Source organism: Diadema setosum, chromosome 3 (genome assembly GCF_964275005.1).
Source record: "Diadema setosum chromosome 3, eeDiaSeto1, whole genome shotgun sequence".
Lineage (NCBI taxonomy): Eukaryota > Metazoa > Echinodermata > Echinoidea > Diadematoida > Diadematidae > Diadema > Diadema setosum.
In genome coordinates, this window is record NC_092687.1 from 32,278,732 (window position 1) to 32,350,820 (window position 72,089).

Below are 72,089 nucleotides of genomic sequence, written 5' to 3' on the forward strand. Positions count from 1 at the left end.
ACATTCGACATTAATACTTTGTACTACAGAGAGAGAGAGAGAGGGGGTGGGGGTGGGGGAGGAAGGAGGCGAAGGAGAGGAAGATAGAGATAAATAGGTGTAATCTCATGATTGAGCTACATGTATAGCAGTGATGTCACTTATATTCAATCCTTTTTTGTAACACATTGCATTTTAAATACGCAGACTGAATTACTTAGTATAAATATATTATGGTATAGCAAAAACCATGGTTAGCTTTATACTTAAGCTTATCAATACTTCTTGCTCGTGTAAACAAAAATGTAGCATTATCGTTACTGTTTATGTGTGACTAATGTGTGTGTGTGTGTGTGTGTGCGCATGTGTATTTATATCACAATTTTAAGAGTTACCACTTCATCTCTAGATTGCATGAAATGAAGAGAGTAAACCAAACGAAAGGTTTGACGGAAGTTGCATCAAAGTCGGATATAAGATGAAGAATGATTGTGAAGTTACGTAAGTTTTGACGGAAGAGTGTTACATTGGTTGCAACCACCATGCAACTTAGATGGGGGTTATGACGTCTTCTTCTCACAAGTATGCCATCGATTTTGTTCACAAAGATCATGCATTTTGATGTTTTGGTAAAGATAAATTTAGCAATTTGCAATCCTTCATTCCAAACACTCACATTGCTCGACCTTCTCGGTGCACCGCAGTATTATTTAATTTTACGTGAGTTTTTTTATTTTTTCCTTTGGTGATGGTATAACGAGCAAACAAAACCAAAAACACACAACTTATTTTCGATAGACTTTTGTGCAGGTCGATGGGATACTTGTTAGAAGATGACGTCATTCTGTCATGTATTTTGCATGCGTAGTTGCAACCAATGTCATTGTTTCGGGAAAAAAAAAACGTGTGACAAAATTTTTGAAACATGTACTATATTCTGTTTTTCTGTCCAAAGCGAAAACCATCTGGATTTTGTTTGCTTTTTTTAATTTGTTTGTTTGCACGTGTTTGTTTGATTTTCGTTGTTGTATTCTCCACGGTTAAGTTGGACATGGGAGTCTGTGTTGTTATAAGACGTATTTCTTGTAGTTCTTTTACGTTAGAATCAGTGACACACAGCCTGCACATCCTTGCCTGCATCATTTAATTTGACGCTATAATAATTGACCTTGTAATCTCGCCGTATACATACATACGAAATAGCAAACTGTGCAATCTACGTTTTGTATGCACTTGCACGAAATTAAAGAGAATACGTGTATCTGTGTTTGCATACTGATACCCGACTCTGCCATCTGTTGTAAAATTAATACAGAATAAAATAAACCCTGCAATCTGTACATATTATTACGCTCGTGCGAAATCAAAGGGCACTTGATGTATGTGTTTGTACCAGTCTTTCTATTTATGGGGACAGTATGACGAATCAGAGTGAAATAAGAGAGAGAGAGAGAGAAAGAAACTGATCGATTTAAAAGAGAAAGGAGTGGAGAGAGATGGATCGATTAAAAGGAGAAAGAGAGAGAGAGAGAGAGAAAGATAATGGATATCGATAAAGACAGAGATGAGTGAATAAAAGTCATTGATTTTTAAGAGAGTGACAGACAGGCAGAAAACAGACAAACGGACAGAAGCACAGACAAGCAGACAGAATGCAGTCGTAATTATATGCTATTGGAAACATGTCTTCCCTTTCATGTTTATGATACAAGTACAAAGTACACTGTAATACAAACATGACAAAGAGGACGCTGTATAATGGATAATTGTGTATAGCTAAAGCAAGATAGATACATAAACATAGATGAATATTTGTGTATAAAATAAATATGCTGGCTGCATCCAGACAAATTCTTCTTCTTCTTTTTTTTTTCTGTAGTGTAATCAGAGATGTTTCGCCTTTGTTCAAAGAAGACATTCATCTTCCGTATGAGTGACCGCAATCAACTTGCTGATTATTCTGTCACTTTCGGGGAGGTCTAAGTTATGCAAGTCTTCAAAGAGTTCAAGTAGTTGTCGTAGTAATCATCATCCAAATGAATATATTTTTATGAATAAATAAATAACCAAAAAACTGACAAGTCAATCAATAATAGTAATAATAATCAATAATGATAAAAAAAAAGGTGCTCAGCAACTACTCCTGGGCCGAGGCTTGTGGCACAAATGTGTCAACGGTATTGGCCTCGACCACTTCCTGGGGTAATCTGTTCCAGTCTTTGATGGTTCTTGGTATTAAAGAATACTGAGTTCAATACAGTGATTTGCTGAATTTGACTTCAACTACTGCAGTAGTTTGCCTGATCCAGTGTAATTAATATATCGTGTCTGATTGCTCAACTGACATGGCAACAAGGAACGAGGAGATAGCTCTGCTTGGTAACCATAGAATTAAACTTAGTTATCGCTACGGAGATCGACATCGATATGGGAACTGCGGTAAAAACTAAGTTCTACAGTATTTGGAATCGAGTTTTCCAGTTTCTCGACACGTGCAACGATTATTGTTTTTAGTCACTGTTTTTAGACATTATACTGGTAATGATCGATTGATTGATTGATTGATTGAATGAGTGAACAAATGAACAAACGAATGAATGGAGAACAAAACTTGTACGGATATGTCTCACTGTTTGATTTGTATATGTGTATTACCCTTGGCTTCATTGTTATCTTCTCTATGAAAACGTGTTTTGTGTGTTTGTTCTCGGTTACACGTATATTATATACATGTACATTTATTATATTAGGCAACTTGCCTAAGAATTTATCACTGATGCCGTCACTATTTTCTATGTATAAACATTCTCCTCTCTCCTTCTCTCTCTCTCTCTCTTCCTCCTCTTTATTTGTTTCTTCTCCTTCACCACCACCACCACCACCACCACAATCATCATCTTTTTCAAGACGGTACAGCTGGTCAAAGAATTGTCGCGAAGATGGGTCGTTTTGAAACGATTTTATTCGTCCATCACGTTCTCAGCAATTTTATCATTGTATCATTTATAGACATGTGCAATCATGCACTTCAATCACAAAATAATGAAATAAATATTACGCTCTGGAAAAATTTTCCATTCCACTTTCCTTTCCCATTGGCAAACTGCTTCGACACATCGTTAACAACTTGGGCGGCTGCTACCATGGTAACTGGGAGGGTTAAAGGAGACCTTCGGATGATTTTCAGACTTTTAATGAACAACTATAAGTTGATTATACTGGGTACATACATGTAGTTTCGGAATTTATAGTGATTGGGATGAGGAACAAAAATGTTTTCAAATCTTTACAACAAATCACAATGAACAAGGATGATGACATGCATGGCTGCCTCACTATACGAATGCATGAGTAGGAGCTCAATGAAGCAGAACAAAAGAAAGCATGCATAAATTCTACACAGGTGCATGAGGTTGTTAAGTACGTGGTATTGTAATGGTATTACACTGTTACATTTCTGAAATATTATTATGTGAGGCTCTATGTCATCATCCCTGTTCAGTGTAATTTGTTCGGGTTTTTTTAGAGTATTGATTTCTTTGCTCAAGGATCACAATACATTTCACAAATCTATACATGAAGCTGTTGATTCATGTACTCCATGATGTGAAAACTATGAAAATCGTCTGGAATACCTCTTTAAGCCGATATCACATGGACCGTGGTGCATCAAACTCAGGATACTTCCCTATTACGCCATGCACGACACATAGTGTTGATGACCCTATAAAGACCTACTTGTGTTTACTTTTAGGTGGCACATACAATTAAATTTATACCACAAATCATTACAGTTATGGAGGAAAATCAGGAATGATACCAAATAAAATATTATGCAAAGTTCAAAATGATACATAGGCCTTAAAAAAAAAAAATGCGCAAACATGAACACATGCACATGAAGAAAACAACGTGGTTTACACTGTATAGACACAAGACCAACACTGCCGTATTCTAAAGTCATCGTCTTAAAGGAGACTCCAGATGATTTTCAGACTTTTACTATGAACAACTATAAATTGGTTATACCGGGTACAGAGTTTCAGAATTTATAGTGATTGGGATGAGGAAAAAGAATGTTTTCAAAATTTATAACAAATCACTATGAACAAGGATGAATGACAGCCTCACTAAAGGAATGCACAAGTTGGGGCTCAAGGAAGCAGAACAAAAGAAGAAGGCATGCATACATTATCCACAGGTGAACTTTCAATTTGGCAGTATTGTAATGGGAATTACACTGCTACATTTCTGAAATATGTGAGGCTCCTATGTCATCATCATTGTTCAGTGTAATTAGTTTTAAGTTTTTTCAAAGTATTTTTTCTCTGCTCAAGGACCACAATAGATTCCACAAATCTACACATGGAGCTGTTGATTTATGTATTATATCATGTGAAATTATGAAAATCGTCTGGAATGCCCCTTTAAAGTGAAGTCACGTTGGCTCTCGTTGTGATATTGATCTTTGGGGTTTCAAGACATAGGCCCTTTTCAGCTAGGAATCAAAACTACCCGCTCTGACACTCGCCAATCCGGGATACACTGGCAATAAACTTAAAACCAGGAAACAAAAAGTGATTTTCATCATTTCCCCCGACTCCATTACCAAAGGATTTTCGAAATACAGGAACAAAAAAAAAAAGGGTGATTGAAGATTTTTCTTTCTTTCTTCTTTTTGCCATGTATTGTTTGTGAGAAAAGAATATAAACTCACTGTCTAATGCTACATGTAACTGAAGAATCACATTTGACATTCTTGTAGACTGAAACGTAGACACAAATAATAAACGCAAACTGCAAATTGGGAAGGTTTCACAACAGACTTGATGATTTTTTTTCTCTCTCTCAATCTTTCTCTACTGAATCTGTTGGTAGGTTCGTGTTAAGATAGGGCACAAAACAAGCCTCATTACAAGATTTTTTTTTATTTCCTTTTTTTTTTTTTTTTTTTGGTGACGGAGATATATTATTGGAAAGGAGGGTAAAGAATGCACTAGTAACGCACAAACTGCTCCTTGACAGCCAGCGCCACTTTGCACAATGATAAGCTCAGTAGAATTTTTAATCACATTGTTTATTTAGCAACCAACCGATGAGATACATCAGAAACGCGATTGTCACCACGACGTTAGATTGCAACATTTTTTTCATAGTTGACAGTATGAAGCAAGCATTCTTAAATAAAACCAGGTACGGAGAGTTTCATCGCGAAAGGGGTTAAGTGTCGTTTTAAAACATTGTAAGGTAAGTCTGCCTTCAGGTATAGTAAAACAAAACCTCTCCAGACACGTGTAGCAAGAGAAGGAATATTCTTGAAGTTATGTCCAAAATAACCCGTATACACTTCCTCAAAATCTTAATTCCTTTTTCAACAGCTCTAACCGCAAAGAATTTTTATATCGACTGAAAAAAAAGGAATTAGCTCGTTTTGCGATGAAACTCTTCATATAAATTATAGCGTAAATTGTCTACAAAAAGATCTTGCAAGGAATGTAACAAAGAGTAATGGACGGACAAGCAAACAAACACAAACACAACTTGAAAAAAAAAAAATTACAGAATACATGGAAAATAGAATACACGCATAGTTACATACTGCACGCAAAACACACACATGTATACAGACCAAGGAATATTTTAGCAGCCAACGTCGGTTTTCAAGAATACGATTTAGCCCTAATGCACTATTCTTATACACAGAAACATAGAATGAAAATGATCCCGCTGCAGCAACATAAAAAGATTCTGACTCCTTTTACTTTGGTCTTCTTCTATTATCATTGTGCATTACATACAATGTACGGGCCTGCATATATCATCTTAAGTTTGACTCCCCTTCTATAAACATAAAAAGAAAGAGGGGGGGGGGGGCGTTATCACTCCCAGAAAACACAATCATTAACTTTCAATTTCAAAAACTAACATTTGTCCAATGAATTCTTTCCAATGCATTTCTTCAAATCATCAAGGTGACAAAATTCCCCGGGCTGGGTGCATAATACCGCATGATATGTCTTGCACATTAAAACTTAGTAAGCATGAACATACTTCATTTGGAGATGAACTAAAGAGGTTCACTTATGTGACAGATTTTGTTCAACCAACATCCTTCTGTTTCTAAGCCAAAAATATGAAAACTAATACATCATGTAATGATGATGATCATAATAATAATAATGATAATAACAACAATAATATAACCACTGAGGGACAACTGTTATTGTTTAACTGGGGGGGGGGGGGGGTCAAATTGCCCCCCTTGACATTTCGCGCCACGATTCCGCAACGCGCAAAGATTTTGCTGCGTCATTTCATGACTTTTTTCATTGAAGTCTCCTGCATATTTTGAGACCAAATTTGCGACATCCAGATCCACCGTTCTGAAGTTACATGTTTTGCATATGAATGTCAACTCACAAACAGCTTAAATTCATGACATCGTGTGCACATCCAATGCATTTTTTGTTTAAATTGATATAAATTAGATTATTTCAACATTTAATCATACAACTTGATCAATTCTAATGTAGATAAGCTTGAAAAAGTCCCTGCAACAAATTTTGGCAAAAAAAAAAGAAAGAAAGCAAAAGGTCGAAAAATCAATAAAATACACAAGATGTTCACAAAACAATAAAAAACCAAAAGAAATTGATTTTGATTGTGCTATTTTTTTTTTCAAGGAAATTGTTTGATATGTCTTGAGGAATTCTGACACAAAACTTTAGCAATCCTTCAGCCTTTTTAATACAGGTCAAACTATGATTTCATGCATAAATTTGCATAATTAATTTACTAAAAATAGAAAGTCAATATTTTTCTGTTCTATGACCATAAAATCTTGTAGATGACATCGGGTCTATCTTCAGGCAAAATTTTGCGGCGATCGCGCGATCGGCGGCCGAGATCTGAAGGGGGGGGGGGGCAAATTGACCCTCCCCCCAGTAAAAACTTGGTCTCAAATAGCCCAGTTAAAATAGGGTTAACCTTGTGGTTCCTGGATCAAATCCCCTTTTAGCTGCAGCTGTGTGCCATTGGTCAAGGCACTTTGTCCATCTGCCTAAAGTCCTTCAGAGGGAACTTAACACCATCATAACATTGCAACATGCTTATGTGTATTTGATCACTTCCTTACCTGATACACCAAGAAAATGAATGAATAAATAAAAAAGAAACATTAAAAGAATAAAGAAATATATCCAAAGACAAACTTCAGCAGAACAGGGTGAAGTTGAATAAATCTAAGTTGTCATTTAATTTTGGATGATTATATGATAAATTTGTAACAGAAATCAACCAAAACAGATGTTTTTTTCTCCCCCCCCCCCAGAAAAAAAAAAAAAAAAAATCTGCAGAGAAATTCAACCTGCCATTTCAACGGAATGCAATTATTAATCATTTGTTGCTAATACAACAGCAAAAATTATAATTCAATTTTGCTTCAATGGGATGGCATGCATTTGTCACGATGCCAACGAATTCACAGTCTTTTGAAATGTACAAACTGTGTGTTACTTTGTCTTCTCTAGGGGAAAAATGAAAAGAAAAGAAGAAAGGTATCTGTACATCCACAAATTCTGAATACATTTTCTATATTGACAGTGACAATGCATATTACACCTATCAAGGGTGAATGGGGACATAGGTCCATTAATTAATTTGCATAATACATGCACATGAAATTACTGTATTAACAAATTGACCTGGTCTAACACCTCTGAAGCTCCTTCAAACCTTGAATACACATGACATAGTTTATGACAATTTAAGAGTAAATGGGATTATCTGGCCAGTCAATGATGAGCCATGTAATGTTATGCACAACATATTGATATTGCCAATAATCTCTTCTGCCAAATGGGAATATGAATTTGAGATCTGTGGCACACCTACTGGTAAAGTCAATGATGGTTTTCCTGGTAACATGAAGCAATAATGCCTGCCTCAAGTGTCACTACTATCACAGGTATACATCAATAACAAAATGTGACCATGGAAAGCAAAACTTTTCATCGAGGCATTCATTTGAATCAAGGAATATAAGACAATCCTTTCAGACGCTGCATATTAACACATGTACAATAAATGGTGTTATCATTTAGTCTTCAAAAAGGGAGCTACCTCGGTATATTTTTACCAGAATTAAATCAATGAAAATACACAGCAGAGGTGGAGTACTTGTAGGCCCTTCTGGTTTCTTATCCAACACTTACATTCGTACCATCCCCACTGTCTCCCCTCCCCCCCCCCCCCCAACACACACACATACATACACAGACACTTCTGAGGTACACTGATGTAATGTGAGATGGGTGTAACTAGGTCCTGTGTTGTACACTGTACATATCACAGTGTAAACATGTGGAAAGCTGGAGTTGCAGTTAACCCATTCAAGACGGACTGATTTTGCTGCAGCACGCATTTCCCATAGACACTTGCCCAAATATACTCTGGACTCGTCCGCAACGGGGTACTAGTAATATCCCTACTGGACTGTCACACTTGAATCTGGAAAACTTTCAGTTGTTGTCTTTTGTCTGTCAGTTTGTTTTGGTTTGTTTTGGTTTGTTTGTTTGTTTGTTTTTTGTCCATAATATCAGCAGCCACCTGACGTAAGCCTGATACCTTCCTCAGGGCTGTAAAAATGCATCTAACATTAAAGATAACACAGAGTAGTAAACACAATATATCCGGATTCACTCTTTGAGACTCAGGTACATGTAGATTTCAAACATGTGTAACCCTCCCCCCCCCCCCCCCCCCCAAAAAAAAAAAAAAAAAAAAAAATGCAAGCTAGTAAACTCAGTCCATTATTCTCATGCCTTCGCTCATAACATATGGCCATATCATGTTCCACTGATTGGGCAACTGAAGAGAAGACATGAACTACATTCACTTTGGAGGAAAACTGAATACTAGAGCTGCTTCAAAACTGCTTCAAAAAATAATGCCCTGGCCTCCAACCTGTATTGACCCGAATTGGTAACAATGTATCCCATTCCTTTCAGGCTTCAGGGGATTAGCACATGGGAGGAGGTTACTACAGGTACTTAGAGAACCAGTCTCCAGCTCAGCAAAAACACAAACTAGCTTCAGTAAGAAATGCATGTAGCCCAACAAGTACATACAAGTGTCAAAGTGAACTTCACGCACATCTTGATCACAGGCAGCCCATCCCTCATAGAAAGGATTTTATGTTTCTTAGCCTTTGTTTTTTGGCAGATATTTGTGAAGTCATACAGCCACCTACACGTACACTGTATAAACAGGGTCTATTCTGTTCTTTGGGTAAGGATTTCGCAATCGTCCAAAACCAAAATAGTTTGAGCTGCAAGGCGATGTGGGCAAAGAGAGAGGGTGGGTTGATGGACATTTCAACCATAGAAATGACTCATATCAATGTCTGGCTGACTTTTCCTCTTCAAGTACCGCTTCCAAGTGGAACGGCGCAATGTTACATATTATGTATCATGGACAATAATAAATTACGCAGAAAGGAAAGACTCTTCATTGCAAGTATGTATAAATAGGCGATATCAACATTCATCACAAAAGAATGTTTCATCGCAGAAATTACAGGACGACAGCTTGGCTGCAGTATGTAAGCTCACGGGTGAAGTTTAGACCAACACGAGTAAAAGAAACGACCAATCAAAGTAAACAACTGTACCTCGTCACAAGTCTATTGGTGGATTTGTATGTAAAGATCAATGATGACATTAATACATGTATGCACACAGAACATCAAAAAGGAAATGAAAAAGGGAAAATTAAATAAGTTGGCCATCTTGCTACGGAATAATCCTTTTGTCTATCACACAACACTCATTATATACACAGCATAATTATTATCGTTCTTCCGTTATATACAATATGATCATGTCTTTGTACAAGGTTGAATATAAAAATGAACACTTACCTATTAAAGTAGTGTACACAGTACAGAATGGTATACATAACAATTTTACAGGTATATTCACTCGACAAAGTTATAAGACCACTGGTGACTTCTGTGAGGATTATTACATAAGGTTCTCTGGCATTTTCTCATCGGCATCAATAGAGGGAGGTATGCAGTCCAAAATGGCTATCCATACATCGAAACAAGAAAAAGAAATCTGCTACACTAGGTGTTATTTTGCAGCAGCCTTGCAAGTTCACCAAAAAATGGGAGACAATAAAAAAACGAGAAACAAAGAAAAGACAATCACCCTGACACACAGATTTCTCTTCCTCTGCCTTTATGAGTGTAAGAAGTATCGCTCAGTCCCACATACTCAGAACCACGTCAGTACATGAATGCGATTCACCATAATGACAGACTGGCTACAGACTTATCAGCAGAGTTACAGACTTACAGACTACAGAGTTGCCTACAGCGTGAAAAAGCGCAGAGCAGAGATGAAGAATACCGCCCTCACTGCTCTGAAGTGACAGGATGTCTTTTTAACTTTATTCCAAGAATAAAGTCATTCCTCGCCGACGTCACTATGATGATCACAAGAAAGCTTAACTCTTTATGTGCCACAGTGTATACCACCTGTGTCCCACATCCTTCTCAGACAGCAACACATGAGCACTTTGGGAAAATATTCTGTTTCGCAAAGCCATGCAACTTTATAGAAACTTATGCTAGAAATGCATTACAGCCAAGTTGTGGATAAAATTGCAAGCTTGGCTGCAATGTAAATTTTATCACAATCGGTGAATTCTACAGCTATGACACTTTCAACATACTGTAAGCATGTTGCAATTTATCAATCAGTTTGTGCGCAGTTGTGCGATTGAGAAAACTATGCAAAGTTGGCAAGTTGTTGACTGAGTCAGCTGTGCGAACCTGACACACACAGAATTTAACCTTGAATAGTAAGGACAACCAGCATTTGATGACATAGGGCCTAAATGGTATCCCGGGGTACCAAACAAAAATCAGCCATTTAGTTGAATTATTTATTTTTTAAAAAAGGTTGTACCATGGGTGCCAAAAAGAGGAAACTATTTTGGTGCTGGAGCTATCGCGCGCTAGCTACTGCACTGCACTGCACTAAAGCACACGCTAGTGGTATCACAGCGTGCCATGCATGCATAGTATAACATGCAGGGGCATGGTAATGACTATGTACACGCACACACAGTGCGTGCATTTTTCTCTGGCTGTCCTCAAGTGGACGTGAGGTGGCGCTACACAACGCGGTAACCCGAGGTACTACGGTATCCCGGGGTAACGTGTGATGCATCATTTGCTCAATGTCTGTACTTTTCCTTAAGAAAAAAAAAAAAAAAAAAAAAAAAAATCCTTTCCAGTTCCTTAGATAAAGTTTTGACATGCATGCAAGGAACCAAATCAAGCAGAAAAATAATTTAGCAAGAAGTCAACACCACTGTCTTGAGAGTAGATTAATTTGGGAAACATGAGAGCTACTGCGATGATCCAGTAAATATCATGCAATAACAAAACACAAAACAAAACTAAGAAAAGTCAATCAACTCATACATTCTGAATCTCAACACTGATGGAATAAGATATGCCAATATTGATATGATAGTAGACAACGCATGCTGTAAAGATAATGGTGTAACCACTGTCGCCACGCAAATCAGCGATGATGCCATAAAAAAAAGAGTATGTAATCATATTGGGAGGGCGCCATACAAGCATCCTCATCGAATTGAAATATTTTACAAGAGATAAAAAAAGCAAAAACAATACAAACAACTGAGGCCATGGTTACACCTGCAGAGCCATTACCACTCACGTCATATGCAACAATATGCATTGAGAATGTCGACAAGACTACCACTTTGCCGTTTTATTTGCTGTAAATTGTATCATTCACTATCTTTCTCATCAAATACACAAAAGCTGTGTTCATGTAATAATCAGCGTTTTTAGCAGTGCCTGACAAAGGAAAAAGATCCCCTCCAAAAAAAAAAAAGAAATTGAAATATGTGGGGAACTATGGCACTCATGTAAGCAATTAAGTATTAATGAAGTGGAACATGTTTGACAATCTTCTTTATATTTTCGAATACTTTGAATACTTTTTGAATATTTTTGGAATATTTTTATTTTTTTGAATATTTTTGAATATTTTTGAATATTTTTGAATATTTTTTGAATATTTTTGAATATTTTTGAATATTCTTAAACTTTCTGAATGTCTGTAGAAGGGAAGCGGTGGGTGTGGTCTGCAAGAAATCTCACTTAGTCCTTTCTGTACCAGGGACTGTGGACAGTGTGTACAATGCTATGAGGTTTTCTGAATCAATCAGCACTCAAAACACATAAAGGGTTGAAGATTGGATTGATGAGAGGACACAGACAATGTGCAGCTACCTCTCTGTGAAGATGCAGGTTTGGCTTTAGGACACAAAAACCAAAGATTTCTACAGAAAGCATCTGGATAGCTCATAGCCCCACTCATGCTGTACACACAACAGTGAAGCCTGCCACAGCTCCATCTCACCAGGCAAATTCTGTGGGGATTTGCCCCTCAATTTCAAGCAGAGACTGCCACCAAGATCATGTGATGTCGTGAGCTTCATACACAAACGCATGGATGATGCACATGGTAAGATGGTGGCGCAGTGGCTTCAATGTGATTGGCCGATTGGCCGAGCTATCCAGATAACTCCTTTAGAGAGAAGTGCCCAAAACTGATTGAAAAGATTTAAATAGAAAGATATCGCTGCTCGTCCCACAATCCGTTTCAATACAGTTTCTCATGAGAAGATTTTTCGCTTGCCGCACGAACAGGCGCCCATAACATCACAGCGAAGAGCTACTATCGTCGGCGAAGAGCAACTATCGTAGAAGAAGAAGAAGACACCATCGGCATGAGGTCCTATTTGGGAATGAGGCCCCGAGCCTGGGGGTACAGCTGTGAGTTCAGACTGGCCTTACTGACAGATTTATGCCTGGAGTGTGGGGACAAACAAAATACAGACAAATCATTTTTGTATGAGGACCATTCAAGATCAAGCAGACCAGAGCATATAAGTATGTAGGTGAACAAGCACATCAGATTTTCATATGATTTTAACGCTATTGCTAATCTGTAAATCTGACCCTTGCATCATGTTATGGAAACAAATCAATAAACACAGTAAAACAATTCTTTCTGTAAGAAAAGTGAAAGTAAGTAGCTAAACAACACTACACCATCATCTCATTGTTTCATGACCAACAGCACACTAATAGATGGCTATACATAATTATATGGCATGGGTATTAATAGTTTCTTGAACACTTTCTCCAAGTAGGAAACCTGGCAATAGTAATATAGTAGTATTTGTAATAGCAGCTGCAGTAATAGTGTTATAGAAGAAGTAGTAGAAGCAGCAGCAGTATGTACGTAGTTCCGTAGTAGTTGTAACAGTAGTAGTACTAGTAGCAGTAGTACGTAGTTACATAGAAGTGGTACGTCAATAAGTAGTACTAAACAGAGTAGTAATAGTAGTTAGTAGTAGTAGTAGTAGTAGTAGTAGTAATAGTAGTAGTAGTAGTAGTAGTAGTAGTAGTAGTAGTAGTAGTAGTAGTAGTAGTAGTAGTAGGAGTTGTACTGAAGAATGTAGTAGTAGTAGTAGTAGTAGTAGTAGTAGTAGTACTAGTAGTACTGAGGGTACTAGTTACGGTAGGAGCAGTAGCAGCTGACATACGACATAGCAAGTGTAATAATGATGATAGCAGCAGTAACAGAAGTCCTGTTTATTCAAATCAATTAATTCTTTCATTGAGTTGTTTTTCTTAAACTGATCCACAAATTCAGTTGCAAGAAGAAAAACTCGATGAAAGAATCCATTAATTTTAATGATTACGGCGTATCCCTGTGTGTACTATCAGGATTAAAACCAGCACTGGCTATTAGGCGGAAGCTTGGTGGCCTAGTGGATATGACGCCCTGCTGATGCTCAGGAGGTCGTTGGTTCAAATCCAGCCAGCGTATGTATGCCAATATCTTTTTATAATGGCCACTTACTAAAACAATGATTAATTGGTGCCTAAATGAATTTACATCAATGTATGGCGATTTGTTCATCAGTTGCATGAAGTCCTATTTGTATTACATTTGAAGAACAAGTGTCAGAAAAATGAGCGATTCTTCTAAGAGTTCAAGTACTACCACTACTTGTTCCCTTACTAAACACACAGCTAACTGATTCTACTTACTTTGATTTGACTTTGTCCTTCTTAAGTTTTGTCTTTGCCTTGAAAACTTCAGGTCTGGAAGAAACACAAGACAGAGAAGAAAAAAAAAAAGAAATACATCACATTTTATTCACAACATTGAACTGGTGTGTTCAATAAATAAAAGTTTCCATACAGCTGTATTTTTTTTACATCATATTTCTCATTTTTTAATGACATTCACCTTCAAAAAAAAAAAACAGTAGTAAAGCACGAACTAATACATACTTCCCAAACCCTTTAAAATAGTTCTCGAATTGTTAGCAATACTTGTGAATGAAGTAAATGGAGTCATGCATAACTCTACATTTTATTGTATACATGTAAGTGGGTGCCAAACATTTCTAACACCTTGAATGGATCACATTACGTGAACTCTCTGCTGATTACAAATGACACTCTTATACATTGCCAATGAAATAGCCTCTATTACTTGTCCTATCAATTTCACTACCACATTTTAAACTAACCCTGCAGTAAAAACAGACTTTCAAATTAATAATATCATTTTTTAGTGTTGTGAACTGACATTATGCCTTTCATCATTGGTCTCTTGTCTTTTGTTTCTGCTAATTTCCAATAAGCCAGACATAAATCTGCTGTGCCTTTAATCAATTTGTGCAATTAATAAAACAACAAGATACAAAAACTCACTGCACTTCCAGATCCAGGTCGTCTTCATCCTGTAGTGCAGCGTCCAGTGCGGCTTGGACCCGTGGGGCCACTGTGGGTCCCTCGTAGTCCCGGGTGGTCCTATTGGGCATGTCCAGGTCCACAGACAGGATGTTCTCAGCCTATCAGTAGGAACAGGATCCAGCAACGCATTGATTTTACGTTGAAAATGACATGCAGAACATTGGCCCACCAGGTAAATACATATAAATGTTAAACATTTATTTTTGTAATGATAACTCTAAAAAGACTGGGCTATTTTGATGCCTCGTAGGACTGGGGGGGGGGGGGGGGGCTCATTGGGCCCCCCTAAGATCTTGGCTGTTGACCGCGCGATCGCAAGGAAAATTGGCACGCGCGTCACCCACAAGGAAATCTACAAAACTGAATAGGTGATTATATCACAAATATTCAAATTCATTTTTAATCAATTAATTATGCTAATTTATGTACAAATTAAAAAAATGGCTGTAAATCTGTTTTTGACTTTTTGTTTTTTATTGTTTTTTTTCGATGGAAATCATTGGCGACACTATTTCGATCATAAAGAACATGAAATTAATCGATTTTCATCAGTAAAAGTAAAAATAATGATACATTTACGAATTTTGGTCAGAAACAGAATTTGCATTGGATTTGTACACGAAATTGCATTTTTGAGCAATTTCAGGTCTGACATGCACTTACAATATATTGCGTAATTTCAGAACTGCATACCCGGGCGCCGTGAATTTGGTCTCAAAAGTTGCGCAAGACTTAAAAGAAAAAAAGTCATGAGACGTCGTGGGGCAAGATTTTTATGTTCCAGAATTATCGCAAAAAAAGTTCGAGGGGGGGGGGGGCCCAAAAAGCCCCCCCAGTCTTTTTATGGCTAAGTTCAAATTGAATGTCACAATATAAAACATGTACCCCAATGTATTAAGGGGGATGGCTAGTAATTGATCAGTGGGAAACAGTGGAAATGCTGGGGGATGATTGTTCCAATTCTTGTGGGATTCTTTTAAGAGTACATTATGTATCTATTGTTGTGTGAAAATTATTTGCCTCAAAATGGTCTCATTTTCAAGTAATGTGCAGTTTAATGGTTCCAGGCTAGCATGCCTGTACAGTGACGGGAAGATTAAACTGCACATTACTTGAATATGAGACCTTTCTGAGGCAAATAATTTTCACACAACAATAGATACATAATGTACTCTTAAATGAATCCCACAAGAATTGGAACAATCATCCCCCAGCATCCCACTGATTCCCACTGATCAGTTACTAGCCATCCCCTTTAAGGTCTAATTTAGACCACAAAATTGCTCCACATTTACATAATCATGGAGACATAACTAACATAGTCCATATGATCTTAAAACAGTCAAAATTTGTGCTTATTATTGGCAATAGTTTTGTATTGACCTCGGGATGGCAAGAAAAAAAAAGTAGACCAAAAAAAAAATGAACACCAAACAAAAAAACCCAACAACAACAACAACAAGTGACATGTCACCATGCATGTCGATTCTACATTTCCTGCATTTGCCCGGAAAATATTGTTAATAAAACGCATTCTGTGATGAAAAAAAAATGACCCTCAACCAACAGCTATATACACAGACCTTGTATCGTGGGTTGCCCCCCATCTGAGCCGCCATCTTGGCATAGTCAGCTATAGGTCTCCTGTTCCCAACGGCAGACACCGGTCTCTTGGCCATTTGCTGGGGACTGCGTACAAACAAGCAGAAACAAAACCAAACCAAACAATTACAACCATGGAAGCAATGAACTCGCCTAACTTCTTTCAATATGGTTTCCAGGTTTTCTCAAACATCCTCTTTCATTTTGCCTTGTTGTTCAGAATAGGCACAAGCAAAGACAAACTTCTGACCACCTCATTGAAGAACAATTACAATTATTGGGTGCACGAAACTTGATTGTCAACAGCACAAAGCAGCTACAAGCATTTGATTTTCAAGTACTGTACGTGCCGAATATTTTGCGGCTTATTTTCACAAATTTCGAGAGTAAAGCGCTATTCGCGAAATTAAACACACACAAAAATACTCACTCTGCTCCCGCTATGAAAGTAACTTACGCGTATACAATTTTCCGTTCAGTACAGGACAATTTAACACTCGAGAAATCGTTGGGACGTCTGAAATCGCTAAATTTTAGACTCGCTAAATATATGGCATATACATTAATCAGATTACAGGGATTCCTCCATCCATTCCGTACTGAATATGAGTGTACATAGTACAGTATTTCGGAGGGGGGGGGGGGGGTGGACCTTACCCTTCTGCCTTAGCTAGAGGTGTGAGAAGCCACTCCTCCGTCTCCTCGTCAAACACCGCTCGAGTGGTAATTTTCGTCTTCTCTTCTGGCGGGATGAAATTGTCTGCAATAAGTTTCCTGGTGAAAATGAGATAAAAAAGGCATGATAAAAAACAAAATACAGATGAAGTCTTACTTCAAAGACTTTCAATGAGAAATTAACATTCTTGTAAAATGTACTTTTTTTATTCAATCTTTTAATACCATTTTTATATATCATTTTCTCTTGACATCAGGTTCTCTGGGTAAAGGGGACTCTTAATAAATGGAGCTCACCCCATTTTACATGTCCTCCAGAGGTTTTCCGGAATTGTCAGGGTAAATGGGACTGTAGACAGTGTATGAGACTCACTTGAGTTTCTCAGGGTAAATGGGACTGTAGACAGGGTATGAGACTCACTTGAATTTCTCAGGGTAAATGGGACTGTAGACAGGGTATGAGACTCACTTGAGTTTCTCAGGGTAAATGGGACTGTAGACAGGGTATGAGACTCACTTGAATTTCTCAGGGTAAATGGGACTGTAGACAGGGTATGAGACTCACTTGAGTTTCTCAGGGTAAATGGGACTGTAGACAGGGTATGAGACTCACTTGAGTTTCTCAGGGTAAATGGGACTGTAGACAGGGTATGAGACTCACTTGAGTTTCTCATGGTAAATGGGACTGTAGACAGGGTGTGAGACTCACTTGAGTTTGAGCTCTCGAATGAGTTCGTTCTGAGTCTGCTCTAAATCCTGCCTCTCCCTGGCATGCTCATCCTGCAAGTCTTGGATGTCACTCTTGTAGGCTTGAAGCTTGGCAAACAACTGCACAGGGATTAGAAGAGATGCATACAATATCAAAAGGGATTGACTTCATGAATGGATGGACCCATGGATCGATGGATTGAGTTTAATGGATGTATGGATACATTGCGAAGGAATAGATGAACAAATAGATATGTGATGTGGCAAGATAGACATATAGGCCCGAATTCATGAAGGTGGTACAAATGAAACCATGGTTTAAACCATGGACAAAAACCATGGAGCGCCAAGTGTCGCATGGAATATTTCGTTACAAAATCAATCATTTAGTCGATGAAATGATTATTTTGTAACGAAATGACAACATTTTGTAAATAAATGAACATTTCCTGCACAAAATGATAATTTCGTTAACGAAACGGTCATTTTGTCGACGAAATGACCAATTTCGTAAGGAAATATTCCGTGCGACACTTGGCGCTCCATAGTTTTTGTCCATGGTTTAAACCATGGTTTCATTTGTACCACCTTCGTGAATTTGGGCCTAAGAGCTGTTTAGCATGGGAGACTCTGAGAAATAGACTGTTGTGTACATTGATAGATAGATACTTGGTAGAAAGATAGATAGATACATTTGTAGATAGTTAGATAATAGATAGATAGTTAGAAAGATATATAGTTAGATAAAAAGATAGACAGAGAGACAGATTAATGGATAAATTGAAAGTGCAATATCTCTATGTGGTTAAACAGAGGAATAGATAGAAGGGATAGAAATAAGAGCAGGCATGGACTGATAGATCGTTGGATGGATGGATGAAATTTAACCCGTTCCTTCCGCAATTCTCTGAGTGCCTTTAATGCCCCCAAACGAGATTCTTTTCGCCCATCGACAGAGAGGCACACAGTCAAGCGGTTCATTGTGTCCCCCTTTCTACGGTCAACTACATGTGCCCGTGAACAATGGAAATATCGATCGGGTGCGAGGTATGAATAGAGCATGCGCTGATGAACTCTCAGAATCTTTTGTTCTACAAAAAAACCAGGTACCTGAATGAGGTGACTGGGGTCAGCGAACCCGCATTTCCAACTGATCTCAGCCTTGATCTTTATGTACATGTTCGTAAGAGTTTACAGCAGAACAAGCAAAAAACTAAATCAGGAAAAGGTACATAATACGGTAAAACCCCCCTTTTTTGAAACAGCAATAGAACAAATCCTGATAGAATAAACTCTGATCTTTTTATCAAACCCACTTTTCTGAGCATTTTAACACAAAGAAACATGAATTTAGGCCACTGAAGCAGGCACCCTTGTCTTCATTTTGGGAACCTGGTAAACCAGGTTCCCGTATATCAGTTGGTCCCACGGGAACCTGGTAAACCAGGTTCCCGTAAGGAACGCGTTAATGAACTGATGGACAGATTGAGAAATTGCAGCAGATATAGACACGAGGGGATTTCTATCTCGGGAGAGATTGAAAAATAGACGGAGGATGGGTACATCAATTGGGGGGCTTCCATTTCAGATGGAAAGATGGGCCATCAGTGTGGCTGTATATTGTAAACAAAATCATAATTTAGACAAATAGGGACTTGGCAGCCCTAGTAGTGTGGCACTGGAAATGTTCATAGGGTGGATCAATTTGCATTTTATAGTGCATCATTAACCTTGTGCAAAAATCACACTCCCATAAAGTTTTTGCTTGATATGTAAATGCTACATGTACTTTACAATTTAAATCTGCAAAATAAAACACACACAGAATTCCATGTTACCATATCGGGAGCAAAACATGACTTGTGCAAAAATGTCCTTTTTAGCAGTGGTTGTTTGCAGTCAACATTTATAAGTCACTGACTTAACTTGGCTTTGACCAATCTTTTTCGACCTGGTACCTTTCTAATGCTCAAATTTCTGCATTTGTACAACTTAGCAAACTTTCCTTTATTCTCAATGGGTATAGAACTAAACTTTGTTAGTTTTATGGTTCTCAATTCCCTTGCCTTTTTAACACATGGGAGGAGGGGGGGGGGGGGATTAGCTAATCTTTATCGACGTGATACCTTTCTAATGCTCAAGGGGTACATCACTGACCTTCTTCAGTTTCTTGGTCTTGACTTCCACCTCCTGCTGGAGGGAGCTGTACGTCTCCTGGAGCTCCTCCGTGTTCTCATCCTTCTCCTTCAGCTTCATCTCCATCTCACGCTCTTGTTTCTATGGCAACGGCAGGGAAGAACAGATAGAACATCATCTCCATGATCATCCTGTCCTCATTCACAGTAAACTTTCATCACACACACACACACACACACAGCGTGTACATGCTACTTCTGAAGATTGCAATTTAGATGTTGCCTCTCTTCATTTGTTATCTCAAGCTCCTGTTCTGGGAACACAGAACACAATAGATTGAGCATGTATCTTCCATAATCAATGCAATTATTCACAAACACTTCAAATTTCCAACGTGAAGTTTTTCTATTCATGACGCCCTGCATTCTGAACTCTATCTCAGGATCTTCACTTTCTACGCAACTCGAGATTACACATCATCACACGCTGCCCTTTGTCCACATACAAAGTATTGTACATTATGTGCATAAAGTCAATACTATTGGAGTATAACATTACCTTTAAGTTAACCCGTTGAGGACGAGTCCCGAGTATACTCGGGCAAGTGTCTATGGGAAATGCGTGTTGTAGCAAAATCAAACCGTCCTCAACGGGTTAATAATTATATTATGTTGCTAATCACATCAATAACATAATAGAAACACCTGTGTCAATGACTCCACAAAAAAAAAAAAGAAAAAAAGAAGGAAGGTTTCAGTACGATGATGAAAACAAATAAAAAACAAAACATCCAAAACAGAGAGTGAGGAAGTGAGGTGGATGATGTCTCGGAACTAAATATGCACCTTCTCCTCGATGAGTTTCAGCCGCTGCTCCTCCAGTCGCTTCTCCTGCTCGTTGGTGTGGTCCATGATGCTCTTGCCCCCAACCAGCAGCTTGCTCTCCATGGCCTTGATCTTGGAGTCCAGGATGTCCCGCTGCTGCTGCTGCTTCTTCACCTCCTCCTGTCTGGACTGCACCTCGGCCACCAGCCTCTGCTTCTCCTGCAAGTTGCCATGGCAACAGAACAAAAGACAATGATGATGATGACTATATATTGATGTGAATGATACTTGTCTCTCAATGTTTTCTGGCATAACTCGTGACCTCCCACAATTTCTGGAGGGAATGAATACAGTATGCTATTAAATTGACAGAAATATACCATATACTTTCTACATATTAAACAGAAGTTTAATCCACAATATTTTGGTATTATTTAAACTAAAATTTCCCATTACCATGGCAATTCATCATGCTTTACTTTATACTGATGCAAAACATGTCTGCCACATCTACATACAATAAAAGATGCATGAGCTAAATTTTAGCTTAACTACTCAGAAAATGGGGGCGTAATGCTATCCACAAGATATAACAATGAAACTGCCAATGGCCAACTGACTGGACACTTTGGGGCTGTTGCAAAAACACTTTTTTACCTGAGAAAAACTCAGGTCGATTTTTAAGAGATTTTTCCTGTCTAAAGCCAACTGAACCTCAGCCAAAAGCCTCTGCTTCTTCTGCAAGTCGCCAGTGCAACAGAAAACTGGTGATGATGATGAGATTGATGATATGTGACCGGGCACCATAAAACAAACAAAAAGTCGCACACAGTGATTTTGTGTGAGGACCGAAAGTAGGTGAAATGGGTCAACCTAACCAATCTTGAGTTTTTCACATTTTCTGAAAGAGCAAGTCTTTTTCTATATTACATAAAAAATTTGGGATCATAAAACAAACAGAAACTTGTGTTTTCACCAGTTTTTCTCGAACACTTTTTGGTGGAATAGTGTGATTAGCTGTTTCTCATAGAACCCTCTTCCCATTTTTCAAAAACCCTGTCCATACACTTAACTTTCAACTCCAATAACTTTGGAGAGAATGATGCTACTGCATTGAAAGTTGGTATCAATCATGTACAGAATGTGCTAATGACCCATGCTTAATTTCAGCTTAATCTGGTAATCCCTTCATTGTTGTTGCTCTGATGGTCAACATCCTGTTTTTTGTTCAATTCATCCCACAGCTACATGTAGCATAGCTTGGTAAAGATTAAGCACTTGCCTACACCCTGTACATAAGAGCCTGTTTTCTCAGTTCACACTATCCAGAGTGTGTCCTTTCTTTCCAGTCTTTAGATAGGTTAGGAGAGTCCATTTGAATTGAGTTATACATTATTTTAAAGCTTAGAGTCTGCTCTTTCACAATCTACTGTTAACTAAAAATCCATGTTTGGCGACTTTTTGTTTGTTTTGTGATGCAGGGTCACATATGTCGATGCTAACAATAATCATCTTTCAATTTTTTCCGCCTTAAGTTGACAACCCCACATAAATGCTGGACAGAATAAATAATTATGCTATCGACTTGTCAAAAAACTTCAACTGCTAAACACTCCTACGTAACAGTGCTTCAGTCGATATTTTTATATTATCACTTGCAAAAAGTTGTCATTATCATGGGAATGCATCACTTGTATGTTTTACTCGATATTAAAGCAAATCATGTCTTGCAAATCTACAGCTGTACCTGTAAAGTATAATAGCAGTTGCACGAACCAAGCTTTAGCTGAACTACATGTACCAAAAAACCGGGGGTGTAATGCTATCCCAAGGATAGAACGAAAAACGGCATACTAGCGAAACAGCCAAGTGACTGGACACCTCGGGTCTGTTGCCTTTTCAAAGGTTGATTTTTAACAGAGTTTTTCCTGTGTAAAGTCAATGGGGGAATCATAATAACCTGAGTACTGTACAGATATTTTTGCGAATTGCTACTTGGAGGATATTTTTGCATGTTGTTAATTTCGCGATTGCGAGGGTCTAACTGAACTTACTTATTCGGACATTATTTTCGGGGTTCGAAGGCGATTCGCGAAAATAAAAGCACCACAAAAATTTCAGCTCATACAGTATTCACTTCTTACAAGAGTTTTTCTCAAGTTAGATGCTTTATGCAAGAGGCCCCTGACCTCCAGAGTAATTTCTATACATCTCCATACGCACGTGTGTGCATGTGGGCTTATCAGAATGGACAGATCTTTTACAAGATAGAAATTACCTCAGCGATCATATTTTGGTTGGCCAGGATTGCCTGCTTCTCCTGCTCCAGTTTCTGCTGAGCCTCCTTGTACATCTCCTCCTCATCCATCTCGGCTCCTTCCTCCGTCTCATCGTCGATGTCGTCATCCTCCGAGCCTCCCGATCGAAAAAGGTCAAAGTGATATTAACCTCATAGCACCAGGAAGATACATACTGTATAGGCTTTATCTACAGTTCGACCTCGATTATCCGGCCATGTCGGGACCAGCGCTCATCCGGAAAAGCGAATTGGCCGGATATGGGAGACACAATGTTAATGCATATAGCTGCCGTCCAAGCTGCCGTCCCAGTGCACTGGCAGCTAGGCAGGTAGCGTACCCCGCAACGGTGGTGTAATCTATGCTACCCTGTGCAAAATTGTAGTCCCTAATTCTTCACAAAAATAAAGTTTATCTTTCTGTGAAAATCATACATGTTTTACCTCATTAGATATTGAGAAACTTATCATGCACATCTTATGAAATTAGTGAAATAGATCCATGAAAGTCACTGTTTTTCTCAATTTTTGGATGAAATAAAAAAGTCCTTCACTGCGTGAACGCGTCGGGATAATAGAAATTTCCGGATAAAAGGAGGCCGGATAATCGAGGTCGAACTGTACTTCCTTTTGACAATTATGATCACAAAGAAAACAGTAGAAACAGTTTCCTGTCCCAGATAATCTGTTACAAATTACTGTAATCACACCAACTACAAAACAGAAAGACAGTACTTCCCTTTTACCATACACATCAGGGTGATCTCTTTGAGCTGTCTTTTGTTGGATTACTCAAAGATAACTCATTCAAATTTAATAATATACAGCTATTTTTTTTGTGGTTCTCATTCATATTTTGATAAAGTTCTAGATCATGCACTGTACTGCATTCTTGTGCAAACACTAGGTACATAATAATGTATGGAATATCACAGATATACTTACGTACTAGCACTTGTGATACAGTAACTCGGTTTGTTTGTTTTTTCTCCCAAAAGAAATTTTGTCAAAAGAAGTTCACTTTTGTACATAATAAAGCGTAACAATAATCAAACTTCATTGAATGAGCACTTTATTCTGAAAATACTAGTTATGATAGAAAAAACATTATTGCTTCATTATTGATAAACTTCATTGTTTTGGTACATCTTTGCTCATTATAGGATTATACTTTCCTCCTAAGTTTGATAAAGATTGTGGCTCACAAAGTCACACATCTTTGCCTTACCTTGCCCCAGCTTCTTCCCTCTCTTCCTCTTCTTCTGAGACCCCATCCCGCCACCGGTGCCTCCTTTCTTCTCCAGCTGCTGCTTCAACCTCATGATCTCTTCCTGAAACTCCCTCAAGAGGGCGTCCTTCGGATCCTCGTTGATCTTCGGTTTGTTCTTGATGTTCTTGGCCCTGTTGGCATACCTATTTTGTATCAAACCAACGGAAATGAAAGAGAGTCAATATGATGTAAGCAAAACTGAGGATCTAGCATAGCACTGGACTTGGCTCAATGACTCAGCTAGACGCAATTCAACTCGACTCTGTAAGCTTGAATTAGCTCTGCTCAACACAGTTTTGCTAAATTCAACTCGACTTGAAAATGAACTCAACTCAGTCAGATCTTAGTTGACTCAACTTGACACAATTCTACTTGACATGGCTTTGTTTGTCTTGACTTGATTCGACTTTATTTGATGTGACAGTACTAAACATACTATGTACAACTTCACTCAACCTAGCCATACTTGACTCGGTTCAACTTAACTCTGGTATACTCGACTATGAAAGCTTAGTTGACTTGAACTGATTGCCTCAAATCGATTTGACTACACTCAAAATTGCTGAACTCATCTGTACTCACCTCAGAGTGGTGATGGTCTCATCAAAGTTGTAGCTGGCAGGGCCAAGGTTGGCCACCATGACGGTGCGGGCATTACCCCCCAGTGAGTCCTGGAGGAGCCTGGTCAATTTGGAGTCTCGGTACGGAATGTGAGAGCTCTTGCCTGCGTGTAAGATAAATTGATCCATAAATAATAGTACAGAAACATACCCATGGTATACCGCCATCACGCGTCCTAAAGACATTGGCGCACACACACACACATTCTCTCTTTCTGTTTCTATCTACACACACACACACACACACACACACACACACACATTCTCTCTTTCTGTTTCTATCTACACACACACACACACACACACACACATTCTCTCTTTCTGTTTCTATCTACACACACACACACACACACACACACACACACACACACACACATTCTCTCTTTCTGTTTCTATCTACACACACACACACACACACACACACATTCTCTCTTTCTCTGCTTCTATCTCTTTCTCTCTTTCTCTCACTGATCTCCACATACAAAGATGTTGATCACAGTACAGGTTACACTTTGTAAGTATTATCATTTCTAAATGTTTTAAAGTGAGGCCATCATTGATTATCTCAAATTAACAAGGATGGAGATAATGCGTTTCGAGATCAAACTGCCACTCTTCACATTACTCCTCCATATTAGACATAATGAGTAATTCTAAGTTTGATTTCAGTTATCTCATCTTATTGTAAGCACCAGTGATAGTCCTAAACATGAAATCAATTGGATTCTACAGGTAAATGAAACCTGAAAATGTGATGGTTCTGCTAACTAGTGTTTGGCCCTATGTTAAATGTCATCAGGAGAACCATGCTGATATTTGCATTGCCAACTTGCATGCTTTTTACCGGTATACCCAACTTGTTTCTTGATTTTGCTTTTTTTTTTTTGTATAGGTGTCAACTTTTTTTCTCCAGACATTCATCAAAATCTAACAGTAAAATTTCAAGAAACTCACAACAAATTTGTCTATTTCAGTTAAATTGTCCTTTTAGCATTAAAGCTACATGTAGAAGATGTCTCAACTCACCATCAACCAGGGCAGATATAACATTTCCCAGAGCTGCTAGTGAAAGGTTGATTTTTGTTGCTTCCTTCAATCTCTCGCCCTGTAAAGACAATGCCGGTCAAAAATAAAAGATAGCCATCACAAATTCAAGGCGAAGAAAGGAAATGTTGCCAATTTAAAGAATGCATGTTTATCATTTGTGAGTATTGAATTATTTCTTGTCTTCAAGGAGACAAGAAATGCAGGCAAAAATGAATGAATGAATGAATTTAGATATTAAAATAGAAATGCAGGCAAAATTGAATGAATGACAGGTAGATAGATAGATAGATAGATAGATAGATAAATAAATAAATGAATAAGAAAATAAAATAAATAAATACACAGTGCAATGTAACTACTGGATACAGAAATAAAGCAACAATATTGTAGTAACAGTACATGCAGAGTACAATAGTTTATGGGGAACAAGGGAGAGGGTTGAGGTTTGGGAATGAATGCAGCTAGAAAAGAACAGACTTTCTCCATCCACCACTAGAGGGCAGCACTCACCGTAGCCCCTGTCTTGTTTTGCCTCTCACTGCCTGCCAGATCAACCAGGTTGAGCTTCCCAACTCGTATGTGATTCTCACCATCTGGTCCAAGCTGCATTGTCATCAAAACAAAACAAACACAATAACTAGAAATGTCGCTATGGCGACTGATGACTCCGCCATAATGCATGATTCTCCCAATAGGTGTATGGTACAATGTCTTCACAATGTGTGATGACAGTTTCACATAACTGGCAAAATATTGAAATGACAGTTTTGTCAGAAATATCTTGAATGTTCACTTTCCTTGAACTGGGTTTGCTATAATTGTCTAAGAGTACAGGTACACATATTTGGAGAATTGAGGATTTTTACTTGACTTCTGACGGACCCTTTTATAAGTTTATGCATTGAGTAATTCTCAAGGTATGAAGAAAGAGTGTAATTACAGTACAAAATAGATATTTTTTTGGCATTTAAACCTGGCCTTTGACCCTTAACCTTTGACCTTTAACCTTCTGGCTGGAAATTTCCCAGAGAATCTCCATTACGTAATACATGTATTTATTAAGTTTTAAAACTAATAATGTAAGCACTGCATATACTAGTATATGAGGGAAAGAGTAAAATTTTGAGGAGTTGACCTTGACCTTTGACCCCCTGACTATTGACCCATGACCCCTAGGTTCCCTAAATAATCCCTGCCAGTCAGTACATGCGTATGTACCAAGTTCCATGAAAATACATTGAACCATTTGCGAGAAAAGTGAAATTGTAACATTTTCACCTATGTGTAACCTTTGACCTTATGACATGAAACTCTCTCTGGAGAATCTTTACGCAGTAGTTCATGTCTACACTAAGTTTCAAGAAAATACCTTCAGGCATTGCATAGATATGGGGGAAATAGCAACATTTTTAGCATTTGACCTTGACCTTTTGACCTTTGACCTCTTGCCAATGTCACTAAAATCTACTCAACTAATTGCCCCATCATACATCATCCTTGGACCAAGTTTGGTGAAAGCTGCTTCATCCAGTTTTTAGGAAACACGTAAACAGATAAATTTTAGGATTTGACCTTGATCTTTGACCTTTGACCTCTGTCTGATTTCACTCAAAAACTAATCAAGTAATTGTCCCATCATACATCATCCTCAGACAAATTTTGGTGAAATTTGCTCAATCCAGTCTTGAGTTATCGCGTAAACAAATACAATTTCATGATTTGACCTTGACCTTTGGCCTTTGGGCGATTTCACCCAAAATCTAATCAGGTAATTGCCCCATCATACTTTATACTTGAGCCAAGTTTGGTAAAATTCCAGTCAATATTACTCAAGTTATCATGTAAACGAATGCGGACGGACGTGCGGACGGACGTATGGACAACCCGAAAAGATACATGTACTGCCTCCAGCACCACTTCGTGGCGGAGGCATAAAAATCCATGCATTCTTAGCTTGAGTTGGGTTGTTGTTGTTGTTGTTGTTTTACCTAGACAGGCGTAATATCAGTCTGCTTTGGCCAGATCACTGTTTGCTAAGAGTGGATTATTTGTAGTGGCCTTTCAACCATTTCATGGCATTGCCTTTTTCAATAATGGTAACATCTACTCAATACATGTAATGGACTGAAGTAGGCTCTACCATGGTTCGTTTTGATGGTGGTCTATCGTGTATGCACATGTAGTTACTGTAGCCTGTAACCATGTCATGACAATGCATTTTTTATCAATAGTAAAATTTATTTCATAATTAGATGAAGTAGGCCCTATGCTGTATAATCATTGCTTATAAATCCTTGTGATATTTGAAGAGAGGATATCTGATCATATCACAAAAATTAACCGCATACTGTTCTCTCCTTCTTCTCTCCCTTTATTTATTTATTTAGTTGTTGTTTTTTTTTGTCCTCATATTTCTAGAAACCACTGGAACATTTCAGCCTTGACTATAGACCGATTCTGTGATGCGCTATGTGTATTTTTGGCATGGGCAGCGCCATTACTGCGGTGTCTCAGCCGACCCCCCCCCCCCTCCTCTCTCCCCACCCCTCTCACGCGCACAGAATGAAATACTGATGCATGGTTGTTTTAGCCAATAGGCGTCTCGTACTGAGTGCGCGAATGCTTGCTTAGTGCGCGAACCTTTGTTACAAGTGCGCGATAAACATGTTGCCCGTGGGATGGGGGAGAGGAGGGGGGGGGGGGGGGTCGGCTGGGACACCGCAAAATGAGCTTATGGCTGCGCCCACTGCCACAAATTGTCTGCTGCCCTCAACGAACCCGAATCGGTCTATACATCTTGACTACAGATTGGACTAGGTCGTGACCAGGTTGTGATCAGGTCACAAGAAGACCAGAGACTGCAACCTTGGAACACAAACTGTATTACATATGTACACCATCGTATGCAGTTGAGGACACATACTGTTGATGCTTCTATTGTTGTTGTTGTCCCCACTGCTCTTGCTGCTGTGGAAGTACTTTTTGAATATATAAGAAGACTTTTCAGTGTACGGGTCTGAAAATAAAGCCAAACTACAACTTCTCTACACACGAGGTTATACATGTAGATTCACCCTGCCAGACACATTACTACCCGACCCTTGACCTCTGACCTCCAACTCACCTCACTACACTCTATGGTGATGATGAAGATTGCGTGGGAGCGAGAGCTTTGCTCGTTCATGTTGGTCGCCCTGGACACAAGCAAAACATGATGAGAGGAAAAAAAATGACAAAATGTGAAATCTCCACTCAAAAGTTTGCTCTAATATTCTCCATGAATAGTAGTAATAACTATCATATGATTGTTCAGGCTACAGGCTGAACATAAATTACAAAGTTGAAGGGTCAAATTTTTGAAGGAACACAAATACTGTACATGTACTGCATCACATGATTATCATCCGATGTCAGTTTACAATTTTGTCCAGGACTTCAATGTAATTATTAGCACAAACCATTTGGGAGAGGAAGGTCAAAATATCACTTCTTTTTTTTTTTTTCACGAGAAAGTGGTAATGGTACAGCACTTGATTTTCCTGGTATTCCTGATATCATCAGAGATAAAAAAAAGGGCACAACAACTGAAGTTAACCCCCAGTCCATGAGATTTGACAAATCTCTACAGAGGTGGCATATGGCAGATCTGTATCATAAGTAGTGTGTTAATTAATGCAGTTTAGGATCTACATGCTCAGATGCCAGAACAAATGCAAACCACAGACCAAAAGTCAAGAGGCAAATTCATTGGGACTGTGTGCCCCCCTCCAAGCAAATTCCCTGTTAACCCGTTGAGGACGGTTTGATTTTGCTTCTTTGATATTTTGCCCGAGTATACTTGGCACTTGTCCATAATGGGTTAAAGGCACAAACTCCATAGCTTTAATTTAGCATTTGAGCTAGACATGATTCTTTCAGTGGATGAGGAATTGCTACCACACTCACCCGACGGATCTGTTGTTATTGCCAACTGTCATGACATGCTCAATTTCTTTCACGCTCTTCGTCACAAACGATGAAAGATCCTGGAGGCCACAAGAGAAGGAAACGAAATTACTGAAACATGAAAATTTGCAAGAAGTACCTACCACAATAGAGGATATCCAAAGACACAATGATTAACACACAGCGCTGCTATTACATTGTATGTACATAACTGAGACTGAAATTTGGATCAATGAACGGGCATTGATCTTCATCATCATTGGAGTTAAGTGAAGTAAAGTATTTAAATGCTCTTAAGTTTTGTAGGGCAATGTGAAATCTCAGGTTCGATAATGTCAGAAGCTTTCTAAGCCATATAATGTATTTTCATGCTTATATAGAATTAAAAAAAATGTGTAAATGTTTACTTCTTTCAATAACTATTAAAGATTTAACTTTTCTGAATGAGAATGGATGAGTGAAACAGTTCAGCAATTATCTTCTTTGTTCAGCTCACATGTGCTTTCAGAGGACTCAGGGATTATGCTGAGGTTTCAGTCTATAGGATAAAATAGCATTTTAAACCCTTACTCCGTTTTGTTCTAAAACAGGCATGCACATCGGAGTGCCTTCTTCGCTGATCACCACATAATGTCTACAAACTACTGTAAAAGTGGAATCTCGTGAGTAAAAAATTTTCACTACTAAAGTCAAGTTAGATGGATTCGCTGCATTTATTATTCCGCTGAATCAAAGCATTGAAAAAAAAAAAGTGTTACAAACATCATGCAAAAATGTTTGCATGCTTTAAATCTTACCGCCAATTTCTAGTTGCATAAAATGCGTTTGAAAATTATCATACCACAAAATGACCACTTTAACATATAGATAAACCAGCCCCCCCCCCCCCCATTCCTATTGTAACAACATGGCCAGTCTGTTGGACTGAGGCTGATTGCTCCACCTGAGTGGAACGACTAACTGACAGCTAACTAAACTTTGAATGGAATGCTAAACGCTGACAAAAACATTCAAACAAATACACAAGTTAAAAGCTTTTAGAGCCCTTGGCAAATGTAAAAGGGACAACAAACCTTGACATAGACTCCTGTGTCTGGTCTCTCTTTAAGGTCCAACCTCTTGGTCTGGTCCTTGGCTAACAGGTCTCGGATCTCCTCCTGTGAGCGTATCAAAGATTTGTGTTATCTTTTTAAATGACTGATTTCATTTTGATAAATGAAAACAAATGGAAACTGATTGCAACTGATGGACAAATTGCTCTACATCGACATAAATAAGCACTGAATTGATCAGTATTTTACTAGTAGCCATGATAAAAAATCATGGGCATATGTACTCCAGCACGATTTGAACCTACGACCTCCTGATCTCCGGACAGGCATCATCTCCACTAGACCACCAAGCTTCCACCCGACAGCAAGTGTTGGTTCATGAATTTCATGGATTTGAATGAATACATGTAGAAACTGACCAGAAAGACATGTATGTGATCAGATTGAGCAGAGAGGGTAAGAGAAGAATTATGAATTGAAGTGTAATGTCTGGATGCGCTCTTCCATTGATAAAGGTTGTTTCCTTGATTGATTATTCTCATTCTCTGTCTTAAAGGTAGGGAATCCCATTTGCATGCCTTAAATGAAGAGTTGTATAAATACAGTGGTATGTTGAAGAGAGTATCAGTTTAGAAACTCTCATAAAGTATTGAAAGTGGAAGGTAACATTTACTCCATTTTCATTGACCGTTAGATTTTGAATTGAATTTTTTTCGGGGCTCACCGTAAATTCCAGTACATTACTAGGCTACCTTTGCAGACCCATGCACTGCATGTGTGTCCATCATGTATATTTTGTGAAGAAAGTTCATCAAAACTTACAAACATTTCTATATACATTCTTGTCACACACTCTATATGTTACTACATCAGCTCTTATACTTTTAGATTTGTGTTTATAGATAAAAGATACAGAAGACTGCAACAAAAAGGTTTAAGTGTGGCTGACACACAGTAGTACTGAGTAGTTGAGTGTTGTGCATTATTCAAATTGTAGATAACTGTTGACTTCCAAATTTCTCAGCAGTGGCCTAAACAAGTCCCCTGAGGTTCATATTTAATGTTTTGCTGCATTTTGGGAGGTCTGTAAAAGGTATCCCCTACCTTTAAATCCATGGAAACTGGGGAGAAGAAAACTATGTGTATTTTACATGGTAAAAAAACAAAACAAAATGAAAATGAGGAGGGGTAAAATATGAACAGAAATGGCACAAGAAAGTGGAAAAGAAGAACAAGAAAAAACAGAATAAAACAGAAAGAAGAAATTTCAGAAAGAAGATGCAAAATAAAAAGAAAAGGGAAAAGAAAGAGAAGAACTAATAAAAGGAAGAGGAAGGTCAATATAAAAAGCAGAAAGCAGAGAAGGGAATGAAAGAAAAAGAACACACAGGAGACAAAACAAGTGAGGAAGTAAAGACAAGAAAAGGAAAGTAAAAAGGAGAAAACCCCGGAACAGAAGCAAATAATTTTCTTACCTGATAGATTTCTAGGTATGAGGCACGGACCAGGTACTGTTGGTTCTGCGTGCGTGATATATGGGTGAAGATGTGTTCGAAGGAATTTGGTATGACCCCACGCAGCTCTGGGTTTGAACGCACCCCTGTAAAGGAATGGGAAAAGGCTGTTTTCACTACAAAGAGATACATCATTGGTTTTACTTTTCTTGTTATCCACAACAGAACTGTTAATAGATTTCAATAGAAATCTTTCAGAGCAAAGAAAATATTTCAGAACATTGAAAACAAAACATGTGCACAGCTCTCCATTTCATGGAAGTTCACATCTAGACTAGGCATCAAACTTTGCAGTCTCATATATTATGCCTATGAGGGTATGGGCATTTAGTATAGCATACTGACATCAACCCTACTTGTGCAAAACAACACTTTACTCTTTGACAATTAAAAATAAGATCAAAAATACTTTTATAACAACTACACACACACACACACACACACACACACACACACACACACACACATACACAAATCTTTCAGAGAAAAAAGAACACTGAAAGGCTGCTGTTATTAATTACTGATACAGAATGTATTGAACAAATGCAATTCTTTTTTTTCTTTTTTTTTTTTGAGGGTATGGGTGGGCTACGATGCCTCATTCTTGTCATTATTATAGAGATTTATCTCTATCAAAACAATGAAATAAATTCAAAGCAATCAATGCTCTCACGGTTAACAAATGCATATTTTGTACACGTACCTGGCTACTTCAACAGAGTACTCGTACCAGGGTAAATTAACCCATTGAGGACGGGCTGATTTTGCTACAACACGCATTTCCCATGTCGACCCCTGCCCGAGTATACTTGGAAATCATCCTCTATGGTTTAAGCACTTGAGATTGCTTTATCTCACCTTCCATGGTAAAGGTTTTCCCGGTCCCTGTCTGCCCGTAGGCAAAGATGGTTCCATTGAAGCCCTGGAGAACGGATTCCACCAGGGGCCTGAACGTCTCATCATAAAGGTCTCTCTGCTTGGAGCTGGAAGAGAATAAGAAAAGGAGAAGGGGGAATGAGATGGGGGAAGGGGGTTAATGAAAAGAAAACAATCACAATCATATGAGAAAAGATCATTAAATGTGTAGAAGAAACATACAAGAGTGTAAAGACATTATGACAACAGAGCACAAATTATTATACACTGTTTCAGGGCTCAACACCAACTTGTTTTCCTCTTGTGGTGCATTTGACCTGAATATCTCATGGCACAGGTCTCTCTGTACGATGACAAATGTACATTCGGACCACTAAAATCTTAAAATCTGAAATTTTGGTGGCCGGGAAAAGAAAAGTAGTAGCGAGTAGTACATGTACATGGAAACATAACAATACATTTTGAATCTTAGTGGCCCCAGGGTCACTAAAAGATATATATCTTTTTTGGAAAGTAACAAACTTGGCAGGAAAACATTATAAATCTTAGTGGCCCTGCACCACTAATGTCGAGCCCTCTCTACATACAATTGTACAGTGCATTAATGTCAGAACACACCTCTTTGTACAATTGAATTGACCAAACATACACGTGTACACACCAGACCACACCTCAGTAGTATACAAATTTGTATTACGAGTACTGTTAATGTTTGAACATGCCTCCACATCAGAGCATACAGTGAATCTCTGTGATGCATTTGTATACTGAACATTGAATTTCACGCACTTCATATCGAAGACACCTATCAAAATACCTTTTTACAAATAACACTGGTCAGTGATCTCTGTGATGGAACAAGCTGTCTACTTGTGTGAACACATTATTTCACCAGAAAAGAGGATCTCATGCCACAAAACTGGTAACACATATTTTAGACTTTTTTTTTCTAGGGGAATCTATACTTTGACATACAACGTACAGTATGTAAAGAATGCACATTTGAACCCTTTCAAGAAATAACATGTTTACACACTAACATCTGAGTCTTACTGTCGTAAACCTTTATAGAGCCTGTAAACAGGCAGCAGGTTTCATTCCGGAGGCGTGAAGTGCTCACTAAGAGCATTTATGGTCGGTGACATTCAAAATGTGCAAAAATTGGCCTTTCAGTGTAGTCTGTTGAGAGCAATAAAATGAATACCGTACAAGCAAAAATGTCTACTCTTGGGTAATTGTGAATGCACACATTGCATACATGTACCAGCAAAGGACAATGTTGCAAGCATCTCAAACATAATGACAGAGAGAGAGAGAGAGAGAGAGAGAAAGATAACTACTGCTTAAAGTACAGGAGGAAGGCAAAAGGACAGTCCACTTTCCATGTGATAAATAAAGGACATTATTATACATCCTGGGCATATCATCCTATGTACAACTGTACATTGTACATTGTAGAAACAGAAACCCTAACAGATAAAATTGGTAATTTCAATAAATTTGCTCTGAATACATTGTACACGATTATTTGTGTTTATATAAAAAAAAAAAATCCATCTCAACGACTGGCAAAAAAACAAAAACAAACAACCACCCACCCCCCCCCAAAAAAAAAAATGAAACGAAAACTACAAAAGCACTCTGAGAGCGCAGACCTTTGCCAAGCAGCTACTTTCCATCGATGATCTTGCTCTTCCCAAAGAGATTTTTCTCCTCTCCACCAATGGGAAAAAGCTCTTTGGGCTCTTCCATACAGATCAGTGATTTCCACCCATGGATCAAGATATACACATAGATGCTGAAAAATTGCCCGATTTCCCAATATACATTTGTAGAAGCCATTGTTACGTCATAAACCCTCAGCTGCGTGGCGCACCTGGCAATAGCAGAAACTAGTGCACGCACTTATGTAACTATCAAAATTTAATTATATGTTGTAATACTTGTGTCATTCTCAACCTTTACTGTAAGTTTCATCCAAATCCGTTAACTACTTTTTGAGTTATTTTGCACACAGGCACAAAAACAAACATTTACAAACCAACAAACCAACGGTAACGAAAACATAACCTCCTCCCTTGGCGGAGGTAATAATGTCACCTGGAGCAAATTGGATATTGATGAATTTAAAACAAACCTCACACAGAGTATATAAGGTTTTCATTCATCACATTAAAATGACTTCTGGTTGCATTACATTTTATACCAGTAGGCACTCTTCTCAAAATCTGGAATAAATAGTAGGAAATATGTACAGTATGGTCAAGAAAATAAAATTTCAGTGCCATTATAAATATTTGCTAGCTAGGATATAAATCTTCATAAAATTACTTAATACTGCATTGATGGGGTGGTGTTTGATATTTCCACATTAACATGACCCAAATGAATCAATTGTAGCCTTGATTTTGTGGCTGAAATAGCTCATCAATGATTTGTTACATTTAAGAATTTTGGTGCACTGAAGCATGGAAAAGACTTCAACAACCCAGTCATGTGACACACTGCCAGGGAAGCTAACTATTGGTACGTTTTGCGATTATTGCACGCTCAGTCCGACACTGAGACAGCCCCTACACACTGTAACCATCTAATCCTACAGTGTATAGTAGTACAGTAGCAAGGCCCTCAATCTTCCTTGGCAGCCCCTGTCTTGATTGCCGTGGAGTAATTATGTTTGGGCATTCTTGGATAATGAGATATCCACCGTGGATTTGCCATCTTTGTGAAGACAGTCACACACACACACACACACACACTCACACACACAGATGTGCACATACACCGCATCTAGCACATCGTTATATGCAGGCCTAAAAGTTGTCTATGAGCTGTATCAGGCTATGTAATTATTGATGCCTGATTGTATGTCAGTAGATTAACAGAGAGGTTCATTTTTTATGTTACATCATTGTCATCATCATTATCATAATCATTATCATTATCATCTTCATCACTATCATTATTACCTTTTATAACCAAATTATTCTATTATTACTATAAGTTATAGCATTATTACCACTATTCTCATCTTTATTTTTGAGCATCATTTTTATCACTGTAATGCTGATCATGACGATCATCATGATTACAATTCCATCATGAGAATTGTAATGTCACAATTTTGGCAAAATGAAGCAGTTTGATGAAAAAAAGAAGAAGAAAACAACCTAATCAAAATCAAGTTTCCTCTAGATCACAACCAGTAGCAGCAAAACCAACCTACATGTATAGATTGAGATCAAAAATATTCTGATGCCAAGAATAAAACAAACAAAAACAAAGCAAAACCTGTTTGATGCTAGATTCATAGATTCATACAACATAACACATTGTACATGACATTATGGTTGAAAATATTCATTAACAGTATAAACTACTTTTATACTGTTAACATACAATGTACAGAAGGCAATACATTCCTCAAAAAAAAATATATCCGGCTAAATATAATCTTCCATTCATAAAAATGATATGTTCTCTTTATTTCAATGATGAACAAAAAAATTATACATTACACAAACATGCCAGTTGCCAATTCTGAGTGAGGCAGAACAGTCAATACAGTGTTAACATTGCACAATTGTATTACTGTGAACTTGCTGCTGTCCATTAAGTCTCACTCACAGTTGGAAAAAAAATAAAATGACCCCTCCCCTTACAAAAAAAAAAAAAGACAACAAGAAAGCCTGTTAAAATTCATCATCATTTTTATCATTATTCTCAGATCATTCCAGCTGGCTTGTGCCACTCAATATGCAGCATCCTCAATCTCATTTGCAGAATTAGCATGCCTAATGAGTGGGATCAAGGGCCATTTGTTCAACGGACATAATTTCAAATACGTTGTTTGCATCCAATTTTGCAGCAAATTGGACATCAGTACCTTTTACGGCAATCATGCAATCCTGGAGTAATCCTCGGATGGTCAGAATATCAGTGCTGTTATTGGCAGTGTACAATGTGGCATTCACACTAACAGCCACCACAGTGGTTGTATTTTGCCCTGTATTTTGAGTGCAATGTACACCATGAAGTACACATGTAAATTGTACACTGCAAAATTATACATTGCAAAATACATTGTACTGTGGTATCCTGGGTTGTCATTCAAACTTCACACAAAAAAAGCATGCTAGATTTGAGTGTGAATCATTGTCATAAAATACCAGCCATCTTTAATACAGCAGTGTATTTTAGTAAGTGACCTGACCCACTTTGCGTATCTGTAGATCTTTTCTCAATGGAGAAAAATGTGCACATGTAATACATGCAATGCTCAAGTCAAAACCACCGAAAATACCTTGTTTTGTGAACAAGAACAGAACCATTGTGTACACGTAAATGACATCTAAGAGAGACTGTATCTTTTGACGTTGTACGGTTGTACTGTATTTCACCAACGAAAACGGTGCCAACAAGTTACCACTCTGTCTAATACCACGACAATAATTTTGATGTTGATGTGCATTGCATCAATTAGGTTGTTGATGGTGATGACATGGATCAAGAAATGTCACCACCCTCCCCCCACTCCCCAGTCGGCTCTGCTGGTCATTTATGAATGGCCGTGTCATACTGTAACGCTGCATCTCTACCTACCAAGGCATCGTCATTCTCCTGCTCTCTGCCCCCCTCCCCTCCCCCCACCATCCCGCCACCATCAGTTTTACCTCCCTTTGCCCCACCGACCTACATGTCGAGCAGTTAATTCACCGCACAGAGGAGCGGAGAGTGATAGAGAGTTGGCCTAATGGGCTATGTGTGGGTGACTCAGAGCTGAGCCTCGCAATTAGCCGTGGCCGTATTGCAGGGTAAATTACGCACGGGATGACGCGGAGGGCGAGAGATGGGGAGAGGAAGATGTTGGGGGGGGGGGGGGAGAAGAATGAAAGGGAGGGATAGAGAGAATTTAGAGAGAAAAGCGGTTTATATTTGATGGAGGATGAGGCAGGGGAAAAGACACTGTGATTATTTTTGGAAAGCGGTTTCACACTTGCACATAAGCTCGTCCAATCATATTTTCTCAAGAGCATAAATTATCTTCAATGAGTCTGGAGTGAAATGAACATGTCTCCTCACCAACAGATACAATCAAAGTGTTGCTGGGCAAGCTTGCCTAGTACCTCATTGGTACAATGTGTATTGAATTGTGAGTGACACTCAATATACAAATTGTAACCGTTGTTTTTATTACACTGTACAAGTTCATGCAGAAGTAGGCCCTACATGTACACAACTACATTGAATGTGTTAACCCATGAATGTACAAGTATAACATTGTACATTCATGAATAAACATGGTAGGAGTATGGCAAAAACACATTACATGTAACTCCCTCATTTTGTAAGACGTACAAAGATGAGGATTTCAAGTGGCTTTTAGAGATTGTACACCATTCAAGCACATCAAGCACATCAAGCACATCTTGCTTTATATCTCCCCACCAAATTGGGGTAAATGTGATTTTAAAAATGTGTTTGGAAATGTGGGTCAATTTTCAAATCAATCTCGAAAAAAAAAAAATCTCCAAAACTAAATAAAGAATGTTAGCTATTAAATATTTTAACACGTTGAGGACGAATCCCGAGTATACTCGGGCAAATGTCTATTGGATGGGAAATGCGTGTTGTAGCAAAATTGGCCCGTCCTCGACAGGTATAAGAAAATATTTTTTCTACCAATCTGAAAGGGCTATTAAAGAGAAAGAGAGAGATATGGACAGAGAGAGTCTAAAGGGGGAAAAGTGAATGATGTTGATTTTTAATTCTCTTTGGGGGGGGGGGGCAGAGAGAGGTGGTAGCAAAAAAGCAAGAGAAAGAGAAGAAGAAGGAATAGACTCATGAAAAGGGGGAGGTCATAAGAGAGAAAAATGGATAAAATGTAAGCCTCTGATGGAAGGGCAGATCTGATAGGCGATACGGCAAAAAAGGTATCACAGAATGTGATACCTTTCGGTTTTGAAATGGCTGGATAGGGCCCCATTTTTCTCTCTCTTCTTTCTTTCTATAAAGCAACAACAACAACACAGAATGTGAGGTAGAGAGAAGAAGTGACATATAGGAGGGGGGAGAATAAAGAGAGAGAGAGAGAGAGAGCAAGAGAGTAAAATAGAAAAGGTTAGCATTATATGATGAATATTTATGACCACAGAAAGATGATGCATGACAGTCACACTTTATCAGCTGTATGGGGGAAAGAGAGGGAGAAATGTGTGATGATAGTGGGGAAAGGGGGGAAGGACGGAGTGGGATAAAAAGGGAAAAGCACAGAGTGCAAGAGACTGAGGCAGGGGAGGAGAGAGGTTGAATAAGAATTGGTAATAGAGAAGGAGAGGATTAAGAGGGGAAAACAGTTAAATACATAATATCATATTGTATTTAAGCCATTCTTATACAGAGATTTTTTTTGCTAATGAGGAGGTCATTGACATTTCTGAGAGATTTCCAGAGTGAACACTGAGACTATCGTAAATGCCCTCCTACCCGAGGACATGGTGAGATTTTCGCATGTTTTTTAAAATTTGCTGTCAAACAGCTGATTCACAAAATCTGTGAAAATTAAAAACTTGTCAAAAGTAAACCCTCGCAAAAATAATAGCTTAACAATTTAGAAGATTGGTGATGGATGGAGAGTGAGAGAGAGAGAGAGACAGTTTCGAGAGATGACAATTGTCTTAAAAGAAAGAGGATGGAGATGAAAAGAAAAAAATGTTTTCTCTTTATTCCAGTTAAGAAAAAAAAAGGGAAAGGAGAGGATGACTGATACATGGGATATACTGAGAGAGAGAGAGAGAGATGAGAGAGAGAGAGAGAGAGAGAGAGAGAGGGAGAGAAGGAGAGGGAGAGAGAAAGAAGGGAAGGGAGAGATTCATAAATAATTACGCCTTAAGGAGTGGGAAGTGCTCAAGCAAAAGATGTGGGCAATTTAAGTGCACTTGTGACATTAAAAAAAAAGTGAGGGTGGGGCAGGAGAGGGATCAAAACACCCTGATACATATACACTCTGGCACTGAAAGACGGATGACTTTTACACTTGTATACAGTACAAGATAGAAGAGAGATAAAGATATTAAAAATGTACACCAGATTTGAGAGTGGAGGGGGGCTGGGGGAGAGGGGGGATCAAGGGAGAGGGAGGGAGAGGGGGTGGGGTGAAGATGCAGAAATGACATGAATACAAACCATGGGAAGTAAAGACTGATAGCTGGCTTGATATATACACAAAGATGCAGATGAATAGGGGTAAGAAAACATTTAATGAGATGGAGATTGGCAAAGGGACGGAATAAAAAAGTTATGTAGTTAAAAATTGCTGGTACAAAGAACTAGGTATATCAATATCAAGAATACAAAATACAAGCGTACAAGAATGACAAAATAAAACTACATTTTGCTATAATTGTAGTCGTTTTCACATATTATACAGAAGCTGGAAAACAGCGAGGAAAGTATTTCATCAATGTATTAATTGACAAAGAAAGAAAGAAAGACAAAAAAAAAATGCCTGAACATCAGACTAGCTAAAATTGGCTGCTAGTGCGAGGCGAAGTGATAGAGAGGACATCCAGAGATCGAGATGTAGAAGAGCTTAAGGGGATGGAGGGAGAGGAGAGAGACGCCACGGAGACTACAGACTCCGCTCTCTGGCGAGGGGGGCAGGCAGGGCCCCGCCCGGTGGCAGGGGCGCGAGCCGCGAGAGAGCCAGCCGCGGACGACGAATGAACTCATTACGTCGCCTGCCCGCATCTCGCGGATGAATGCCTCTAATGGGTAAACAATAAAGGATCGTGTTCTTCGGCCGTATAAACCAGAGCTCTTCGGATGAGGAGTGGGGAAAATGGGGATGCAGTTCTGGAGGATGGGGGGGTGGGGGGAGGATAGAGAAGAGATGGTGGGGGACTCATCTGGCTGAAGCCGGCGGGGCTCTGATGTGGTGTACTTGACGTCACAAATGCCCGTGACCCTACTTTACCGGTGATTCAAAGCACTATGGCAAAAAGTGCTGGAAGAGGTACACTGTATGGGCTCTTGATTGTAAATCTTTGGTAAACACAGACCCGGGATCTTCAGTCATCTCTGTGAAATTACAGAACGGCTTCCTCTCATTTATCTCTCTCCTATACTCTCTCTCTCTCTCTCTCTCTGTCTCTCTCTCCCATCTCTCATATCTCTGCTGTTTTACGTCTCAGAGTGCAATATAAATACAGTCAAACCTGTCTTCAAAAGCGGCCACCTCTATATAGCGGCCCCCTGCTTATAGCGGCCACTGAAAAATCCCCAGGACGAAATTCCTGTATTGTGGACCCTTTATATAGCGGCCACCAGCCTAACGCGGCCAGCAGCCACACATTTTGTATCCCATGGTGAATATCTACCTGCGTATAGCGGCCATAAAAATTTAGCTGAGCCGTTAACTTTTTGAGTCAGCCATGAATACGATGTCTTTTACGTTCATTGCGTGAATTTTACCGAGTCTCAGCTCAGTCACAATCACACAGACGCAATTTACAAAATCAATGCAGCTCTTTGCCACGAAAAGCCGTCTCATCACTAACTTGACTAGATTTGATATAGGCTTCAGTAATGCCGCCCTCAATAGGTACTACAAAGGCAAAGACAACTCCTAATAACATCTTATGATTTTACTAGAATGCTGTGTAATTAGCGTTTAAGTCCCTTTGAATAAGGACAATACGATACTTGTCTGGGTATATTGTTTGTTGTATAAGCTTCACACATTATCAATCTCCATCGAACTCAGCACTCGTGAACCCCATTCATACAAACCCGTATGAAACAGAGCAGTTCCTCATACCCGAAATGTTGTTTTCAAAATCAAAAGAACAGAAGCAGGCAAAGAAAATGAAATGAAGTGAATTGTACAACAAAAATCCTGTTAGCTATAAATGTAAACCTATTTGCTGGTTGTTGTTTATTTTTTTCAAGGATAACATGCGGTATTTTCTGCTGTTATGAAATATATGCAACTGTTAAAATTCAAAATGGCCACCAACCTGTCTATAGCGGCCACCTGTCTATAGCGGCTACTTTTCTTGTTTCGCTTGGGTGGCCGAGCTATAGACAGGTTGACTGTATACATGTACTGTCAGGAAATCATAAATGGGGGGGGGGGGGGGGGGATTCATTGAGCAAAACAACATACCGGTAAAGTATTTGCTTGATGAGCACATTACAGTGTAGGTTGGTCATTTTAATGAACCTTGGCTGCTTGGAGTTCGATGACTACAAAGTACTGTATGTGTACAGCTGTATGTACTGAGTAGATCCCTCTCTCTGATAAGAAAGCATAACATTTATGGATACTGAAAAAAATATCAAATTATGCAATGAACTCGGCAGTTCCTAATGAAAGTTCAACTGTATTGTAATATCAGTGGCAAATATTACTCATTACCTTTGGATAAGTACATCTTTTCTGTATGCACATACTTCATTATTTTCATTCTTTCATGTTGCATTCTTTGTATAGAGAGCCTACACTGTGCATGACAATGTTTTTTTTTTTTTTTTTTTTTGAGTCCTCTATAAAGAGTAGAGTGTACGTGTAGGTCATGACAAAATAAACTTGTAGAAGACTCAATTTAGATGAGGGATATAATTTCACTTCCAGTGATTCTTTGGAACACAATGAGAGCCAAACGGATGGGTTAATTTGGCCACAACATCAAAAACGTGCACCACACCATCAAAATGACATCAGCAGGACACAAAGCACCATGTACGATACGTTGATATCCCGTACTTGTACGTGCAGAGAACATGCAGGCTGCACAATGGAGGTGCGCAAAGAAACGTGAGATGTTTGACAATGAATTCCAGATCCGAACACTTTTCGACCCAATTGCGATTCTAGGCGGCACATTGATTGAGCATGCAGCCAAACAGATGGAGGGGGGGGGGGGGTGGTTGGGAGGGGGAGGTCGTACACAGAAGGAGATATTGCAGAGGAAAGAAAATTACTTGCACTTGGCAGAAAAGTCTGGTGAAGTAGTTACCGACAACAAGCGAGCGCCAAGCTTGCTGTTCTCCTATCCTCCATGTGCTGGGATAAATTCATATACATGTACAGTGTACACATGTACTCCATCTCACTTTAAGACTGCATCGGTTAAAGGGATAGTACAGTTTTGGTGGAGGTGAGAATTGGGCTTTTAACTTTTTGCGAGATACCAAGAAAACACTTATGTATAGTACAGAGCATACCATTTTAAATGGAATTCAAAGTTTACTTGATGGAAATCGGGTTTGGAATGACAGAAACATCAAAAAACAAGGTAAAACAAAGCGATCGTGTGAAAGTGTGGGTCCCACACTTAAAGGGAAGATAAACCCCAAGAACAATGTGGATTGAGTGAAAGCAGCAACATTATTAGAACACATCAGTGAAACTTTGAAGAAAATCGGACAATCGATGCAAAAGTTATGAATTTTTAAAGTTTTGGTGTTGGAACCGCTGGATGAGGAGACTACTAGAGGTTATGATGTATGAGTGGACTACAATATCAAGAAAATATAAAGAAAATACTACAAAAATTCATTTTTCATGAAAATTACATATTCCATCAACTTGATATTGACATAATGTTAAGGGTAGCAATTATTCCCCCTGCTTCCTGAAAGCGGTTGGTCCACTGCTCTTTCATAATTCTAGAAAAGTGAATTTTTGTTGAATTTCCTTTATATTTTCTTTGTATTGTTGTCCACTCATACGTCATATCCTCTAGTAGTCTCCTCATCCAGCAGTTCCAATACCAAAACTTTAAAAATTCATAACTTTTGCATCGATTGTCCGATTTTTCTCAAACTTTCACTGATGTATTCTACTAATGTTGCTGCTTTCACTCAATCCACATTGCTCTTTGGGTTTACCTTCCCTTTCATTAGAATCGCTCTTTTTGGATATCTCGGCTATTTCAAAACCAATTTTCATCACATAAACGTTGAATTCCTCATAAAATTACATGCTCTTTCATATTTCATAGGAGGTTTTTCATTATCTCACCAAAAAATGTTAGAAATCTGAAGTTAGGTCTCAACCGAAACTGTACAATCCCTTTAATAGAAGGCCTATGCATCACCATCACCATTCACATCCCGTGATTTTCTTTGGCCTGAAATCATTTTGCTTTGTTTTGGTTGTTCTGTTTTTCCATTGAAATTTCACACCTGTTTTAGACAGTATCCCAATTCTTCGGTTGAGAATGATCAGGCGTTGTTTTTCCACTGGTGAATGAATGGGGAGACTCATGTCAACAAAGTCTTTTTCTTACAAACACAATTCCATACAGAGTGTATAATGTGTGATGACCATGGGTTGAGGGGGGAGGGGAGGGGGACTGGGAATTGGTTGGAGGCACTATTATTCTCTGGCATAACGGGCAGTAAGTAAGTAAGTAAGTAACTATTATTCTCTGTACTGTGACACAAAATAATAAAAAAATATCCACTGGCATTAATTTTTTTTTTTATTTGGAGTAAAATGCGGCATAATTTGTTTTTGTTTTTTCCCAACACAATTGGGAAAAAACTGAGTTTGCAATTTGCATGTCTTTTTTTTTCTTTAAAGAAGTGTCAGCTTGCAACAGTTTCTGTTTTTAATGCACACACACACACACAAAAAAAAAAAACTAGTTTATACTTTGCAGTAGCTAGTGTTATGGAAGAGAATTTTAAGGATTTTTTTTTTTTTTTTTTTTTAAGTGCTTACACAATATTTCTTGAACCATACATACGTACCATGTACCTACTGTGTATTGGTCAGAAAATGTAGCCAAAAAAAAAAAAAAAGAGAAAACTAATAATTATTATATTTGCTAATGCCATGCTGAAGAATTCTCAGAGTATTGACGAGATATCTCAAAGTTCAGCACTGGGTATGCCATGAAACTTGTTAGTGTGAAAGGGGTATCAGAGTGGCACCAACCCCAGGATGAACCCATCACTCCAAGCCACAGGCTCATTGAGATGTCTCCCACAGCTTGGGGGACTCGTGATGTTTGCTTTTATATGTACATCTCAATCATACCCTGTCTTTTGCCTCTTCCTTCTCTTCAGCATCTTCACATCTCTTCTGGAAGTGAATGTCATTCTTCTTTTCCTTCTTCTTCTTCTTCTTCTTCTTCTTCTTCTTCTTCTTTTGAACTCCTTCTTTCTCTTCTTCTTCTCTTTCTTGATCACAAAACAAACCCAATATCATTGGACTTTATGACATCCAGACATTCTTATTTTTAGTCTATAGATATTAATATTTTTGTTCTGTCTACTCAGTCTATTTCTTTGCTATTCTTATTACAATCATTTAATCATTTCTACTATCACAAATGTTATCACTATCATGCCCTAGTCTTCCTCTGCATTCCTTTTTTAAAATTTTCTCTTTTAGTTTGTATGCTTCATCTCCTTCTTTTTCTCCTTTCTTCTTCTTTCTTGTCCCTCTTCTTATTTAAGCAGATTCTTCTTCCCCCTCCTCTTCTAAAATGTCTCATTTCAATTCCTACTCACCTTCTAAAATTAGCAATAACCAAGGGCGGATCCAGCAATTTTGTAAAGGGGGAGGGGGGACTGATATTTCTGGTGCCATTTCTTTTTATTTATTTTGTTTTTAATGAAAAAAATAAAGGGGGGGGGGGGCATGCGCTGCTTGCCCCCTCCTCTGGATCTGCCACTAAAATGACTTTGACAGGACTGCTCATCGCGACATGGTATTCATGGTTCAAGTTCCCAACCCACATTTTACATGCAAGCACATGTCCCACATAATATGAAAATTTTGGACAATGTGCAACCTTGTAATATAAGTTACGCTTTGTACGGTTATGTACCAGGCCGAAGAATGCATCTAGCCACAGCTGCATTAGATCAAACTGCCCTAATGTCGGTCAAATGACGGTGACGTGCCGTTCATTATAAGCCGCAGGAGAGGATCAAATCAGAGTTGACAAAGAATCCCTTATAATCCAATCTAATGGCCGACATATTAGTATCATTGGTTGTCATTACCACTGTCCTGTGTGTTTCTGCTGTGATAGTACCATGCAGCTTTATGCTATCAAGAATGCACACAATACTAGGCCTGAACTAGAGTGCCAATTTTGGTTTATGTAGTGTCATTACCGCTTTGACATCACTGTTTATGACTATACTCATTACCTAAAAATTTATTCTGATGATTCCATTTTAAAAGTGTCTCACATTTAATATTTAAACAACTACCGGTACTGGTTTATACACATACGTTGTATACTTACGGAATAGCGTCCTTTTTACCCAGTTAAAGGGACTGTATAGTACTGGTTGAAGTAGGGATTCATGTTTTGAACATTCCTAAGTGAGACAATGAAAAGCCTCTTTTCATGAAATATGAAAGAGCATGTAATTTCAAGAAGGATTCAACGTTTATTTGATGAAAATTGGTTTTCAAATGGCTGAGATATATCCAAAAAATTGCTAATAATAAAAGGCAACATGCCCCAACTTTATTAGTATATCTTTGTTTCACATTGATTTTGGATATCTCGGCCATTTCAAAACTGATTTTCATTGAATAAACTTTTGATACCCCTTAGAACCGCATGTTCTTTGACATCTCATAGAGTGGTTTCTGAATATCTCACAAAACGTTAAAAGCTAAATCTTCACCTCGACCAGAACTGTAACACCCTTTAATCTTTCCTGTCAAGTGTTGCATTATGCAGTGAAAATCTATCCCAAAACAATGTCACTCATATTGTTATCTTTTATAGTATGAGTTTTGCCTTTCATTGTATTGTGAGAGCACTGCACAATGTTTAAAGTACATTGTATTTCATGGTGGAACAGAATACCCCTTTGTTTGTTTAATGATGGAGGCAAATTCAAATCTAAAAAGGGGGAAAATTCTACATATTTGGCACTTACATAGTCTGATGAAAAAAAAAATGATTGTATAGTTTTGGTTGAAACCTACATTTCAGGTTTCTATGTTAAACATATAATATGAAAGAGCATGTATTTCTATGAGGAATTCAACGTTTATTTGATGAAAACTGGTTTTGAAATGGCTGAGATATCCAAAAAAGAGCGATTCTAATAAAGTGTATAACCCACACTTTATTACAACTTTTTGTACGATCGCTTCGTTTTACTTAAATTGTTTTTGAATGTTTCAGTCATTCCAAACCCGATTTTCATCAAATAAACTTTGAATTCCTCTTAACCCTAAAAGGGCCGGGGGGGGGGGGGGGGGGGGGGGGCGGAATCCGCCCCCCCTCGACGTTTCGTGCTATAATTCTGTTACGCGAGAAGGCCTCGTCGCGAGGCTTCTTGACTTTGTTTGTTCAAGTCTCGCGCAACTTTTGAGACCAAATTTGCGACGTCCGCGCGTACTTTTGCGAAGCCACGCCCATTTTTGTAACGGAATGTCGCCCCAAAACGGGAACAATTTTGTGTACATTTCCTATGGAAAACAGTGCTCTGTCGTGAAAGTCATAAAAACCTGATTATTTTTACAATTAATCACTTTCATTGATTAGTTTTGTGCTTATTATGGTAGAAAAGTGGTCAGTGACAATTTCCAATGAAAAAACAAAGAAAAAAACAAAAGTTGAAAAACAAGGAAATACATAAGAAATTCTGAAAACAATAAAATACATAAGAATTGAAATGAATTTTGGAAGTTTTTTGTGATGCACAATCGTTGAATATGCTGCAACAGATTTACAGACCAAAAATTAGACTCTCAATGCTTTTAATTAGGCTAAAATATGATCTTGAGCTTAATTTGCATAATTAATTAATTAAAATTAGAAATTGATTGTTTCAAAAAATCTTATGACACAATCTTGTAGATTATGACGCAGGTCTCATGCATGCAAAATTTCATCGCGATCGTGCCACCGATGGCCGAGATCTCGGGGGGGGGGGGGGGGGGGGGGTCCATCCCCCCCCCCAAATGGAATGCTCTAGCTGTACTATGCCATAGGTGTTTTCTTGGTATCTCGCAAAAAGTTAAAAGCCAATCCTCATCTCTACCAATACTGTACTCGCTTTAACACATGAAGTCACACAGTGAAATGCCTGGTCCCACACTTGCTATATCTGTGCTGTATGAAAGTTTGAAGCATTCTCATAATCTGCATTGTACAGCAAAGCATAAAACATTCACAATGTTCAATCTACTAAATCCATGATAATCCTCTCTATTCAATTCTATCATCATTTAGTTTACATACTAAATCATTCTTTTAGACATTAGAGGAATTTTAATACCGTGTACATAGGACCTACATGTAGTACCTGCATTTGTACATACAAGGTGTATGGTACATGAATAAATAGCATGTTGTTGTTTTTTGTTTTGCACTTACATTTCATCGTACCCCATCCCCTTGGGAAAACAAAAAAGAGGATAAAAATTCCCCTTTAATACAAGCATGTTTCTCCCATGGAAACTACGTACTCCAGTAGTAAAGTGGGGATGGTCATTCACCAAAGACAGCATCTAATACGGTAGCTCAAGTGATGTCTACTACACTGTAAAATGGGGTATCATCTACTCATTAAATCCATTCTGTGCAATTTTTGCATAATGAATCACACCTGTACTGCACACCACACTGTGTACATCCATGGTCTTTCCATTACATTTTGCACAATGTATACAATGCATTGTGTCACTATCTATTTCCCTCAGTGATGTACAGTATCATACTGTACAGGAGAGCAATGACGTTTATTCACAGCACACAGCTGGAGAAATGGAGGTGTAGTCTTTGCTCCAGCCACATTATATGTGACCGTGCACCTCAAAACGAACATAAAGTCGCACACACTGATTTTGCGTGAGGACTGAAAATAAGTGAAATGGGTCAACCTAGCCGAACTTGACTTTTCATATTTTCTGAAAAAGCGGGTCTTCTTTTAAATTATGCTAAAATTTGGTATCATAAAACGGGTAGGAAAGTGTGTTTTTTAGCAGTTTATCTTGAATATTTTTGGTAGAATAGTGTGATTAGGTGTGTCTTTAGAATCCCTTTTTCATTTCTGAAAAACCTTGTCCACACTCTTCACTTTCAACTCCAATGACTTTTGAAAGGATAGTGTTACTGCTTTGAAAGTTGGCATTAATTATGGACAAAATGTGTTAATGAGGCATGCTTGATTTAAGTTTAATCTGATAATCCCTTCATTGTTGTTACTCTGGTGGTTTACTTCCTGTTTTTTGTCCCATTCATCGCACAGCCAGCACGGTTTGGTAAAGATTAAGGGCTTGAATAGACACTGTACTTCAGAGCCTCTTTTCTCAGTTTTCCTGAGTTTGTGCTTTCTTTCCAATATTTAGATTGGTTAGGAGAGTCCATTTGATTTCAGTTATACATCATTCTAAAGTCTGCTCTTTCAGAATCTGGTCTTAACTAAAAATTCATGTCTGGCGACTTTTTGCTCGTTTTGAGGTGTAGGGTCACATATTTTATAGTAATTTTTCAGCCTTTGGATGAAAGATGCTGCTCAAAAATCCAATGAGATTACAGACTGAGAACAATACTATGCACAATTGGTCACTGATTATCTCATATTTTGTAGTTGGTCACATTCTACTGTATACAGTGTATCATGCCATACAATGTACAAACTTGTAGCTTGGCTGGAAGCTATAAAAACCAAAAGCTAAGAATTGAAAATTACAATTCTCAAGGGACTGATATACAATTGTATCCTGAGTAAGTGAAACCACACAATAGGCGTGTCTTCATCAACCCGAAGTTTCAAAATAGCGCGCTATCTTGCGGTTACCAAACTAGTCCGATGTCAAAATAGCGCGCTATCTGTGTAGTGAAGACGCAAACAGCGCGCTATTTGATCGGGAAAATTTCCCCCAAAATCTTGGTCTAGTTCGTGAACTAGAGCGCTAATTCGTGAAATAGCGCGCTATTTTGGGTGCGTCTCCATCAGCCCAAAATTTTCTTGATCCCTCCACGCTTCTGGTTAGCCAGCTGGCAATGGAAAGCGCATTGTGAACAAGCTAGTAATTGTGTATAGTACATTACACGCACGGTGTATTCAAGAATCACATGTGTGTACTATAGGCCTACTGTTGTTGACATCTTTAAAACCAGGGAGGTAGCGTTATAAATATCCCCTTGGAGAGAATTTGCTGTACTGCTTACCTCCCTCTGGTTGTAGTATCGTACATACGGTGATATAGGAGATTTTGAGTGGGGAAATCCACTTTCGAACCGCGAGCTTGTAGGCAGAGTAATATTGTGAAGTGCGCATGCGTCAATTTTCGGACTAATTTCCCAAAGCAGGCGTTTCAAGCTGATGAAGACGCATATTCGCAGTATCGGGCTATTTTCTAAGACCACAAAATATCCCGCTAGTTTGAACTTCGGGCTGATGAAGACACGCAATGCGCATTTCATCCAGATTGTATCTTTAAGTTTTACACCAGTCCTATAGATGATCATACTCTAAAATGACTTTCACAGGTCCCTCAAAATGCGAAGTATTAAAACTGATATCAAATAATTGTTTGTTTATTGTACTGTATGTGCTGTATAAAGTATGTTGATATTTTTGCCTGATTATCATTTTCTATAAATCTATTTTTTCCACAGAGCTGATCAAAGGTATTTGCAGGTTTTTTTTATATTATTCATTCTAGCCAAGAATATTGGAAAATACACAATACATAGAAATAAACATGTTGAAGATGAGTCCCGTGTATACTCCGGCAGGTGACTATGGGAAATGTGTGTTCAACATGTAGAAAAATATTTTAAAGTCAGCCTGTCCTCAACGGGCTAATGTACAGAGTGTACATTGTACAAAGTTTGTACCATGCACAATTTTGCATTCATGCTGCACCTATTGATAATTTGAGATTTGATTCAGCATTTTACAAACACTACAGCTTCAGAAATTTATACAAGATTCTTTCCTTGGAACAAATATGTGTACCATTTGTTGTCACAGAATTGTTCATCACCTGTTAGTGTATAATACAAAATTGTACAAGACTGCATACTAGTAGTTAATGTTGTCGTTTTTTTTTCCCCTTTTTCATGCGAGGCAAAAGCATGATACTTCCAAGTCCATGTATTGTATCTCAGATCAATCCACAGAGCCATGGTTCACTTCATTTGATTCATATTTCGTTGGTGGGCATACATGTAGATCGTGTCTGGGTGCGAAATCAAATCAGCTACAAATAGTCTTGTGCTTTCTCTCTATCTCTTTCTCTCTCTCTTTTTTTTATCGCACACCCAATATCGGACATTTCACATGTAATTTTGGTAATCAATCTAAATTTGAGACAGCCCCAAACCAAGGATAACTATAGAATTCTAAGGTAGGATATGGCATATAAAACTCACTGTAACAACTCATCAAAGTTTAAATGAAGTGTTGTCTCTTTTGAAGTCATTGAATTTGCTATTATAGTGTTTTCCTGTTTGTGGGTATTGTTTGTCTTTTTTATGATTTGTTCTTTCCTTTGCTTATAAAAATGCATTTTGTAGACAATCTTGTTTTGTTTTGTTTTGTTTTGCTTTGTTTGGAAGGTATGACAAAAAAATGTTCAATGAAGAAAGAGGTCACAAACAATGTAATCTCACCAAAAAATATCTTGACTTCTCTATCTGGAATACATCTTGCACATTGTACAAGCACAAAGGAAACATGATTAGGTGATCCGAGTATCCTCTCGGATCACTTTCTGTATCTGTACGGATTCTTTCTTCTTCTTCTTCTTCTTTCTTTATTTCTCCCCAAAAGTTGTGCAGAGGTTAGCTCAGAAAGTGCTATGCCTATGAAGTTCAAACTTATACCATGTATGTATCATGTCCCAAAGACGACAGATCTAGTCTTCAAAAGGTTTTATATGAGATTCAGGTACAGTTACAATTACGTACATGTACATGTATGTGTAGTGTAGTTGTATTAATATTGAACAACGTACAATGTACGTATCATGACTTGTAAGGACACCACTTTTGTGTCTGTGTGAAATGAATATGAAAAGTGTGATGTACATACAGTGTACAGCTGTAACTGCTTCAGTTCCAGGGCAAAAGTAGTATGTTCTCCCTTGAAATATTAGTAATTACATCACAGTTTCAACAGTGTAGATAATGACTTGCAATTTTGCATTGCAGACAATTTTTCTCAATTAAGAATTTAACGGAATTGCTGTTGTTATTATTACTGGACTCCTAGATAAGAATTATTGCATGATCAAGGCTCTCTACCCCTACAGTTTGTACTGTACCCTGTACACGTATAGTATTGACACATACATGTATTAAAATACGTAGAATCCACAATCCAGAGTTAAACATTAGTTCAGTCCTCATGATCTCCAATACTCTAAATCATGCTATAATCGCGGAATGATTTTTTTCGTAAATTGGGGCCGACGGCCTTTTTTACAGCATAAATTTTCGCAAATTGCCACTGGCATTCAATGCAAGGCTAGACAAACTTTCCTGTGCATTTTAATTTCTTTGCGAAATTAAAATGCACACGAACAGTCCTCGTTTTTCCAGTATCAGGTGACCATGAAAGCATTTCACTAACGTTATTTAAAAATGCTCAGCTTAAGTAACAACATGTGTAAAAATGTTGTTACATACAAATTGTACAATAACGTCAGACTGTTTTATGCTATGGTTTTGTAAAAACAAACTAATTCCAGTGATTTGTATCACACCTCTCCATGATGGTAAGGCTGTTTTAGTGAGTGAAGCAGGTGAAAACCATAATTCACAGACCACATTAACCCAGTAATTGAGCACTGTGTATTATATCCCTCATTCCACTATTGACTACGTTTGTGCTTCTGAACTCCTGTGAATTAATTTCTCTTTTCTTCACATCAAACTGGAAAAAAAAAAAAAAAAAAATTAGAGATGGGGGGGGGGGGGGGGTGGAAGGTACAAAAGCTTACATCTCACAAGCCATTCAATCAAATAGCACATCAAACAATCTATCAAACTGCCTGGAACTTCTCACTTTTATCTCTGAATCACAACAAGTGGTACTTTAAAACAAACAAACAAACGCCAACAAACAGATCGACTCTGTACGTAGGAATGCTGGTCAATTATTGATTGCTGAGTAATCAAGCGGTAAAAGGAATCGTGAGGCACTCTATGAAATTACACACAGGTATTGATAAATCTATGTTGGTACCGGTACCGCTCATTCATTTTCGTTTTTTGTGTTTTTGTACAGTACGTACGTTTGTATGTTCATTATACACGTAAAGCTGTCTAAGAAGTACTTGTGTGTTCGTTTTTATGTGTTTTGTGTTTCTCGGCATTATACACTTTGTCCAATTTGTATTTGGGGTACCGAGTATTAGACTGTGTGAAAAAAAAAAAAAAAAAAAATAAGAATATCCGATCTGTGACTGTGCACGAATTGCATCCTCTGTGGTCTTATGGTGTACACATACTACATACCGTGTATAAGGGCAATTCCACGGTAACTCGCATTACAAATAATGGGTACATTTATGGGATAATGTGCCAATATCTTTGTAATTGGAAGGATCCACAAGTTACTTTTTTCATCATTGGTTAAGTAGACATACACCAACTAAATGAATCCAAAAAGAAAAATAAAGGACAAACATGTTGGGATTCTTGAATCATTTAATTTTGGTAACTCGCGTTACACAAAAAGGACATGGTCAATTGTATAAAGGCCTCTTTTTGGAAAGTCTCCTCATACTAGACTATCGTGATAAAAGTTTTCCTACCTTGAATTGATAGTGGGTTAGGACTCATGAATTAACACTATCAAAGTTGAGTAACAATGACCTGGTAAAATGTAGGGAGCCTTTACATCGGTAACTCGCGTTACGGTAACTCGCGTTACATTATGTCCACTAACACAGGGTGACACAAATTGATGACATACAACTGTTCTGATGGCACTGAATCTTGTGTTGAATATTTTGAGAGATGCTTAGTACATAGTAAAATGAATAAATGTTAAACAAATATTTTACTAATCAACCCAATTGATAGAGAAGAATGTGTTTAAGACTAAAAAGAGCTTCACTCCTCAAAGAGACCCTGAATATGTTTCAATATATACCCAGATGATTTAGGTGTATAAGTACATAATTTTCAGAGTGTACAAAATGAAAGATGTTGAAATTTTTTTAAAAACAAAACATAAAGTATCAAACCCTATCGACAAGTTTACAAAAAAGCCTACAATCTTTCAAAAATTAAAATCCTGTCTTTTTGAAAATTCTAATTTCTTTGCAACTGATTGACAAATAGACCAGTTCGTAATTCCACTTTGCGCATGAGCAGAAAAAGTTCATTTGTACCAACAGGCATTTTGGTTTGTAAATTCACTGATATAAGCATCTGTGATGCGATGGTTATTCATGTGATCCTTATCTAAATGATGCTTGCCAGCACATCCACCTCACAGCAAGAATGGTATTTTGCAATATAAAAGGAAATAAGCTGTTACTGCATTCAATACAAAACAATGAAACGGATGCTTGCTAAATTATAAACTGATGGGAGTATTCTGATCCCCTGATCCAAATGCAAGTTCATTCTTTTTTTTGAACATGAATTCCATAAATTGTTATGTCGGGCAAGTTTTATGCATTATGCCGCTTTGAAAAAGAGTGAAGTGCCGAACCAACTGAGAGAAAAGAAAGGTCATTTGTACCAATGTGTACATGAGCTACAGTGTAATTACGAACTGGCTTATTACCCTGCAAATGTACATCAACTTAAATAAGCACTCAATTGATCAGTGTTTTAGTAGTAGCCATGATTAAAAAGTCATGGGCGTGCATACTCGAGCAGTGTTCGAACAAAGACCTCCTGATCTCCGGACGGGCATTATCTCGGAACTAGACCACCGAACTTCCGCCCGACAAGAAGTGTTGGTTCTAATCCTTATATCATGCAGCGGGTACTGTGTAATTATTCAAATTCATGAAATGCTTTCGTTGAGATGTTATTGCAACTAATTGACAAATTGCCCTACATCAACATAATAAAAACTGAATTGATCAGTGTTTTATTAGTAGCCATGATAAAAAATCATGGGCACACATACTTGAGCAGGCCGGATTTGAACCCACAACCTCCTGATCTCCGGACAGGCGTCATTTTCACTAGACCATCGAATAAGGATTAGAACCAACACTTGCTGCTTTATAGCATTCTGTAATAAAAATTTTGTAATACTAATGCAGGAATTTCATAAGATAAATTTTAGGTTAGCCTCGTTCACTGCTGGATGTACATGTACACATGCAATGAAAGCCTGGCTAGACTCTTCAATGTGGCATGTGATCAGTGGCCTTGATGCTAGTATTATACAATCACAGTTTATTAGGCTACTCTCCTTTGTTTCAGTCCAGCATAGTGTGTATAACACTGGATTTGATTGTTTTCACCATGATATAGCTCAATTAAGTGTTAAAATTTGCTTACGTTGGTGGAAACTTGTGTTTATAGTCGGTAACTCGCGTTACATACCGGTAACTCGCGTTACATGGTAACTCGCGTTACACTTTTCATTGACATTTTTTAATGTGATGACAGTGTTTATTCAAGTCAACATCCTGTGTACAGTATCAGGGTGTGATGAATTTAGAAAATTATGATTCCCAACAAATTACCTCCACTGCTTCCTTCAGAATGAAAAATATTTCTTGTTTCGGTAACTCGCGTTACATGGCTCAAGGGCTGAACTTTCAGGTGGTGATAAAAAAATTTTGATGGTGGCATAGAAATTTTCTCATGGGAGACTGAAGTAGAACCAATTTGCTTCTTTAAAATGAATTAACTGAAGTGCTGGCAGAATTTTTCTTTAAAAAAAATGTATATCAAGTTAAGCATGCATTTTAGCAATTTGGATGACTGAAAAATTGTCTTGAACATTTGTAGCTGTTTCTCGGGAAATATTTGACCGATTGATATAATTCTTTGAGTTTCTTCAACTTCAATATATGGGTAATACATAATGAGTAATTCTTTTGCAATATAATAAACTTGAAATTTTAGTGCCATGTCCACATTCCCATGGAATTGCCCATAACATGAAAATCAAATCACCCCCATCATTTTGTGTGTGTTTGCGTATTGTACATGTACAGTACACATGTGTATATATGTGTGCACTCTTGTGTATCTAGTGCCTCTGTGTGCCTGCATACTGTGAGCTTCTTCTGTACACAATGCTGTGGGGTACTGTATACGGCAAATATTTCGTGAGGTTTTTATATTTGCGAATTTCATGAGTTGGGTGCTTTTTGCAAAATTAAAGACACATGAAAATATTGACTCTGATCCCGACGTGAATGTGACATTATGCATACACTTCTCCATTCAGTACAAGACTCCACAATCGTGCATTCAACCACTTGCGAAATTGTTGGGAATTCTAGATTCAAGAAAATTTAGACTCGCAAAATGTATGGCTTTAATACACAGTATGTGTGTCCTGGTGTTACAATTTTTAAGACTGCAAGTTTGAGGAATTTGCAAAAACACACAAGGGTCATATCTTTGTGATCTTTGTGTAGAAATTGGTAGGGGGTCTTCTCTATATTACAACACACAAGCACTGAATTCAGCGAACTTACTTCCAGTCGTACACGGTGTCGAAGGTGAAGGACTTCTTGGGTTCTCCCGGGGTACCCTTCGGGTTCCGCACCTCCACCACGCCCCTCTTGGTGTCCATCTCCACTACCCTCTCGAAGCCCTGCCCCTTCTCCTTGTCGTTCAGGGGTCGACATCGGATGATGACCTTCACCGACTCGGCATTCTTTTTCGACTGCAAGAGAGAAGGAATGGAGTACCAAAGTGTGACATCATTTGTTGCCATGGAAACCAGATCTAAACAACCTCATTTTAATAGTCTCTCCAATATACACTGAACTCAACTGTCAAAGGCCGTACAGGGGTCGCACTTAACTTTTCTTTTAACTAGCCAGGCGGACTACTTAGAATCAATTTTAACACTGAAGCAATATTTTGGCTAGCCAGACGGACTAGTAACTTCAGAATTTTATGATTTATAGCTAGTCCGACGTGATTTTGGGTGGCCAATGGCCAGCGGACCATCGCCAATTTCGAACCCTGCCGTACACAAAAATTCACCTCCTAGAAAAAAATAATTTTTGTACACCTGTGTGCTACAATGCCCCTTTACTAATCACTATGCACATATTCTAGCAAGTGATGTCTTTTATATTAAACAAAGAAGAACTTGACATGCACAGCATCTTGGTCACTGAATCAACAGTCACACACAAAAGCACTTTCCACCATCCAAAAATGGCCACTGAATGGACAACATTTTTAAACAACCAACATTGATCCAAGCTCTGCAGGAGGAATTGACAGAACTTCCCCAGGACTACGCCAGACAGCTTGTCCAGAGCATGCGTCAGAGATGCCTGGAATGTGTCCAGGCACGAGGAGGACATACACATTATTGAAAATTGATGTTTGTGACTGCTTTTTTCATCTTGTGACACTGATTTTTGTGTAAAACTTGTAAGGCTCATTCTGTTGCATTTTGTGACTTTTGATTCAGTGACCAAGATGCTCTGCGTGCCATTTTTTTCTTTGTAATAAAGATAATCACTTGCTATCGGGTATGTGATTACGAATGGATATTGCAGCATACCTACGTAGAAACATTGTTTATTTCTAGAGGATGAATTTTTGTGTGCGGCCTTTGACAGAAGTGGGTACTTTCTTTTGCTGTCCAGTGTACAATGCAAGTCTGTGATAATTGTGATAACCAGGTTCAACCTGGTTCGAACATAAGACTACATCTGTATGACATAATCACTCCAAATTGAACAGTGTACAATCTGTATTTTAATTACATCTCACAAGATGTGATATATCAAAAAGGGTCAGGGAATTATTTTGTAGGTTACTGTACATTGCATTGCTCCAATCAGAATGTCTCTTACATTGTACAGTGTTTATGTACAAGGTGGAATCTATTTTTAGAAACTTCCCTGGACCACTCTCTATGCAGATTTAAGCTCCAACCCCTAGCATAAAATGTGAAGTTAGAAGTTATAGATTGGAAAAACAGAATTCTTTCTCAAAGCATGACTACCTTCGTGTCTCAGAATAACGTGTCACACAGAAGGTTTCCATCATGGCAAATAAAGAGTTTAAAACGGGAGATTCTCCGACCTGAGCACCCTACAGTCATACTCTGATCAACATTTTGAGAAAATGGCTCAAAAAGACTCACTGCATATTCAGTAAAAACTCAATTAGACTTACCATGATTTCCAACTGGCTCGGCAGCCTCCTAGTGCTACTGTGAACTGCACCTTGTGAGAGCCTCAGATATCATGCCAGTCTTTACACGGAACTTCTGGAAAAAAAAAAAAAAAAAATGGGGGGGGGGGGTGGGATGGCATGCATTTTTCTAAAGAACATGTGCACAATGGCCCGAATTCACGATGGTGGTACAAATGAAACCATGGTAAAAAACCATCCATGGACAAAAATCATGGAGCGCCAAGTGTCACACGGAATATTTCTGAACGAAATCAGTAATTTCGTAGACAAAATGACCGTTTCGTGAACGAAATTATCATTTCAATAATGAAATTATTATTTCATGGACGAAATGTCCATTTAGTTACAAAATGTGACCATGCATCACAAAACGAACAAAAAGTCGCACACACTGACTTTGTGTTAGGACTGAAAATACAATGTATAGTTAAAATGGGTCAACCCAGCTGATCTTGACTTCTTCAGTCTTCTCCTACATTATACTAACATTTGGGATCATAAAATGGGCAGGAACGTGTGTTTTTGAACAGTTTATCTCGAATATTTTTTTTTGTAGAATAATGTGATTAGTTGCGTCTTTGGAGTCCACTTTTCATTTCTTAAAAAACCTTGTACACACTTCACTTTCAACTGTAATAACTTTAGAAAGGATGATGCTACTGCTTTGAAAGTTGGCATTAATTATGGACAGAATGTTTTAATGAGGCCTGCTCAATTTCGACATAATCTGATAATCCCTGGCTTCATTGCTGTTACTCCAGCGGTTTACATCCTGCTTTTTGTCCCATTCATCGCACAGCCAGCACGGCTACATGTAGGTGAAGATTAAGCGCTTGAATAGACACTGTACTTCAGAGCCTCTTTTCTCAGTTCACACTTGTCCCGAGTTTGCGCTTTCTTTCCAATATTTAGATAGGCTAGGAGAGTCCATTTGATTTGAGTTATACATCATTTTAAAGCTTAAAGTCTGCTCTTTCAGAATATGGTCTTAACTAAAAATTCATGTCTGGCGACTTTCTGATTGTTTCGTGATGCAGGGTCACAAATGTTGTCATATCGCCACAAACACAGTAATCATTTCATTGACGAAATTTAATTCATATATATTCCATGCAACACACAGTTGGTGCTCCATCAGACCATGGTTTTTGTCCATGGCTCAAACCATGGTTTCATTTGTAGATCTACCACCTTTGTATCAATGCGCGTGCACATCTGAGAGGACTTAATCACAGAGTTAATTACGAATCGGTATTCTGAGGGTGTAATTAAGTATGAAAGTTAATGGAAAACTTAATGATACCAAAGAGTGTCATTAAAGGGGCCCTGAAATCCAAATGCATGTTGATCTGTGTTGATTTATGATACCCTCAACATCACTTTTGCGGTGAAACAAATATCTAGAAACATTCCATATATTTTTAATGATTTTTTCTTCTATTTTTCTTCAGATTACTTGGGAACGCCCACAAAAAATCCTTCCAAACCAATCAATATTCATATTCTTGAGATGACATCATATGTCAATCATTGCTAAAGTGCTGAAATGTTCAACAAAAGACATTGGAATGCACCTTCCACCTTGACTCAGCATAACTTGCATGTTCCTGTCATATCGATGTGACTAACAAAAGACATGGCGAGGGAACTTGCAAGTTATGCTGAGTCGAGGGGAAGGTGCATTCCAATGTCTTTTGTTGAACATTTCAGCACTTCAGCAATGATTGACAGATGATGTCATCTCAAGAATGATTTCAGGGCCCCTTTAACTACTCCGATATCACGAATTTCATCGTGTTTTCTCTGCCACAATGATGCTTACCGTCTTCGGTAACCGAGGAGCGGTTGAATCTTGTTATCATGGTATCCGTAGAATTCAGAGAAAAAAAGAAATATAGCCGATCTTCGAGGAATTTTGTCATTTTATGTGAGCAAAGAGGTTGAGATCTTCGCGTGCGTAGGTGAGGGTTTGTAATCAAATACCAGAGTGTGCGCACGGAGCTCTTGGTTGTAATTACAGGGGGCGTGCAGGAGGGCATATTGAGGGCATATTTGCGCGTGTAAGCATCATTTTGGCTTCTAACAACGCGTCTGATTGGATGGAATAACAATTGTAGATGGGAGGGACCTAAGATAATTACAGGGGACTTAATCATACCTTAATTACGTACTCAGAATACCGATTTTGCCCATGATTAAGGGCCTATTAACTTCACGACTTAATCACGAAGTTAATTACAGACTTAATTACGACCTCAGAATACCACCCCAGTTTCTTGTCCTCGCGCGCATCGATTTTGGCCGCCACGTCGATTTTTTTACTATTTACTATTTTCAAAATGGCGCTGAAAATACCAAGAAATTCATAATTCTCGTCCCAGCCCGCTCCCCACCCGCATCGATTTTCAGTTGCCGCATCAACTTTTTTGATATTTTACTATTTTTTAATTTTTAAAAAAAAATCGACAATTCACCTACCAATCGTGATGTCTCATTTCTAATTACGCCTTGCGTCCTCTACTTTATAGCTGTAGTACAGCTGTAGCTTCTGTAGTGCGTATGTAATAACGCATGCATTTCACACTGCGAGCTCGGCAAGAAGGAATGACCCACAAAGCAGTTGAACTGTAATTGGATGGGCGCGGGCGGGCGCGGCCTGGGCTGTGATGTACAGCGCACTCGGTACGTCGTGGTGTACGGTGGTGTAGACAGGACGTTGAGCACCTTCTGTACATTTTTCTCGTGCTGTTGCCCGCTTCATGTGCTGCTAGATTGATTGCGCAATGTAACCACATACTAGTCATAGAAGAGACCAGCCAGCCAGCATAGCATGCGCGCGTTCTGGAGCTGGAAAAAAAAAATTGTGGAGTGCAGTGATGGAGAGAACCAATCTCAAGCGCACGTGTGCACAGCGAACGGCTTTAATACCAGGGCCCCGTTTTATCAAAAGATTATAAAATCAATTTTAATTTTCCTTCCTACACAGTCTGCCATAGACTTACAGTTGAAATCGACTTCATAATCAATTCTAACTCTTCATAAAACGGGGCCCAGAGCTGCCAACCTTTGGAAGCACAAATTAGTACTCATCAGCTCCAAAATTCGTATTTTCCCACCAGAATTCTTATTTTTTCAATCTCCCTCTTTTTGCTATTTTGAATTAAACTCGTCGACTTATGAGGCCTACAGGCTCTGAACATAACGTTATGACACATGCCGAAGCATCGAGCTGGTCACCAGCATGATAAAGATGCCAAACTACGCAATGTTCAGCGTTGATTGATTGCTTTCTCGCAATGAATGTGTACAAGTGCAAGTATGTACCTCCAAAAACTTGCTGGGAGGATTATGGAAGCTTCCACTGTCTAGCAGGGGATGTGGAATGCTTTCATCTTCTCAAGAGAGCTTCTTTGTGAGCGGATGCGATACCTGTACTCTGTTCCGTGTTTCCAATTATCGTTTCCTATGAAAACATAATCACGCGTTGTTTTCAGGCTTTTTTTCATTTTATTGGATTTTAAACATCAGTCTTTTCCGAAGTATTCCAATTCCTTTTCCCCCGACTGGAATCGGAAAGTCTGCTATAACGATGATCGCAAAATGCCGCGCTGTGTGTGGAAGCGCCGATGTGCAAACACGTGGCTTCACTTTCAAGTTTAAAGGAATGCACCATGTGCTCCTGTCTATAAGAGGTTACTGCAAGTTCGATAATCGAATGCGCCGTAGCTGAGCTGAGCTGAGCTGAATGGCTTATTCACGGTAAACATGCAGTTTACGTTCGATACGAAGAAATCATTACGTCTTTCACGAGGGAAAAACACACAAAACAAACAAACAAACAAAATACACCCACAAACGAATGTTGATAGCCAAAACTTTGAAAAGTAATAAGCAGTTTTGATGAGCGTGAACTGAAATTGTCATTACACGTTGTATTTTGCTGTTTCCTTACTGCTGCTTCTTGGTACAGTAGCACTGTAATGATGGCCATGGAAGAAATGAAGGGAGAATGTGACTTACCTGCACAGGTAGACATGTTTAACTACATTTATGTAGTTTTGGTATACAATCATTCATCATCCAAATGATGAGTGATTATCAAATGTCTTTTTAGAATATGAAGAAACATCTTTAAATGTTTAATGCTATAATGCCATATCAGTATCATTTTGACATCCATCTGCAATTGTACAAGCCAGTTTCCAGTCGAATGTGCTACAATTGTACTGTGAAGAACTATACATACCAGATGTGTGGACTCAAAAAGTCACAAACACAAATGATAAATAAAGCAGTGTTTTGAATATCATGGAATTAATTTCAGTCGTACATTTGTTGAAAGACATGTTTTATACCTGTTTCAATTAATAGCACAATACATCAGAATTGCAAGTACACTGGTATCAGAAATGCCAGTATTAAGATGGTCATTTTCCCTTGACATCTCTAGTGGAAAGAAAAAGCAAATGTATTTCTGCATGCATGAAGTTTCGTTTCAAGTATGGTACATGTACATGATATATCTATGTTTGTTTGAAAATGCACAGATTAGTGCAGGCAAGACATACACTTGGGACCTGGTCTCTCATAACACAGCTACCAGAGTGATATTTCATTTCATAAATTGGATACTTATAGAAAATAGTAAACCCCTCTCTCCTTACCTTTCTCAGAATTACCGGACGAGAAACACATATTACTTACATTTTGACAATCCTTGAAAAAATAGTAAGATATCAAATAGTAAGGACCTCCCTCATCGCCTTGCTCAAAAAACCCAGACGAGAAACTGTTTTCTTTTTTTTCTTTTTTTTACACAGTTGTACTTGGCCTTACTGCCCTTAGCATCCTAATTCCTATCAAGCTTTGTTCAGATGTTTGGCCTTTGCCTTCGTCTCGTCTAGACTAGTCTAGACCTCTAGTCTAACCCTAACCCCGTCGCGGGGCGCTGTAACACAGTAACGGTACGTATTTGTCCGTATGGGGTCGCTGCTGCGGTTAGTCTAACCCTAACTATACACAGCCCAGTCGCTGTACTATACAGCGTAGGCCTACTAACAGCGTCTGGTAGCTGGTCGGGCTAGTCTAACCAAGACGTTTTAGCTTTTTTGCCTGAAAGTTTTGATCCCAGAATTGGAGAGCAAAAATCGACTTTGAACCTAAGTAAAACCTCCATGTCTGTCAGCCCTACTAGCCCGATTCGCATACTGCGAATGCATGCCACGGACCTCCACTGCAGCTGAGAAAAATGTTCTAACTTCTACTTCAGGCCGTTAGGCGTAAGAATAAGATAAATTTGCCCCATATTCGATAGTAAACCGGTCTACAACGTATGTAAACTCATACTCAAAAGTGACAAATATTGTAACGTATGGGACTGAGGGAGTGACGTCCAATCGATTTTGCGGTGATCCATCAACACCCGTTGCCAATCCTAACGTCAGAAATCACGAAGCTGCTAACAGAAGAAGCGACTATTATTTAAATGCGCAATCATTCATACTTACGAAAATAATTGCCTATTTCCGTCAACAATTCCTAGATTGCCTCCATGTTCATATTCCCCCACAAGGCTGTCACATAGAACAGATTTTGACAACTGCGGAATGTCCTCGGGACTACATTTCTTCAGCAGTTTGCTGCCCTCTGCGACAAGATTTGTAGAACAATACTGTGGATTCTGTTCGAAATTGGAGCAGGACACTGTCCAGTGTGTTAGCGCTGCTAGATTAAATAGACAAGTGTTAAGGCTATTTTTTTTTTCACCCTTTCCAATATAAAATGAAAATAACTGCTATAATAACATTTTACAATAATTCCTATATAACCTGTTGGATTTTATTTGATGTGAGAAATAAATCAAGGGGGGGGGGGGTACCCAGTCGCCCTCCCTCCACATTTTAGGGAGCTTTAGATTTTCTTGAACTTGAACTTGAACTTTATTGAAAATAACACCTTTTTGCCCCGTGGGGGCATATAAAGGCTTAAACGTACATAACATGCAATGTAAACATAGTATCATACTATAACGATATAGAACATATTTACAAATAGTGTACAAAATATATACATGTATATACAGTTGTCAGCCGTCACTCAATCTGTGAATCAGGGCTTTCTTGGCAGTAAGCAAAATTAATTACTATGTAGTTACTTAAAGGGAAGGTTCAGCAGTGGGGTAGAGGGAGGTCTAAACTTAAAAAAAAAAAAAAATGATTTATGATATCAAACAAAGACGATTATCAATTTTTAATACTTTGTATTAAACAAATAGGTTCTAAAGTAATAAAGTTACATTTTAATCGTAGTATACAATAACAAAGGGTTTTTTAAAGCAGTTGAAAGCTTCGATTATGTTCCACTATTGAACCATCTCTTCAAGTCGGAACCGGATAAATAATAATGGTGCATAAGACATTATAGTTTCTAAGTAAAACAGTAATATTAAGAGTCATGGAATTAGGAGGGGGGAAAAATGTATTCTACGGGGAGGGGAAGGGGAGAGATGGGGGTGGGGGGAGCTAAAATGGTGGCTTAGAGGACTTGAATTCCACCATAATAGCATGGGCAAACTTGGCAAGTATGATCAAAATCTTTCTATCTGCAACATTAAACAGCTTTTCCATTTTATATGTATTTGGCTTAGTATAATAATAACTTGGTAATAATTCTGACCTGGTATTTTCTAATGAACTGCATTCAAAAAGGACATGAAATTCATCACCAATCTTTTCACTTTTACACAGAGTAGTGCCTTTCATCATAACTAATATCTCCAAATCTTCCTAGTACTACGGGGAGATGGGTAAAACCCAATCTGAATTTAGTCAAGTTAATGGCATATTTTCGTGGGAGTATTAATAAGTATTTCTCAAGGCCAAATTTTTTCTTAAAAATTCTATAGTTTATACAGGCACTTGATGATTCAATAGAAGAATACCAACTTTGGGTGTATTGGTCATCCAATCTTCGTTTAATGTTGGCTTTCAACCATGAAAGGTTACATGTTTGTGATGACCAAACCCCACTAAAACCACAATCTGAAAGAGTTCTTCTAACACATTCTAACCATTCTGACTGATAACCTTGGGTGTTATGCATCTGAAAAATAAGACTATAGATGGTAAAAGCAATATTACTCTCGCTTTTGTTGTATGAGTTTTGCCCAGAAATTAACCATTCTGTACCTTATGTGGCTTGCTATTGGATAGCGTCCAAGTTCACCTGACACCATGCAGGTAGGAGTTGACAATTTACAGCTAAGAACTATTTTACAGAATTTCAGGTGGAGCTTTTCGGCGAGGTGACAATGAGAGTAGCCCCAAATCTCACAACCATAGGTAAGAATTGGTAGTACTAGACTATCAAATAAGTCAAGTTGGATATCAATAGGGAGAGCAAGTCTCCTACATCTAGCTATCAAAGAGTACATAGCTTTGCTGGCTTGATCATACAGTTTTTTCTGGGCTTTAGCAAAGCTCCCATTATAATTGAAAGTAATACCTAGATAAACATACTCGTCTACAACATCTATGCATGAGTTTCCTATGTGAAATGAGGGGATGTTTCTCACCTTGCCTTTTGAAAATATAACAACTTTAGTTTTGGATACATTTATATTCAGGTCTTTTTCATTACAATAAGAATAAAGAGTATCTAATGATTTTTGCATATCTTCTTTTGACTCTGCTAAAATTATGGTATCATCAGCATACAAAAGTGTAATTAAATTTAGGTAAACGACTGTATCATCAGTCTGTAGTATGTCATATGTGAGGTTTGAAATAAGGGAAAGTCCCTTGCAAGAATTCAAGAGGCACCTTTCAAGATCATTCAAATAGATTGCAAAAAGGAGGGATGACAAGTTGTCACCCTGTCTTACTCCAACTATAGTGATGGAAAAAGTTGTGATAGCTGGCCAGAGTTGGACTTAACACATGATCTGGCTTTCTTGTATAAATTAATAATAACATTTAGGACCTTACCATTTATGCCATAAGCGATAAGTCGATTCCACAGTTTGACCCTATTTATAGAGTCGAAGGCCTTCCTATAATCAATAAAAGTGCAATACAACCTCTTCTTTTTATTGAGGTAAAGGTCAATAATTGATTTGAGGCTGAATATGTGATCCAATGTGGAATAATTATGACGAAAACCAGCTTGTTCACTTCCAAGTGAGCCAGACGCTTCCAAAAACTGAGAAATTCTATTATTAAGTAACAAAGTAAACAATTTACCGACACAACTGAGAACAGAAATGCCTCGCTAATTATCAGGATTCAGGGGTGAGCCCTTTTTGAGTATTGGACAAATAATACCTATTGACCATTCATCAGGAGTACAACCAGATAATAGGATAGCATTAAACATTTTTGTCAACATGCTTAACATCTTTTCTTTGGAGTATATAATAAATTCATTAAGAATATTGTCTATACCAGCAGCTTTATTATGTTTTAGTTGACAAATACCATTACTTACTTCTAATTCAGTAAAGTCCTTATTAATAATTGTATTAATTGAATCTAAACTGACCTGAGGTATGTGGTCATTACAAACATCATTTACACAAAGAGGGTTATTCAGTTCCACAAAATGCTTAACAAGCAAATCAAAATTAGCCTGGTTAACTTGCTTAGAGGTTGGGTCTTTCAGAAGTTTCCAAAACTCCCTAGGATTCTTAGATTTCAGTGTCTTTATTTTCCTCACAAATTTCTTTTCATAGCTACATTTAGCTTTTCTATACTTGTTTATATAGCTTACCCATGTCATTCATCTTCACATAATTTGTCTGTGATTTATTATTTCTGTATCTGACTTTAGCTCGATTTAACCTTTTTCTAGCTTCTTGGCAATTATAATTAAACCACTTATTATATTGATAACTGGAGCTACCATTTTTACTTTTATTACATACGCTAATTTTATGTTTATTATTTTTAATACAACCTGTCAGTTTGGCAGATGTTACAAACATATTGATTTTTCCAATTAGAGAATCTATTGCGTGAGAATCAATTGACACAGGTTTCAGCAGAAGCTTGTCCAGCTCAGCTTCTATTTTCATTATCTGATCCACATCAATGTTATCAAAAAAAGGGTATTTCCATAGAGGTATTCCAGCAAGGTTTAACAAACAATGGAACATTATCCTGGTTATCTTTATCTTTTATATCAGGTTCAGTAGTTTTGCAAGGATCAGAGTTACTATTGTAGAAACTGAGCAGGACAGGGTTATGTACATCAGATAAAGTGATATCAAAATCTGCAATCTCAAATCGCAAAACAAAGGGCATCATTTCAGGAGACATAATAAAATAATCCACAACGGAAGAGTTTTTGCAGGTTGGCCTTCCATAATAGCGATCATATCCGAGCCTTCCATTTGCGATGTAGAGATCAAAATTTTTACACATCTGAATTAGTCTCAAACCATAATTATTGGTAGCATTGTGTGAAGAATTACGTTGCAGCTCAAAACCGAGCGTATCAATAGTCTCCATGTTAACAATTTGATGAAATATATGAAGAGTTTGTTTGCAAAAACCGATAAGTCCATTTTGGAAGATTTTGAAATACGGTCTCTGTCATAAAGTACAAATTAATACCTTTTAAATGATATATTGGTCACTACATATAAAGGTACATTTTTGAAGTTATGGTCAAAAGTAGCAAAAATTTTCTTATTATTCTCTTTCTTTTTCTTGACCTTTGATGGCAAATATCTCCATTTGACAAATATGGACTTATCGGTTTTTGCAAACAAACTCTTCATATTTTCATCATGACCAACATTGGGAGTTACATCATTATCAAAACTAATATAGTCAGGTTTTCGGCCTGTCCACGCATTGAAGTCTCCACCAATACAAACAGGTAACTTGTTACCACCCTTTACCGAAAGATTAACAATGTCATTCTCCAAGTCATCAAATAATGTTATAGAAGAGAATCTAGAGGATTCGGGAGGGATGTAAACAAGGCCCAATAAAAACTGGAAGCCAATAACCTTCTTGTCTACTTGGAACCATAGCACATTATTACAGTTACCGTCAAGAATCTTGAAATCATTAATGATATTATTACTGATATAGGCGGCAACACCACCTGATTTATGGCTACAACCTTTTCTATTTTTAAAGAACAGAGAGTAATTATCTAGTTGAACATTGGGAATATCGAAAGCATCCATTTTTGTTTCAGTCAACAATACAATGTCTTTATCAGAGGTAAAGTTCAAAAAGTCAGGAAGGGAAACCTTATTAACCAGACCACACACATTCAGAAGGGCTATGTTCAAGGTAGCGGAGTCAGTTTTTCGTGAATATTGGTGGTCAAAAACAGATGATGGAGCACCAGCATTATGGGGGGTAGCATTGAGACTGACACTGGGGATATCAATGTGGGCAGGTGAAGAGTTACAAGTGTTGTTGGTGTTGGGGCATGTAGAAGTATAACCGTTGTACTTGCAGATAGATTCACAGCTTTTGGAAGAGGTATAAGCATCATGTTGGGTTCCAGGGGGGTGGGGCAGCAACTTAGGAGGGTTGACGTGGTGGTGGGCTCCAGGTCCTCCGCCTGCATCCTAGGCCTCAGCATACAGGTAACAGCCAAGACCAAGCCGCCTATAGTCGACACTCTCAAGCCCGAGCTTGAGCATGTCGTCTGGAGAGTCCAGGATGACAAGCCTGTCATTCGTGGACATGTTGCAGAAGATCTTCCCGTTCTTGCTGGACACGCGCTTCACACCAGGTACGCTTTTGGCATATCCCAACATACGACTTCCCAGGTCGAAAAACCAGTTGACAACTGGTACTGGTACCAGTTGATTCCAGTTAAAGCAACTGGTTTCAATATGGAAATTGGAGTGAGTGACTAGAAATCAACTGGTATCAACTGGTATTTGTCCAACTGGAATCAACTGGTACCAGTTGTCAACTGGTATCAACTGGAATCAACTGGGATCCAGTTGACAAAATTAATTTGGTGTTGAATTATTTGGTGTATGGGTGTTTGGTGTATGTCAGAATATTGTTAATATCTCAATAACCTAATATTATCCTACAGCTAGTCTTAAAGTCTATACCTACAACTATATTTAGGCTTAGCCTACATCCTAGACCTAGTTAGTACCAGGGATGTTTCATTCATATATATAGGGCTATATTGCTGTAATGATTTAAGACATGGTTACCAAGTAGATTGAACTTTTATTATAAAAATATGAAAATACCTCATCAGAGGGACAAGTTGAAATTGTGAATATGTACGGCAATAATATTAGATATATTTCTAATGCATTTCAGACATTTCTGAGTTTATTCATATCATAAAAAAAGATCAATTTAACAATATTTTCTCATTTTCACGAAGATAATTTGAATAGCTTATGAATATTCACAAGCAAAAGGACCAGTAAAAACCAATAGAAACCAACTGGTATCAACTGGTATTAGAATTTCAATGATTTGGTGGGTGTTAATGTGGAATGAAGTTATAAGCAAGTCCAGTCTGTTACATGGGTATCAAATTGTGTAAACTAATTTGCACACACACCGAAACACACACACGTGCGCACACACGCACACATACACACACGCACAAACTGGTCAAAATACAGTCTGTCAGTTGAAGTGTCAACTGTCTTAATTGGTTCCAGTTTCATTTAGTTGAAGTCATTAAGAGTCCAATCTATCTAGTTCAATCACGTCAAATGTTTTGTTTAATTGTGTTTTGCTTACTTTTTAATTTAATGTTATAACTAAGTTTTGTTATAACCTTTTAATTCAGTTATAATTGATGAACTAATGGAATTAAAATAGTAGACTTCAGCTTGTGTCAACTGGTACACAATGAGATATGAACTGGTATCAACTGGTACCCGTAGACTTGTACTGGTTTCAACTGCTAAGCAGTGCAACTTCAACTGGTATAAAACTGGTACCATTAAGACTTCAACTGGTACCAGTAGACTTGTGCTGGTTTCAACTGGTAAGCAGTGCAACTTCAACTAGTATAAACTGGTACCAGTAGACTTATACTGGTTTCAACTGGTAAGCAGTGCAACTTCAACTGGTATAAACTGGTACCAGTAAGACTTCAACTGGTACCAGTAGACTTGTAATGGTTTCAACTGCCGGTAAGCAGTGCAACTTCAACTGGTATAAACTGGCTAGACTACAACTGATATCAGTAGACTTGTACTGGTTTCAACTGGTAAGCAGTGCAACTTCAACTGGTATAAACTGGTACCAGTAAGACTTCAACTGGTACCAGTACACTTGTACTGGTTTCAACTGGTAAGCAGTGCAACTTCAACTGGTATAAACTGGGACCAGTAAGACTTCAACTGGTACCAGTAGACTTGTACTGGTTTCAACTGGTAAGCAGTGCAACTTCAACTGGTATAAACTGGTACCAGTAAGACTTCAACTGGTACCAGTAGACTTGTACTGGTTTCAACTGGTAAGCAGTGCAACTTCAACTGGTACAAACTGGTACCAGTATGATTAAACTGGTATCAACTGGTACCAGTACATCTTCAACTGGTATCAACTGGTTTCAGTAAAAATTGTTTATTTTGTTACTGGAAATTTGGAGTTACCTTCTGATTTCAACTGGTACCAGTTGAAACCAGTTAAGACCAGTTAAAACCAGTAAAGACCAGTTAAAATTGCTTACTGGTTTCTACTGGTTTTTCGACCTGGGTTCTCAGAGGTGTGAGGTCCTCATTGATGTACACCTTCCTACGGTACTCATCGAGGTCTTTAAGGTGACTCCGCTTGGCGTGCAGCATATCGGCAGAGGCTCTTGACACAAATCTGCACAAGATTTGCCGGGGTTGTCCCTGAATCTTCCTGCCATTGCGGTGAGCGACCGAAATGTCTTTGGTATCGAGGTTGACCCCAATCTTCTTGCCTAGGTCAATGACCTTCCTGGCCACATCTTCGCCTTCTTCTTCATGTAACCCTGAAATCCTAATCGTCTCGCGGCGTGTGTACTGTTCGAGGCGGTCAGTATCGTACTTTGCCAACAAGGCCTGCCTTTGCAGTTTGCTTTGAGTACCCTTGGTGTCCAGAGACTCAGTGAGCTTCTTGACAACGGCAATAACAGCTTTATCGACTGCTGTGGCGACAGTTTCAACAATTACAGGTAGCATCTTCATTATGATCTGATTGGTGAGTTCAGCAACATCCAACTGGGCAGGGTTCTCACCTTTTCCACCTTTTCCTTTGCCCCGAGGTTTAGCCGGTGGCTGAGAGTCAGCTTCGCTGTTGAAACAGAGGTGCTCCGCAAGAGTGTCCTTGATGTCCTGGATAGAGACGTCACTTGACTC

The 72,089-nt window shown here is 38.3% G+C and overlaps 1 protein-coding gene across 1 annotated transcript; it reads right to left on the reverse strand.

Annotated features, from left to right (window-relative positions):
- Positions 1-12,824: 12,824 nt before the first annotated feature.
- On the reverse strand, positions 12,825-57,912 carry LOC140246788 (kinesin-II 95 kDa subunit-like). Its single transcript, XM_072326120.1, has 20 exons — positions 57,841-57,912; positions 57,061-57,251; positions 33,411-33,535; positions 32,514-32,638; positions 31,060-31,143; positions 29,987-30,066; positions 29,166-29,235; positions 26,552-26,644; positions 26,021-26,099; positions 24,957-25,098; positions 24,333-24,517; positions 23,087-23,223; positions 20,830-21,027; positions 20,006-20,125; positions 17,850-17,968; positions 17,123-17,239; positions 16,447-16,552; positions 14,822-14,961; positions 14,150-14,203; positions 12,825-12,897 (listed from the first exon to the last, which is right to left on the reverse strand). The coding sequence occupies exons 1-20, from the start codon at positions 57,910-57,912 to the stop codon at positions 12,825-12,827; spliced, it is 2,310 nt and encodes a 769-aa protein (XP_072182221.1).
- Positions 57,913-72,089: the final 14,177 nt, after the last annotated feature.

What these genes read in the sequence shown, in the direction of transcription:
- LOC140246788 (XM_072326120.1), bottom strand. Translation starts at nt 57,912, where the DNA reads ATGTGTATGTCCTCCTCGTGCCTGGACACATTCCAGGCATCTCTGACG. An exon ending in ACCAAAATATGATCGCTGAG is followed by an intron (nt 21,028 to 23,086) that starts GTAATTTCTATC and finishes GGCAACTTGCAG; the next exon opens with GAGAAGCAGAGGCTGGTGGC. An exon ending in CCTCTAGCTAAGGCAGAAGG is followed by an intron (nt 16,553 to 17,122) that starts GTAAGGTCCACC and finishes GTTTGTACGCAG; the next exon opens with TCCCCAGCAAATGGCCAAGA.